We start from the raw sequence: 72,089 nt of genomic DNA on the forward strand, positions 1-72,089 counted from the left end.
AGACATCTAAAATTTCATTTCCCATAGATATCTTAAATGCGACATGTACAAAAGACAACTCATCATCTTTCTCCACAATCTTTCCCCTCTCTCTAATTTACAGTTGAGAGCATCACCAATCTCCCATTCATCCAGGCTCATAAACGTAATGTCATCTTCTCCTCACTTGAACTTATACCCTTTCTCTACCACATTATATTTATAACTGTCTTGTTATTTCTACCTCCACATAACATCTTTCATATATATCCCCTTCTCTGCACTCACAAAACCCCATCCTGGTACAGGCCCTCAGTAGCTCATTGGCTATTGCATTAGCCTTCTGTTGATCTCCCTGACCCATGTCTCTCCTCACCCTAGTTCATCCTCTACTCAGCTGTCAAACTGATCTTCCTAAAGTATAAGTCTGACCACACCACCCCTCTAATTCAATCAACTCCAGTGGTTCTCTCTTGCCTCCAAGGTCAAATATAAACTCCTTTACTTGTCTTTGAAAGTCATTCATAACCTGGCCCCTTGGTACCTTTCCAGTTTTCTTATGCCTTATATCCTATTACATACTTTGACATATAATCATACTGATCTGGACAACTAGGTGACATAATGGGTAGAGTGCTAGGCCTGGAATCAGGAAGATGAGTCTAGCCTCAGACACCTACTAGCTGTGTGACCTTGGACAAATTCATTTAACCCTCATCCTCATCTGTGAAATGAGCTGGAGAAAGAAATGGCACAACACTCTAGTATCTTTGCCAAGAAAATCCCAAATTGGGTCACAAAGAGTTAGACGTGACTGAAACTGTAGAATGACAAAACAACAACAACATACTGGCCTCTTTGTTGTTCCTTGTGTATAATACTCCATCTCCTGACTGAGTATTTTTCCTGGTTAAATTCTTTCTCTATATTTCTGCCTGCTAGGTTCTAACATTTCCCTTAATTTCAGCTACTGTCTCTCCTGAAAGAAGCTACTCCCAGTTCTCTTTAATCAGTGCCTTCCCTCTGAGATTACTCCCAAATTATCATGTATATACCTTGTTTGTACATAATTGTTTGCATATTGTTGACTTCCTCATTAAACTGTGATCTTCCTGAGAATAGGGACTGTGATGCTTTGTTTTTGTTTCATTTTTGCCTTTCTTTATAGCTTTTGTTGACTGATTAAAATCAGAGATCCAGTCCAAACTATAAAAGTAAATATGAATTTTTCTTTCTATATTATATCCACAGATATCACAACTCACTTTATAGACATCTTTGTTTTGTGCTGTTTTTTTTTTTAATAGTGAGAAAAGACAAAGAATGTCAAAAAGTCTGTGTTTTTAAACTAATAAGTATCGGTAGGCAATGAGACCTGGTAACACAGAATTCTTTCTCCTCTGCTTCATTAAGATATTTAAGATGGCTAAAAGTTAGGTATCAGATAGGACAATCCTAGATTTTGACTCCCTGGAGCTCTTGACAAAGTGTCCCCTAAATGTGCTTCATTGACATAATACCTCTCACTAAACAGAGAACACATTTTTCTGTCTTTCTCTGTTCATTTCTACATTCTCCTACCATTTTTTTTATTTCTTTTCCATTTATTCTTCCCTGTTTCCTTCTCTTCTCTTATCCTTAGTCATTAAAAATCAGCTTCTTGCTAAGGTCACAAGTAATATAAAGGCAGAAAAATAATTGAGACATTAAAATTGTTGTGGTGTTTTACTATGTGCCTAGGAACAAATTGAGAAGGGGGATGTTATACTAAAGGAAATATTTTGAATTCTAAAGTACTGACATTTGTGTTGAAAAATGCTATCATACCTTCATTTACTCATTTTTACTATATACTTATATTTGAATTGACCCTTAGGTGGACAATAAGCATTGAAAGTATTTTCCGAGTATTATGGTGTTGATTTGGAATTTTGTGTAAAGGTTTTTGAAGCCTATTTCTAAGGGAGCCAGAGGGCTGTTAGCTTCTGCAAACAAATCCCTGTGCAATGTGAAAAAGGATAACACAGTCCCAAGGGAACTCACTGTTCCTGTAGATAAGCAGGAGTGAGATCATTAGCTGAGCAACGTAGGATGAAAAGAAGCCGAGACCAAAGCTACAGTCAATTCAGGGCAGAGGTCTCTGTTGGTCATGGAGAGCAACTTGAAAAAGTGTCAGGGGCGAAGAGTTATTCAGATAGGAAGGTGTAAAAGGCAGAGAAAGTTCTAAGTGCATCAAGTATCGGGCCTCAGAGATGTGGAAGCAGCAGGCAGTTTTCACTTTGTTACTGTTCTTACTTCTCACAAGGAGCTAACATTTCAATAACTAAACTGACCATATTTAAAAGTCTTGTTTATGCTAAAGTTTGCACCTCCCCCAGTCTTTGAGGTGCTTGGCATCGTTTTACAATTTTGAGTTTGGAGCTTAAGTTTTTGAAAGTTTCTTTTGCCATTATCGTGTAATCTTAGAGATGTAAGGCAATCTTGTGAGGTCACCCCAGCTGCTTACCTTTCCTTGGCAATGTTAAAGGTCAATAATTGATCTCTTTTAAAAAATATATAATTTTATTCTGAACTTAAGAAATAAAACAAACATTTCCACAACATTTTAGAGTAAGAAAAAAATGATTGTACATGAAACTACAAATCTGTTATGTACAACTTGTATTCCTCTTAAATATATAACAATGTTATCATGCAACTTTCTTTTTTTCCCCTTTTTTCTACCCTCTCCCTTACCCTGCTCTAGAGATGGCTACCATTTGGCACAAATACAGGTGTGTATGTATACATATATATGTATATATACACATATATATGTAAAATCATTCTGTACATACTTCTATTTATCAGTTCTTTCTTTGGATGCAGATATGTCTTCCTTCATAAGTCCTCTGTAGTTAATTTGGGTATTTATAATACTCAGAATGACTTATTCTCTCAAAGATATTCTAAAAATAATATTGTTGTCACTGTATACAAAGTCCTCTTGGTTCTGCTCATTATGTTCTTTATTATTTCATGCAAGACTGTCCATGTTTTTCTAAAATCATCAGTCATCATTTTTTTTCTAGCATAGCAATATTCCATCATAATCATATACCATAACATGTTCAGCCATTTCCCAACTGGTAGACATCCCCACAATTTCAAGTTCTTTGCCACCACAAAGAAAGCTGCTACATTTTAGAATATTCAGGTTCTTTTTCTTTTTTTCCATAATCATCTTGGTAATAGACCAAGTAGTGATATTTCCAACTCAAAGAGTACAGCAGTTTAATAACTCTTTCATCATGTATTAATATTAATATTAGCTGGTATCTTATATATAACAGTATCCTCAATTACTCTCATACTTGTTAAACTTGTGGTTTAATGATTCTGAGCATTAACTAGTAATAGATAGGGAGAAGAATGCCACAGGATACCCTCTACTCCCTACTTTCGTTGATAATTACATAGCTAACAATACATCTTCTGATTATTCCAGTAGGGAAGGAGGCAGAAGAGACCACCTCACTCTAAACTAGCATCTGTCAATATGGATTTTTGACTGGGGATAAAGGAACTCTTTTTTAAAGTAGAAAGTTTTTTTAAGTGAAAAATAGTGTTCTCTGGTATTCATTCACATTTCATCAGTTCTTTCTCTGGAGATGAATAGCTTTTTTTTTTTTTTTCATTATGAGTCCTTGGAATTGTCTTGGACCACTCTGTTGCTGAGAACAGCTAAATCATTCACAATTGATCATTGTGCAATGTTACTGTTACTATGAACAATGTTCTATTTCTGCATACTTCATTCTGCATGAGCTTATATAAGGTTTTCCAGGTTCTTTTTCTAAAACTATCCTGCTTGTCATTCTCATAGCACAAAAGTATTTCATCACAATCATGTTCTACAACTTGTACAGCCATTTTTCAATTGATGGATATTCCGTCAATTTCCAATTCTTTGCCACCACAAAAAGAGCTGTTATAAATATATTTGTACAAGTAGATCTTTTGCCCTTCCCTTTTAATCTCTTTGGGTACAGACCTAATAGTCTGGATTAAAGGTTATGCACACTTTTATACCCCGTTGGACATAGCACCACCTTGTTCTCCAGAATGGTTGGATCAGTTTAAAACTCCATCCATAGTGCATTAGTGTCCCAATTTTCCCACATCTCTTCCAGCATTTATTGTCTTCCTTTTCTGTCATGTTAGACAATCTGATAGGTGTGAGGTGGTACCTCAGAGATGTTCTAATTTGCATTTCTCTAATCACTAGTGATATGGAGCAGCTTTTCTTTTAATATGACTATTATTAGCATTGATTTCTTCTTAAAACTTTATATCCTTTGACCATTTATTAATTTGAGAGTGACTTGTAACCTAATAAATCTGACTCAGTTCTCTGTGTATTTGAGGCCTTTATCAGAGACACTTGCTGTAATTTTTCTCCAGCTTTCTGCTTTCCTTCTGATCTCTATTGTTTAGTTTTATCTATGCCAAAACCATTTTAATATAATCAAAATTATGCATTTTGCATCTCATAATGCTCTCTATCTCTTGCTTGGTCATAAATGCTACTTTTATCCATAGATCTGAACTCAGAATGTAAAAAGAAAAGAATATTTAAAATAAATAATAAATCTTTAAAAGATTTTTTAAAATGAATCTATGTCACAGTTTTATCATTAACTGACATCAAGGTAACTGGTTTATAACTCATAGCACCTACTTTCTTTCACTTTCTGAAAGTTCTGTAGCACTTTTACAATTCTCCATCACTCATCAAGTAGGTATTTAACACCTACATAAATTATATAAGTTAGCAATTGCATAAATACCTATCATTGTAATTGATCCAAATTAGGCAATGTAAGGAATACAACTGTGTGTTCTCTCATTGTCTCTTCATTTATCTTATTATCCAATTTCTTGTTAATTTTTCCCCTATTCTTTCTGGTTCAAATACTATTTTTGAAGTTAGAAAAACAGAAGTAACACAGTAGCTGAACAGTTCTAGTTTTCTCAATTCTGTATGATTATCACACAGGCCATTCACCTCTGTCTTGAACAGCGGGCCTACCTTGTCCTTGCTCCTCTACTTCCAAATATAGATTTTAAGTCTGTTCAATTTTCCTTACAGTGTATTTCAATTTTCAGTTTTAGCTTTTCTGACGTATTCTCAGGAAAACATCTCACTTTATTATATTATTTTTCAGTTACTTGCCCTGGCATCCACCTTATGCATATATATTTTTAAACTATAAACTAGGCTCTATTCTACCCCTGAAGCTATGTCTAGTCCTTTCAACAATTCATTTTATTCTCTCTTAACAGAAGCATTGCAATGTTGCTCTTAAGAGCTTACCATTTCTTTAAACTTATTTTTTTTTACAGTCTCAGACCATGAGATCTTTCTTATATTCCTGAACTCTTTGAAATCTGTTCTCCTTCAGCTTTAGGCACACCTCAGATTATGCTCACCATTTTCCTCCTCATCTGTTGTGAACTTTAAGCTGCCAGGGTCAGTTCCTTGTAGTTCTGTCATCTCCACTTTAACAACCAATTCTTATATATTTCTCAGAATTCAGTCCAGAATACTAGTTCCCCATAACAATCCCTTTACCTTTTCTTTTTTTTCAAAATGTGAAAATGAAAATTTAGTAGTTTCCTCAATTTAAAATAAAATTTTATAAAATATAACATAGTTCGCATTGTAGAGATGATTTCTTCTTATCTAAAAAACAAGCAATTGTAAATCAGGCATTGTTGAGAGAGAAAATCATGGTCATTATACGTGTCTACACTTTGCTTATGAGCAGAAGTTAAACAGTCAGAATGTAAACCTTCCAAATTCATTCTTTACATGAAAGTCCTTGTTTCTTTCTTGACGTTTTGTGGGTGGGGAGGAATAGTTATATCCAGCTCTGAGCTGAAACCTTGGTGGGTCTTCTCATCTAAGACTCTTCCCCTGCTGCACCAATTCCACATTTTCATATACTCTAGCACTATCTTCTCTCATTTCTGGACAAGGTGGTGTCGGGGTGCAGGTTGTAAGAGGGCTCTGATCTCCACTTGTGTGGTCCACTGGGGAATATTTAATGTTTGTATATTCATGCCCTTTTCTTTTGCTTTTCTGCTCCTCCTCGATTCTGTGGCTATATCACCTCAATATAATGCTACACGGCCATGTAGATAAATCTGTACTGGGCTTCTGTCTGGACTATCCCTGATCTCTGGTATCTCACCATCTGAATGGTCTTGGGAACGTCAATGTCACAATCCACACCTTTCTCTTTAATAACATCAATAAGGATGTCAATCACAATGAAAGTTCCTGTCCTGCTGATCCCAGCACTGCAATGTACCACCTCAGGGCCTGTATCAGGAGGGCTCTCCTGCTTGTGATGGACCTCTTCTAAAAAGTCCAGAAGACCCCCAGGATCAGGGGGCACACCGTGATCAGGCCAGGTTCTAAAATGATACTGTCACACTTCTCTCCATGTTCCTTTGTCCAACCTTGGAGAGCTTAACTTCTCTTAGCGTATAGTCATGGGTGGCGCTTCCATTGACGTTGCTAACACGCATAGCCCCATACTCCTTTAGAGCATATTCATCAGGCCAGTTCTAGATGCATTTACTCTCGACTCACTCCATTTCTTTTGTCGTCATGACAATAACTTAGGAATTCTCCTGGAACACTAGTCTCCAGAAATCATTCACTGTGTTCTGCAGACAGCCTTGGGTTGCAATATAACTCTTTTGGGGCTTGAATTGTTGCACTTGGTCTCAAATTCAGGCATGACAATGTTTGCACTAATGTAATCCGAAAATGGTTCAATCGGGGTCCCATCATGCAGAACTGGTATGATCAAAAGGCAAGATGTTCTTCTATTTGTTTCTGTTTTTATTTTCTGGCCGCTGACCCTCTTTACAGCTATATAGGAGCTTGCATTCCTGCTGTTGTAGAGTCTCAAATTCTTCCCAAGTGCCTTTTTTAACTTTATCTGCGGTCTCAGCTAATTTGCTTAATTCTCTCAAATGGCTTTCAGTCTCTACAGCACTGATACACGTTGTGTTAAGGGGCTGCTTCTGCTGTAGCACTGTACCCAGAGTTTTCACTGTGGGGTTTTTCTTGTAATGCTCCACAAAGTCTGTTAAAGAATCAAACTTCTTTCCTCCACCAACATCATACTTCAGATCCTGGCAGCGAATCATGACATGCGTCACTTTGGATTTGCCATCTTTACTCTCGCCCTCATCATCCTCCGTGCGCACAGAGAGAACAGTCTCCTGGGTGGCTCTGCTTTCCCGCACCAGGAAGCTTCCATGTTTTTTTTTCCTTTCTCAGTAACTTCTCTGCTTCTTTCCCAGAGAGGTGCCCATGAAACCACCTTTCTGAGGCAGGATCTGCATGGGTCAGCGAGTATTTGAGCCCAATAACATCACTGTTCTTTTCTTTCAAATGTCCATGATGCTCTATGTAATACTGCACTAACTCAGCTAGCGTGGCATGCTTCTCCCTGCCATACAGGTCCTAATAGTTACCACCTTTCTGAATCTTGATGTGAGTGATTGCACCATTGCGCCTAACACAAAGCGTGAAGTTTCCCTGATTACTCTTACTGGACCTGGCCAAAAAGCTGCCATCAATACCTAGTGTCAGCAGCAAATTTTCTGCTGTCATTCCAGTGATATTTGGGTGAAACCCTTCTCCTGGATGTCATATTCTTCCTGTTCCCGGGTCCTCCTCGTAACCACTTCCTCAGGAGCCAGGCCAGGCTGGGCCTAGGGTTAGCGTGGAGCCGGCAGAATTCCTGCCACCATCCAGGCCTCGGGATCCCAGAGACGAGAGTAGAGTCGCCCCCCCTTTACCCGCAAGCGCCTCTGCTCCACTCCCTCATGCCTCCCTCCTTTACCTTTTCAATGATGAAATTACATATGAGGAAAAACAAGAAATCACAATTTAGGCACATTTTAGATTGGCCAATGCACGAGCCCCATTTTATAGTGTATGCATTTTGTTCGTGCATGGTATCCACCTCATTAAAATGTGAATTATTTGAGTTCAGGGCCTGCTTTTTCACTTTTTTTGTATCTCCAACAATTTGGGTTTATAATTTGTGATAGTATAGAACCACTTTACAATTTCCAAAAGGCTTAAGATATACTATTGCATTGGATCAAAAAAATAAACATTTTCCCTCCAAATAGCTTTAAAGCTGGAAATTCCTAAAGTATGGAAAGCTTGAAGTAAGAGTTCTTCCTCTACAAAGTCCTTCTGTGATATTTCAGTGTGACACAGAGCTATCAAGTCTTCCTAAAGGTCATGCTGCTATAGTATATACTCTAGTAGTATTTTATGTTTGATCCTGGAAGTGATAATTAATTGCTGGAGTTCACTGAATAGGGGGAATGACATCATCATACCTGAACTTTAGGGAGATAATTTTGACAACTGAATGGAGGCTAAAATGGACTTGTGACAGATTTGTAGCAGGTCAGCCAACCAGCATGCTATTTCACTAATCCAGATGTGAAAGTGATGAAAGCCTGCAGATTAGGTGAGAGAGAGTAAAGAATTGGGTGACACCTATGTCACTGCTGCCAGATTTAGATATTGCTGCTATCATGGGAGAATGATACTAGGATGTGAATGAGGAAGTACAGATTCTTCAGATTCCTGGAAACTCTCACAAAGTCTCCCTTCTGTTCAAGTTGAGACATGGGGGTGGAGCAAAGGAGACTAAGAAATGCTTGTCTACTTTCATGAAAAGAATTTTTTTTAAGGTATTTGCTTGCAATGACTTCTACCACAAAACTGCAAGGATCCTTGACTTTTATGCTTTCATCTTCTGTTTCATAGAGAACCCAAAGGGAATGACCACAAATTGGAACTGAATTCCTGTGTAGGTACTCAGGCCATGTTTACATTTACTAAACAACTAATATATGTTTTTCACTTGATAAATGTATCAAGGTTAAAGAAACACACTAATTTCCACCATACCATCAAAAAACTGTAACATTACTTTCATAAACCTTGATTACACTGTCCATTAATGAACATAGTATCCATGGGGGAAAGTGGGCAGACAAATAAACCCAATATAATCTAACTTCCAAAGCTCATTGGTACAGGATTCTCTTCTTCTCCATATAGATCAATGCTGGACCCATGCATAAGAAGTAGCGATAGACCTCCTCTCCTCCTGCAATGAGTTTTGGGACTTGAGTTATGTTAGCAATGAGGCACATGAGTGGGGAAATTCTTGTGCCTAGGTCAACTCATAATTCCAAACTAAAGTCCTTGATGTGCAAACATGTCCATATCTCCCCCATCCTTAAAAAAATCTTACTTGATCTGTCATCCCATATAGCTCATTCATTTCACAAAACTGAACTCCTTGAATTCCACGTCCTTTCCTCTCATTTTCTTAACTCTAGTTTTTCTATGAATCTCAGCGTTCAACCAAAAGGGGTTCTCTCAAAAGTTACTAACAAGCTTTTAATTGCCAATCTAATGGCTCTTTCTGAATCTTCTTCCTTGATCTCTCTGCAGCCTTTGAAACTGCTAATCATCTTCTCCTTGATGTTCTCCTCTCTAAGTTGTTGTTGTTGTTGTTGTTGTTGTTGTTGTGTGTGTGATAATATTCTCTCCTGGTTCTCCTCCTACCTATTTGATTAGTTTTCTCAGTCTCTTCTGATGGATCTTCATCCAAGACATGCTTGATAATTGTGAGTGTCCCACAGAGCTCTGTCCTATGACTGCTTCTATTCTCCCTCTATACTATTTCACTTGATGATCTCATGCTGGAATCTCATTGGAAGAAAGTCAATCAATTCTTAAATCTACTTACACAACCCTAACCTATTCCTATGCATTATCATATGTCTAATTGCCAATTAGACATCTTAAACTGGATGTTCTATAAACATCTTAAGCTCAACATGTCCAAACTTTTCTATTACTATTAAAGATATCACCATCTTCCCAGAACCCCAGGCTCACAACCTAGGTGTCATCATCAATTCCTGACTCTCACCTAATCTACTACCAGGCCCTGTAGATTTTACCTTCATAATGTCTTTCACATAAGCCCCCTTCTCTCTTCTGACACTGCTATCACCTTGGTGCAGTCTTTCATCATTTTCACATCTGGACTATTGCAATAGCCTACTGGTTGTCTGGCCTGCTACAAGTCTGTCACAGCTGTACTTTATCCTCCATTCAGCTGTCAAAAAATTACCTTTCTAAAATTGAAGTATCACTACGTCGTCCCGGTCTTCAGTAAACTCCAGTGGCTCCCTATCATCTCCAAGGTCAAATATAAAATCCTCAGTTCATATAAGATCCTCCCTCTCCAGATTTCATGCATTTTCAATGACTATCTCCCATGAAAATGTTCTCCCTTCTCATCCTTTGTCCCTTGGCTTCTTTGATTTTTTTCAAGTTCCTGCTAAAAATCCCACCTTCTGCAGAAAGCCTATCCCAATCCCTCTTATTTTTGGTGTCTTTCCTCTCCTGATTATTTCTAATTTATTCTGCATATAGTTTGTTTGCACACACTTCTGTACATGTTCTCTCTCCAATTAATTAGACTGTGAGTTCCTTGAGAAACAGTTCTTTTGTCTTTCTTTGTATCCCAGTGAAATAGCTGGCACATAGTAGATGCTTAATAACCGTTTATGGATTGACTGTTGAAGCATCATACCACCTGCTAGAGAATCAATCATTCATTAAACATCTACTATGTGCTAGGCACTGTTCTAAATACTGACAAAACTATTTCTCTGTTAACTATTCTTTTCTTGGTTCTCAAATTCTCCTATTAAGCAAAGCTGTTTATTTACCATTGATGGGACACTTAAGCAAGCTCAAGCTCATTTAGTTAAATCTCCCTTGTCAGGGTGTTGAGAAAATGTTATGTCCTTTTTGCAAAAATCTATGAGCATACCATCCAGCAAAACAACAAAAAGCCTATCTTCTTCCCTTTCCCTTCTCCTGCTCTTAAGCTATAGATGATGGTAAAGGGCAGGACAAGCACCCTTGAGAGTTTCCCTTAAGTGGATTGTAAATGTTACTAGAGAACAATCAGATCAGACAGCTTTTCAAATAGCAGAAGATTTGGCTTTTTTCCAATGAGATTCCAAGCAGCTAAAATGCACAGGCAGCTAGGTCATGAAATGCGGAGAGTTCTGGGTGTGGACTCAGGAGGATCTGAGTTCAAATCCAGCCTTAGACACTTACTAGATATGTGACCCTGGACAGTCACTTAAACCTGTTTGCGTCAGTTTTCTCACCTGCAAAATGAGCTGGAGAAGGAAATGGAAAATACTTTAATATCTTTACCAAGAAAAGTTTAAATGCTATAATGAGTCAGATACGACTCAACAACCCAATGCTAACAGCTTCTCTAAATCAGCTGTCAAGATTGGCCATCAGCTTTGTTGAGCTCCTATCAACCTCTATATGCTCCCTTATTTTAGAAGATGTTTTTTTTGCCTATTGTGTTTTCTGTTCCCAGCTTCTTCCAGCTCTTCTTGTATTTAGCTACTTCTGATTACCCATTTATCTTCAGTTTGCCTTCTTTCTCTCATAACTTCTGATTCATCAAACTGGACCTTCTTAAATTTAGTGAATCATATTTAGCTTATGATACGATACTCAAATAATCTACTCATCAGGTAAAGATTCCAACAGTCCTTGTATAACTTTCCCATAGTCCCCAAACAGCTATTTGATTTATATTTTCTTAGTTATAATGTTTAAACCCCTGACAACAGCCATATGTCAAGGAGTTGACGGACTACAATGTGCCATAATTATTTTTAACTCTTCTTGAAATAGATTTCTCTATACATCTCAGTTGCTTCAAAAAGTCTCGTCTTGAGTATTTTTATTTAAGATACTGTGTTTCTTCTTAAGTTGATTTTCTCACTTCTAAATACAAATATTCTTTTTTTGCCCTTTTTGAAAACTAAAATGTACACGTAAGGGACAGAACTGTAAAGTTCCATGTTAGCATCTTCAAAACTGACTCAGAGAAATTGGAAACTTTTGTAAAACAACAAAATAGATTGTTCAAAAGTAAAAAAGAAAAATTAACATGAGGGGAAAAATAAATGTTCAATCTTTGCAGTTCAGCTTACATAACACAGATAATTAAATGAACTTATGTTTTCATAAAATCCTAACTGCTATGAAAATGTGGTTTCAAACTGAAAGCACATTAAAAAGTTCAGATAGAAAAATTTGAATAAAATAGGTAGACTGCTGAGTTCAACTATAATAAGTTAAACAAGCTTTTAGAAAGCAGGAGAACATGAGATAGGCTGCAGCTTGAAGAAGTGAAATGATTGTCTATATTAGTGAGGTCAAACATCAAAATACAATATGCTGAATGATTTTCTCTGTAATTTTTAAGAATGATATTTAATCCTTTCCACATGTGGTGTTGATCACCAAAACATGTAATCAGTGACTGGCATATAAAAATGAGGTTTAATTTTCAAGTATAAAGCATATACAAGAAAATGCTTTGCAAACTTTACAGTATTATGTATATTTCAGTCATTGTTTATATTTTTATACCAGAATTTCCCTTCACCTTCCATTTTTCACTCACACTTTCTAAAACTGACTTTATTACTACAGAAATTCCTCTTTCCTTCAAAAGATGAATTATGTTGTGTTATTAATTTGTTTTTTTACAATATGAAAGTTTCCATTTTCATTATTGCATTTAAAATACATCACGAAGTATTTACGTTTTGTTGAAATTTTCAGGAAAATCATTTTTTTAGTTATAAGAAATCTAAGAAATAGGTTTTGCTATCGAGAATGGAATGACCAGAGAAAATACTTCTTTTGTGTACAAAGCAATGAAAAAATTTCCTTCATTTATTCAATTTTCAGAGACTTGATGTCACTGGATGGTCAATCTCAGAGTCAGAATGACCCAGGTTCAAAGCTTTGGTCTGACGCACGCTGTCTATGTGATCCTGAGCAAGTCTTTAAACTCTCAGTGCCCTAGCCAACCATACTGAAGGTTATAAACTGCACAACACTTGCAGCTCTGAACTGACAGGGGGGAATTCCTTTAAATGAAGCTTTCCACACTATGGAAATCAAAGATCTGGTTAAAAAAAGTTATTTTACTTCCTTCTTTGTATTTCCAAAGTTTCAATGATCTTTCCTTCCCTCCTCCAAATTCTTACAGTACAAACTTTTATCACTTGCTTAATATTCAAGCTATGCTCCCTTCCACTGTCATTCATCATTTCTTATGTATGTAATGCCTTCCAAACTTCCAAATATTTGATTATAAGCTCCTCAAGGGTAAAGAAAGTGTCTTACATAACAGTATCCACCAGGAAGCAAATAAGTAAATAATGTTTTGTTCTTGATAATGCTGTCATTTTTTAAAAGTAATTTAATTGTTTGGGGAATAGGAGAGATAGTTATGATAGGCTGGTGTATATGTGATACAAAAAAATAAAAGCTTATGAATGACAAATTTAGAGTCAGTCTTGATAGTTTAATTAATTTATTTTAACTAATTTACTATTTTAACATTTCATACACCTCAATTAAATTGCATAAATGGAAAAATAAGAAATAACAACCAAATTAATAGAGCACAATATAGATCTTAACTTTTATCAGGATAACTAATTTTTAGCAGATTCTAAAGTAAGGTCCCTGACACAATCATCATTACTGCTAAAAACCCTAAAGGAAGACATTCATCCTTATTAGGCAGCAAGACTTTATATTTCAGAAGGACGAAAATCACATAATCAAGTTTACTCCAAGCTGAAAAGAAACTCTAAAGTTATCTGGTCCAATCCAACAATAAACAGGAATGCCCTCCAAAAATTAATTCATGACAAGTAAGTGGTCATGAATCTTTACTTGAAGATATTAAATGATGGAGAAATCACAGTCCATTAGTATCAAATTCCATTTTAAAAGTGCTAATTGTTATTAGTTATTTCCTTTACTTAAGCAAAATCTGTCTGCAATGTTTGCCCATTGCTAATGATTCTTCTATCTAGGGTCAAGGAGAACAAGACTTCCACATCATAGCCTTTCAAACATTTGAATACAGATATCAGGTTTCCCCATAGTCTTCCCTTTCTTCAGAGATAATATCTCAAATTGAAGGGAAATTTGTTGCATGGTATATTATTTAGTTCTATCACCTTTTAGGTGCTATCCTCTGAACATGTAGTTTGTCAACGTCCTCCTTTTAAAACTCCATAAACAGCCTGATCAATACAGAGTACAATGGGTCTAACAACTGCCTTGTGTTCTAGGCACTATACCTCTACTAATGCATATGAAAGTTATATTAACTTATTTTTGGGCTCCATATCATTTTATACTCATTTTAATTACACTAATAATCAATTAAAATTCATAGTTTTCTTCCCCACAAAACCTGTTATTTAACCATGTTTTCCCCATTTAGTATTTGTACAACTGATTTCTTGAACTGAAGTATATCACTTCAAGTTTATCCATAGTTAAATTTAATGTCATTAGACTTAGGCTTTTGGTTTTTTTAGCCTATCAAAATCCAGATTCTGTCATTTTGTAGTATCAGTACCTCCCAAATGTGTTTCCTGCAGATTCAATAAGCATTCCAATGATATTCCTATCAAAGTCATCGTTTAAAATGTATAATAGCACAGCAAAATGGACAGCTCTACTAGAACTTCTCTTCAGTCTGAAAAAAAATGATAGCTTTGGAGTGGCGGGGATCAGGGAGAAGGAGAGTATCTCTTCCTTCAAACCATTTTGAATTCATCTAAATGTACAATCATGTCAAAATCATTTTGGTGGCCCACAAGAATGTCATGAGGAATTTTCATCAAATACCTTGCTGAAATCCAGAATATTTTGTCTGTGGTATTTCCAAGAGCTACCACTCCAGTAATCCTATGAAAAAGGGAATTAAAGTTATTCTATTATAACTCATTCTTTGATAAAGTCATGTTCAGTACTCATTAAGTCATTTCTTTAACAATATGTTGTAGAATTTTGCTATGAATCAAATTCAGACTCACTAGTCCATAAATTTAAGACTTTCCCCTTGGCTAGTTCTTCTCCTCTTCTCCAAAAGGAGGTAATAACTTACTATCTCCACTCCTGTGACACCCTCCACATTCTCTAGATGTTTTAAAATGATAATCACATGCCAATTCTTTTCACTTCTATGACATTTTATTCAACTTAGCCTCTTGGTTTCTGGTTATTCCAGCTCTAAATCATATGAATGTGCAATGTGATGTCATTAATTCAGCTTTTGCTAAGTAAGAATTAGTAATACAGAAAGGAAAAGTAAGAAATTTAGTTTGGAACTACCTCAAAAAAGAATTTGCTAAGTAAAATCATAATGCAAATCAGATTCTAAGAAAAATTATTATTATATGTAGGATAACAGACTATTTTATTACATTTATAATAACATTTGAAGAATAGAGCAATTACAAAGCATTCTTATCAAATTAATGAAGTACTGATATAGGTTCTTTAAGTATTTCTATAGGCCCATGTTATGTTAATCTATTATAAATTATTCTATGTAAATATAAGTAATTCCAATTAATTATTTAGTATTTTACAGTGTACTTCTTTTTAATAAATGTTAATTAGTCTTCCATCAATGAAAATGAGTAAGATTTTAATAATTTTTTCACAAAGAAGTACTTGTTAATTCATCTTCATACATATCACTATAAAAAGAATCACAGAGCTTGAGTTGGAAGATGCCTCACAGAGGACATTTCTTCCAACCCCCTCATTTTACATACCAGAAAATTAATGTCCAGGGAGTTTAAGTGATTTCTCCAAGTTCACCTAAGTACAATAATAAGCATCAGATGGAGGAAGTAAACCTAGGTCTTCCAGTCTAGAATCTGAGCTAAAATAATTACTGTATCAATGAAGCTGCAGAAATTACTCAAGTACCTGAAATGGCTTCAGAACATCAGGATCTTATGTCATATAAGGGCCTTCTTGACCCATCACCCCAAATTTAACCTCCATTCCACTTCCCAAATTTTACTGTGGCACTCTAAGTGCTGGAAAATTATGTATCTCTCTAATGGTTAAAATGAACATGGCACATCACTATCCAATGGACGGTATAGCAGAGGTATGCCTCTTAAAAATAAGGGGTCAAGATCAAATCTGAATCCATTCACTGAAAGGCTCCAACCTGTAGTATCTGGTGGCAGGGTACTTTCCCCCTCTGTGTTGTAAGCCTTTGTATTTTCTCCTTGATCAACTCTTCTGGATTTTGGACTAGGAAAGATAAAACTGATCCTTTATATTCCTAGGAGAGTGGAGACATTTTCACAGACCTCTATTTATTTTCCATGGATAGATAGATAGATAGATAGATAGATAGATAGATAGATAGATAGATAGATATAGATATAGATATAGATATAGATAGATAGATAGATAGATAGTTAGATAGATAGATAGATATAGATGTATAGATATATAGATATAGATATATATATTATAGATAGATAGATAGATAGATAGATACAGATAGATAGATAGGCAGATATAGATATCTATCTATCTATCTATAGATATATATACACATGTATAGGAAAAGCTAATTCTAGTAAGAAAACCCACCCCTAGCTTAGTCTATAGAATTGTGTGTCTAAGGATATGTTCTGAGACAAATGTCACATGCTAATTCTACTCTGCTGAATAGTATTAGAAAAAAAAAATAAGAGTAAATAGAAAAGATGCAATGCCTTTACTAAAAAGTCATGGATAAAAATGAAAAACTTGGTCAATCAATCAAATTCAACATACATTTATGCAATGCCTTCAGTGAAGTATCGTGCTAGATAATGGGGCAGTTTATGGAAGACATGAAGCTTATAGACTAGTAAGGGGCTGAAACATACACATAGATAGCTGTAATATCACCAAAGGTCAGAAAAAGCCTCCAGATGTCCAGGAAGCAGAGTTCAGGTCAGATTTTGTGATCCACTTGCACAATCCTAAATGATGATCAGGGTCTGTTAGCAACAGATTGATCAAGTATCCAAGATGCTGGGGCCTAAAGGAAGGAGAGACTATGCTACATATTGAAATAGAGAAGTGAACCAGGTGGAGCAAGAGTTATGTCTAAATGGATTTAAGGGTATATAACCCTTTAGGATTTGCAATGTTACAACACAATATCTGACAAGTATTTAAAACTCTGCCTTCCTAGCAGTAGGTTCTCAATAAATATTTGTTGGATGAACATTTGAATGACATTATTCTTTAGAATGACACACTTTTCAGATAATTGAATTCAATTAGGTGATATGGGTTTGAATCTTGGTTCTATTATCTATCAGTCATGTTACTTTGGGTAAGCCTCTTCACCACTATGAACCAATTCAATTCAGTTGAATTCAATAAACATTTATTAAGACAGTATTATGTACCAGTCACAAAAACAAGCTGTAAAGGGGGAAGAAGAGGTATATCATGTTTTGCAAAATCCAAACCAGGCAGAACTGCTGATGGAAAGAGGAAATAAAGCCAATGTTTCCAGCATTTAATACTCAAAATGAATATAACAATACTTAGGAAGGTCATAAAATATCGCCACTTAAGATCTATATATATTGAATTTTGTACGATGTATCCCAAAAGTCTTAATGCATTTTAAAGCTATAATAACCCAGGCAGTATAAATGCAACACAATTTTTTAAAAAAATTGTAAGGTTAATTACTTAGTTTCTCAAAATATTGATGTTTCACATTCTAAATAATCTACTACAGTCATTTTAAAGTGAGGCATTAATATGCTTGTATATTTTCAACAACAACCTTGGCCACTAATTGCACAAACTAAAAGCTGATTGATTGAGGTCCTTTTAAAAGCATGCAATAAAAAGAACTTAAATTGTTACTACTGGCCTAGACAGAATGTCCCAGTCCTGAAGTAGAGACAATATTTAAGCCTTAGTAAAATACAAACAAAAAAGTCCACACACTTGTAATGACACAGTATTTGAGAAGAAATCACACATTGAGCTGCTGGCCTCATAGATTCTGGAAATGACTGACTGAAAATTCATCAGAGTATAGACAAGTTGAGGGCTAATGTACAATTCATCTTTGTTGTTTCAACTCTCTTGGGATGGTAACATTGGCAGTAGTCTGAATATGATGTCAGGCAGGGTAATCCCTATTATACACCTCATGGAATTAAGGTGATGTATACAGAGATTCAAAGTAGGGGCTCTTTCCTTCTCCATTAAGCAACTGAGTAATTAATACAAATAAAATGACTAAAATACATATACTGATTGAGGTAAATAAGAGCAATGTGACTGACCAAACCAGGGCATTTAAAGCCTTTCACAATCTGTCCCCAATTTATCTTTCCAGGCTCATTTTATACTACTCTTTTTCTTGAATTCCATAATCCAGGCAAACTGGCCTTCTATCTATACTACATACATAGCACCTCATCTCTACTCTATGTTCCTTTACATGGGTCATCACCCATACCAGGACTCTTTCTTCATTTTCTCCACATAGAATAACTCTTCCTTCAAGATGAAACTTAATTATCATGTTTTATATGTATTTATACCCAGGCAAGCCAGCCTAGATGAAGAAGCAAAATACTTAGAGGTAGAAACAGGAATATGTACAAGGAGAGTCAAATCATCACTATTACATCCACCCCCATCTCCCTGCAGGCCTTCATTGAGATAGTTCAGGATCCTGAAGCCAAAAGCTTTGGGAATAGCAGTGCCACCAAGACCACTGATTTGGCTTCTATACCAGGCCCCACAGCCATAACTGAAGGTAGAAATTATTGTGGAGAAGGGGTCCACTGTTCTCCCCACCACAAACACCAATTTTTGATCAAATACAACCAAAGGGAAGGTAACCCCAAGACCCCTGGGCAGGGCAAGACCTCCCTTCTTACCCCATCACTGGTTCTGCTTACAACCTAGCTCTCATTCTAGAAAGCAATCCTTTGTAAAAATACAATCGGGCATCTGATCACATAATCACCTATAAATGGACAATCATGCTTATCCAAAATTCTGTATTTCCCCTCTGATTATAGCCTCTTCTCTTTGCATTTCTCCCCTTCCCTCACTCATCCTCATTGCATCCTGCCAATTCACAACTAACTGTTCTCACCTCATTCTACTTCAGTTTAACTACAGTCAAGATTGATTTTGTAAGGAATGGCTCTGCAATGCAACTACCAGGTCTGTATTGCAAAGAAATTACAAAAAACAGAAAAGGACCCGAATGAGCAAAAATATTAATAGTGCCTCTTTTTGTGTTAGTATAGAATTGGAAATTGAGGGAATATCCATCAATTGGGGAATGGCTGAACAAGTCGTAGCGTATGAATGTAATGGATTATTATTGTTTCATAAGAAATGATGAGCATTGGATTTCAGAAAAACCTAGAAAGACTTCAATGAACTAATGCTGAGTAAATTGAGCAGAGCTAGGAGAATACTGTACATAGTAACTGTGTGTTCTTCTTTCATTGCAGAAGAAGGCCATGCCATCAGAGAAATAATGACATGACTTGCACTTGACTTTGTTTTGAGTGAGAGAGGGCTCTGTAGTTCACCAGCCTCACTTCTCCTCCAGAGCCATCTGAATCCAGTGACCAGATATTCATCAGGTGACTGGAGATGACCCAGGATGAGGCAATTGGGGTTAAGTGACTTGCCCAAGGTCACACAGCTAGTGAGTATCAAGTGTCTGAGGTGAGATCTCACATAGTAATTACAACATTGTGCAATAATCAACTTTGCTAGACTTAGCTCTTCTCAGGAATGAAATGATCTAAAAAAATTCCAAAAGATTCATGATGGTAAATGTTATCCACAAGCAAAGAAAGAAGTATGGAGTCTGAATGCAGATTGAAGTAAACTATTTTTCTTTCTCATTTTCTTTTGTTTTGTTTTGCTTGTTTCTCATAGTTTTTTCCTCTTGTTCTGATTCTTCTTTCACAACATGACAAAGATGGAAATATTTTTAATATGATTATACATGTAGAGCCTATATCAGAATTCATGCCATCTTGGAGAAGAAGGAAAAAAGGGAGGATGATAATTTAGAACTCAAAATCATATACAAGTAAATGGAAAATTAAAAACTCATAATTATTTTTTTAAAGGAATGGTTCTGGATGAAGCCAAAATGGTGGAATGAAGACAAGGATTTGTCTCAGCTACCTCCTAAACACCTCCTACCTTTAAAAAAATTAAACAATTCTAAAGCAGCAGAACCCACAAAAAGATGAAGTGAAACACATTTCCAGCCCAAGACAACTTAGAAAATCAGCAGAAAAAGCCAATCACACCTGGGTGTGGGTGGAGCATAGTTCAACACAGACTACCAGCACAGCCTTGGCCACAGCAAACTAGAAGCAGGCCTTAAGAATGATTGAATCATCAGCAGCAGGGGCAATAGCATCTTCCAGAGCTCTCAACCCAAAGATGGTAAGGGGGCAATCAAACAACTACTCAGGAGATGACAGGGGTCTTTTTGCAAGCTCTGAGGCAGGACTGTTGCTTTGGCCATACTTGGTTCGGGCTGTAGTCCTGGGTTGCAGTCCCAGGGTGAGAAGAAGCATTAGCATAGCAGGGCTTGTGACCACAGTGGGGAGTTGGGGTGCCTTCTTCACAGCTGCAGAGAAGAAAAGAGTGCTTCTGGTCACTAACAGACCAGAGAACAGGCCAGTAGAAGAGTAAACACACCTCCTTACAACCTTGGTTAAACTTAAAACTTACAGGTCCTTAGAATTATCTCTGAAAACTGCTGCACAAAACCCTGAAGCTTGGGATGGTATAGCCTCAACCCTGAAAGTAGAACCTTACTTTAACAAACAACTTAAAAGTCAAGTAATAGGCTGGGAAAATGAGTAAACAATGGGGGGCGGGGAGGGGGGAGGAAGCTCTGACTATAAAAACACTAAACACTAAAGGAATGAAAAAATAGAACACAATGTGAAATATGTCACTGGAAAAACAAGTGACCTGGAAAACAGATGCAGGAGATATAATTTTAAAATTATTGGTCTACCTGAAAGCCACGATGAAAAAAAAGAGCCTAGACATCATCTTTCAAGAAATTACCAAGGTAACTGCCCCGATAATCTAGAACTAGAGGATAAAATAGAAATTGAAATAATCTACCAATCACCTCATGAAAGAGATCCCAAAATGAAAACTTTCAGGAATATTATAGCCAAATTCCAGAGTTCCCAGGTCAAGGAGAAAATATTGCAAGCAGCCAGAAAGAAAAAAATCAGTCAGGATAACACAAAATTTAACAGCTCTTATCTTAAAAAACTGGAGGGTTTGTAATGGTATTCTGAAAGGCAAAGGTGCTGAAATTGCATCCACAAATCATCTACCCTACAAAACTGAGTATAATGTTCAAGGGGGAAGAAGAGACATTCAATAAGACAGAGGATTTTCAAGCATTTTTGACGAAGACCAGAGCTGAATAGAAACTTTGACTTTCAAATACAAGACTCAAAAAGGCAAAAAGGAAAGGAAAATCATAAGAGAATTAATAATTGTAAACTGTTCATATTCCTTCATGGGAAGAGGACACTCGTAACTCATAAGACCCTTCTCGTTATTAGGGTATTTAGAAGAAGTATATATTAGACAGAGAGCACAGGTATGAGTTGAATATGAAGGGATGGTACTTAAAAAATACAATTAAGAGGTGAAAGAGAGGAATGTACTGGAAGAAAGGGAGAAGTAAAATGAGGTAAATTATCTCAAAAAAGAAGCAAGAAAAAAGTTTTTATAGTAGAGGGGAAAAGCAGGGAGGTGAGGGGAAATGAGTGAACCTTACTCTCATCAGAATTGGCTGATGCACAGTCAATTAGATATAGAAATCAATAGTAAGAGGGGAAAGGGATAAGAGAAGGGGGCTGTGATAGAAGGGAGGGCAGATTGAACAAGGGGGAAGTAAGAAGCAAAACATTTTTGAGGAGGCACAGTGTAAAAAGAGAAAGAGAATAGAAAAAATTGGGGAGATAGAAGGAAACGCAATCAGCAATATGTGAAAAAAAATTGAAGCAAGTTTCTCCAATAAAGGCTTCATTTCTCAAACACATAGAGAACTGAGTCAAATTTATAAAAATGAGCCATTTCCCAATTGATAAGTGGTCAAAAGACATGATCAGTTTTCAGATGAAGTAATCAAAGCTATCCAGTCATATGAAAAAATTACTCTAACTCAATATTGATTGGAGAAGTGCAAACTAAAATAATTCAGAAGTACTACCTCAGATCTGTAAGACTGGCTAATAGAAAAGAAAAGAAATGACAAATTTTGGAGGGGGCTAGGAAGAATGAGACATTAATGCTCTGTTAGTGGAATTGTAAACTGATTCAACCATTCTGTAGAGCTATTTGGAACTTTGCCCAAAGGGCTATAAAACTACATATACCCTTTAATCTAGCAATACTACTATTAGGTCTGTATCCCAAAGGAGATAAAAAACAAAAAGGAAAACGACAAGTAATGTACAAAAATATTTATAATAGCTCTTTTCTGGGAGCAAAGAATTAGAAATTGAGCGGATGTCCATTAATTGGGGAATGGCTGAACAATTTGTGGCATATGATTACAGTGGAATAGTGTTATACTATAAGAAATGACAGAATGCTTCTCAAAAAACCCTGGAAAAACTTTTGGGTTGATGCGAAGTGAAACGTACCCTGTACAAAGTAACAGCAATGTTATAAGATGATCTACTGTGAATAACTTAGCTATTCTCAGCAATACAATGATCCAAAACAACTCTGAAAGAGTTATGATGAAAAATGCTATCCATCCGCAAAGAAAGAACTGATACTATCTGAATACAGATTGAAGCATACTTTTTAACTTGCCATATTTTTCTTAAAGTTTTTTGTCTGTTTTCTTTCACAGCATGATTATTATGGATACGTTTTGCATGACTACACATGTATAAGCTACTTACTTGCTTTCTGAATAGGGGTGGGAGAATGAGGAGGGAAGAAGAGAAAGAATTTGGAACTCAAAAGTTTTAAAAATGAATGTTAAAATTGTTTTTACATGTAACTGGTCAAAAATAAAATACTAAATTTAAAAAAGAGAGATTTACTTCTTGAAAAAAAGGAAAGGCTCTTACATTTTCTCCTAGTCTCCTGAGGAACTAGCAAAGTGCTGTAGATATAATAAGCTTAACAAATGCTTGTTTAGGGACAGTTAGGTGGCATAGTACACCAGGTCTTACTTAGAAGGAACCGAGTTCAAATGTGACCTGTATGACTCTGGGCAAGTCACTTAACCTTAGCTGCCTCCCAAAATAAATAAACAAATAGCGATGAATTGAATATTCCATTAATGTCAAGGACTTCAATGTCTTTCCAGTTACTCATACATGCAACTTCAGTGTCATCCTTCACTCTTCACTCTCACACATTAAAACATTACTGAATTTTGCTCTCTCTGCTTTCACAATATTTTTTTTGCATAAGATCCCTTCCAGCTAACTCATGCAGCTACAACCCTGGTACAGGTCCTGGTCATCTCTCATTGGGACTACTGCACAAGCCTTCTAACTGGTCTTTTTAGCTCAAGTCTCACTCCATTCCAATTTAGCCTTCACTAGGCTGTCAAGTTGAATTTTTTTTTCCTCAAAGCCTCTGTTCAGACCATTTCAGGCTTACATGCACAGTAAGTGCTGATCACTTGTACCCACCAGGACCCCCTGGAATCCTCTCCTAGTAATGAGCTGTCACAGCTAATATTTTAGGCTGTCCTCTGGCTGGAGACAGACCCAGAGATCTCTCCATAGCAGCTAAGAGCCAAATCCACCCATGCAAGACGGAATAGGTCACAGCAGCTGGTTACTTGCTGAAAATGATTCTAGCACACTTCCTGGTCAGTTCATAACCCCTCCCACTTGCCACAAGGGACCTCATGATCCCTTCCTGGAAGCTCTGAGTTCTTCAGTCCTTTTAGAACTCACCTAAACAGACCCCAGGACGCATCTTCAGCAAGGAGCCTCTCAGCTCCCGACCCCCATCCCCACCTCAAGAGGTGTGAACTAAGATTGGCTCATCAGCCCCTCCCAGCTCCTAACACCCCTGAGCCCTGACCCCACTCCCCAAATAGTGGCCCTGAGGACTCTGAGACCATCACAGAAGCTAGGAGCTCGGTGGGCACTTTGACATCCCGGGCAGTAGCCTTATTTTTCCCTTCCAACCCTGCCTAGCCCAAAGAATTCTTCCCTGAAGCTCCAAGCCTCGCCCAAATCAGAACCCTCCACCTCTGTAGCTTAGAGCAATCCCACCCAACCATCCACTGACAGGGACTGAAAGACCCCTCCACAGCCAAGCTAAAAAGCCCCAGGCACCCCTTCCCAGCAGCTACTTGAAGAACTATTCAGCTACTGACATGGACCCCAGACTCCAGGCTCCTCCTGCAGCCCTCCCCATACCCACCTGCCCTCTGAAAAGAATAACACAAATGATATCCTATTTTAAACTGGGTCTTAATCTCATTCCAGCACGTGAGGAGGCTGAAAGGGAAGGAGTCTAGATATCGGGTCACTCAGGTTTCCCCCTGGGATAAGATTTCAATATCTACTTCCAGGGGCCCCACCTGCTTGCAGCAACTTAGCTGGAAAAGCTGCTGGGAGATTCTCTCAAGAATCAGTTCAGGATTCCTTTCTAGAGTTGGTTAGGTCTAGATTTAAAGCAACCTTCACTTGACTGGTAATACATGTCAGGTTCAGGCTGATCAAGAACCCATCATGTGCTAATTACAGGCCTATCAAGGTAAGATCTGGAGCCCAACACCTATTTATATGCAGATAAAGCAGCTCTTATGGGCTGCTTATAATACTTTAGCACTCTAGCTAAAGACTGACCAGGAATCCCTCTGTAGCAGCTGAAAAGCTAAATCCACTCAGGTGGAAGGACAAGTAGTCTCTTACCATAGCTTCTGAGTCTAGGTCACTCACTATCATGAACTCCATCACCAGTCTTGGGCATTTCTGAGGCCCCAGTACTTTTTAAGGGTGACCCTGGAATCCTTTCAGGCAGTTCAAAGACTGACCAAGGACCCCACCTTAGCAACCCCAGAGCTCCTCCCCACTGACTGCATGTGATCTGTGATTGTGTGCTTAGCAGCCCCTGGCAATTGGTTGAGAAACCAATTGAGAGCCACTGGCCCTTTCCCTGGGCAGGGGGGCGGTGCTCAGAGGCCTGCCTGCCCCTTCACAAAGACTCTGGTATGTCAGCACAAAAGTTATGATTCCCCACCCACTGCTTGTTTGAGTCCTTGACAGCAGCCCTACCTGGTCACGTCTCAGCAACTCTAATGGCCCATCCAGCCACAGAATTTTTCATCAGTTGAACTCCTGTCCACCAAGGAGTGGTACTTCAGGACTCTAGATTGGAGACCTAAAGCAGGAATTGGGAACCAGACTGAGAACCTGCTGAGAAATCTATATCATGTATTCTTCAACCAGGAATCTATAAAGAATACCCGTACAGAATCACTGCTTGTGTGTAATGTTTTCACCAATTAACTTGCTCACAGGTTACTAGGAGATGCAGTTCAGAGATTCCTAAAACCCCAGTACTTCTTGTGTTGCGGTGTTTATGGTTGTCTGTCATTCTACTCTGTTCACATTTCAAATATTTTAAGTAAATGAAGGTACATCAAGTTTCCGAAATTTCCTCATCGTAGAATTTCACTATGGAGACTATTTGAATAGTTATAGAAACTATATGAATACGATATGAAATCAGATACACTGAATGATATGGAGAAAGTGAATTAACAATTGTAGTAGGTCAATTTTATGGATTTAAATATTTTATTCATTACCTCCATAAAAGTCTTACTCTGATATGTTTTAGAGATGAAATATGTATAAATAGTATGCAAGGTCTAGCAGGTTCTACAAAATCATAAGGTCTTTAAGGAAAATTCTAACAAAAACAGGTATATTTTCTCAAAGACCAGTCCTGCCAGGGAGGGAGATGTTCATTACCAGTAGTCTTACCAATGAAGTACTAATCTTTGGATATAGATGAAGAGAATTGTGAGATATCAAGAAGGAACATAAGCACTCAAAGGATCAAAAGTCAGGCATTTTATTGCTCATAAGAATTAAACTCACTAATGCTGATTAAAGTTAAAGAACTTTCCTGCCAATTAATAGACCTCACCTGGAGTCCACTAAGGGAATTTCACTAGGGGAGACTTCTTTTGTAGGAAGGCCCACACTTTTTGTTAATTAATGAGGCACTGGGTCATGAGGGTCCTGAGGACCTCTGGCTTTGAAAAGTGTATGTATATTCTTCAGTGAGGTTTTGCTTTGGGGGCTTCTTTGAAAGAAGTTTGTATGCCAGATGAGACTTGGGGTAGCCATGTCCCCCATACCCCCTTGCTTGGAAAATCCAGATGTTGGTGCTTCTCTTTCTGGTAACTATGTATATATGTAATGGTCAGACACTTAGATCTGTCTTTTGATCTTGTCGTGTATGTATTGCTTATGGTCAGATAGAACCCCTGTCTGGTGGTCTATTTCTCTGCTTGTATTTACTCTGTTGGTATATGTGATTAAAGAAGATTGCTGATCCCTCAAAAGTTGCTTTGCTTTTGGAAAAGCAGATCTAAGAACCTGTGCAGCAGGCCCTTCTGTGTATGACAAGCTGCTTGCTGCTATACTCACCAACCCTAAAATCCCATGAGCAAGAACAGGCAGTTGCTCAGATGTGCTTACTGATAAAAAGTTCAGATCTCTGTGTCTTTGTCATTGTATGTTATTATTGTTTCTGGGCAGATTCACAGGGACTAGGAAGGAGTCTGGACTGTAATCCTTCTCATTCCTTATTTACCACAAGGTCATTATGATTAAGAAAGTGTTATCCAAGGTTAACTTGGATAAACTTGATAAGTTTGCTAAACTTTGATTATGAAACTGAACTTTATTGATTATGACCAATAGAACCTTACATTTGTTGTTTAAATGTTGCAGACTTAAGCAAAGCACATAGTAAGAACTAAGGTTCTTAGTAACTTCCAGGTACATAAGTAGATCAATCAGAGGTCAAATACAGTCACTTCTATCAGCTAGAGCCCAGTTAGCCTAGGACTTGGCTACTTCTCACACCATGGTAACCCATAATAGAAAGAAAAATAACACATGGCCATCAAACCTTTACATATCGTTTCCAATTCTGTAGTGCTCATGGTAAAGTGCCATGAGATAGGCAGTAATTACTCAGTATCATCTATTTTTGAAAAATTGACATCTTTTTACTGTATTTTGTTTTTTGTATGTTTATGAACCCATAAATGCGGGTATTCATGTTAATAATGTAAATTGATGATATATCTATGACTGCATGTACTGCATGGCTACTCACATCTTTCCCAAGGTTCATAACATGAGTCCATTCAATGTGGTATGGGCCTTCTTTGCAATCTCTTGCCATCACACGTTGACTGTATAATGGTTGTTCCGTGTTCTCATCCTATAAATTCCTACTAAAGCCCCCATCACTGAGGCTTCCCTTGCAACAAAGAAAAACAGATAAGCAAAACCAAGCAACATAACTCCATCTGGAAGGAGATAGCATAACATTAATTTCACTTGGTAGATAAAGATGAGAATCTTGTGGAATGATTCGAGTTGATATAAAACTGGGCGAACTGAACCAGACAATTTATTTTTACTCATTTCAAATAAAAAGTTATCATAAGGAATTTGCAACTAAATGAGAGAATGGCTCTCATGTTCTCCTTGGGGAGGGAAAAAAAAAGACATGGTGAAGATAAGCTCTTTGTGTACCCAAAGGTAACAAGAAACATCATTTCAAGGGATACTTTGTCATCCAGTTTTGCAGTGTTCATTCACAAAACAGTCATCATGAAGATAATTATAACTTATAAATAAACTTGTTATAAAAGATAGAGAGGTATGAGAATTCCAGGAATACTTCAACACACTTATCCAAACCTAGCCTTGATTCTCTGTGACTTTAATGAGAAAGTAAGAATGAACAAGGATGATAAAAAAATATTGGAGGGATGAAGTATAAAATTCAGAAGTGAAAGAAGCCAGTTATGTAGGCTACTAAGAAGCCACATGGCTGGCCATATATACTTTTTTCAATAAGACAACTGGAATATATGGCATATGGTAATCACACAATGATATCACTCTAAATAAAATTGACTGTCTCTTAACATTAACAAAAGAGGCAGCTGGATGTCATTGATAAGAAAGCTAGCCTTGGATGAAGCAGACCTGGGTTTGATTTTCACTTATGACACATTTAGGTTATATTACCCTAGAAAAGTCACTTAGCTTCTCAGAATTATAAGAAACTCTCTAAAATTACAAGTATCAAGAAAATGTCAATGGTGTTTCCTCATCTGGCAATCCCTATATCAATGAAATTACAGGACCAGTTCCTATTCCCTCTATCCCCACAATATAATAATCAACTAATTACAGATGTGGAAGCTATTTTAGAATCAGCTGTTTGTAAAGTCATACAAGCAATCTGTTATAACAAAGGTGAAAATGAACATCAAATAAAAAAGAGGGGGAAGGAGAAAGAGGTGAGATGACAGTTCCAATCAGACCTATTTACCTAGGCACTGAAAAATGAGAGTTAAAGAGGTTGAAATGATTTGCCATCATTTCTCATAGAAAATTAACCAACATAAAGCAATCACTATTAAAAGGAGACCGAAACATCCCAGAAACTTCAGCCAGTAAACACATTATTGCTTTGCCATTTGCAGAGATGTTATATCCAAAAGAAATACTGTTTTAGAGTACAGATTTCATATGTAAATCATCACAGAGGAAGATGGTAGAAAATTTTGAATAGTAGTATGGTAAAATAGTAAAGCAAATGCAAAGGAAAATGAGTTTTCAGAGAGTTTAGAGTAAGATTTAGGCAAGATTTATTATTCCAAGTTAATTTAAAGACAAAAATGGAAGAGTGACATCAAAGAGACAAAAAGTAAGGAAAAAATTTTTCTGTATTTATGAAAATTATTTTAAAAATCAATGAATTATTTTTTTAAAATAAACATGAATAAAACAGACATGCTTGAACTCTAAGAAATTTCGCTCCCTGTGTATGAAAACAGTAAAAGCAACTAGACAAAACAAAGTATATCCAGAAAATCTGTGTTACAGGCACCAACATTTTGATAGTATCAAGACATCAATTTTCAAAATATTTAAAAGAGAGGAAGTTACCAAATGATATGTTGAGAGAGGGTCAGGGAAATCATTGACTGTATTACTATAAAGTAATAAGCAGTTGAGAATGTGGACCAGGCAAATTCCCCCCACACACACACCTCACATACAGAAGAGTCCAAGTTAAGATGAAAATAGAAGGGTTTTATTAGAAGGAAAATTAGACATGAATACTTGGGAGAGGCAGGGGTAATTTTTGCTTGAAAACAACAAAGAAAAAGTTCAGGGATATGATAAGGTAGAGAGTGGACAGTAGAAGACAGGTAAATGTTTTGCAGCAACATTTGATCAAGAAGGCTGGTTTAAGCAAGTCTGAGATGCATAGTTCAGCAAGGCAAGTCAACAAATACCAGCAAAGCTGTATGGGAGTGAGCAAGACTTTTGACTCACTTCAGCCTCCTGAGTGGCTCCTTTTGGCAAACAGGCTTACTCTGTGTCCTCCACATCTGTATAGTAAGATAACTCATGAAAAATGAACATTTTAATCTCAGGAGTATTTTTGTAAGAGGAAATCAACAAGTATCAAACCTACATGCTTACTTTCTCAGTTCAATGAAATGAAATTATCTACATACAGATTAAGACTATTTTTGATAACAATATGAGAAAGTGACATATATGCTTCTATAAAGGACTATATATTTAAAGAAACATATTTCACCGAAAGATACAAGGAATATGAAACACTGCTTTGTGTGTGTGTGTGTGTGTGTGTGTGTGTGTGTATGTGGCTTATTGTTTACAAAACCCATCTGACTTGGTTGATCAAAATCTAACCTTGAAGTCTTTTTTCAAATGAAAGTAATATGTACATGTTAAAATCATGTTATGTTTCTTGACAACTTCAGTTACTGATATCATTTTGTTCAATGATCTTTCAGTTTTAAACATAACATAATAGTTGATGCCATTTGTAAAACATTTGATCATTGATCAAGGATTATCACATATTAGCCCTCATAAGAGTCATACAATAACATCGTGAGGTAGGTACTTCAAAGCTTTTATTCCCATTTTACAGTTAAAGAACCACAGGCTCAGAGAAATTTAGAGACTTGTCCATGTTCACAAAGCTATTAAGTGTTAGGAAAGGGGATTTGAACACAGGTGCTTCTAACTCTGAATCCAGTACACTTTACATAATGCTACCTCTCTAAGCAACAACAAAAAAAAATGAGATGTGTGTTCAACAAAGGTGTTCAAGGAGTAACATGCCTTGCAGAGTGCAAATGGATTTGGAAATCCCTATAGAATCTATAGAAGATAAAGTCTCTGGATGCTGTTGTTGTCCTTTGGTTGCTTTCCTATCGATAATAATCCAATAGATAGCCCAAATGCTTGTTAGAAAAAAAAAAAAAAAGACTGTCAACTTCGTACTTTAGAAAATAGTCACAAAGAAGCTTCAATGTGCAGGCAGCCAACATAAAAAATAACAGCCAGATACAAAGTTGGCCTCAAGAGCTGTGTGTGGGGGGAGGGGTCAAGCATGTATGTACCTGATATAGAATCTGGGTCACCCAGAAAGACCAATCACAACTCTCATCCACCTGCATTCTGTCAATTATTGACTTCAAAATCCATGAGATGTGACTCGAGAAGAATGGTTATTACATGTATGGGGGAGATTTTTCTATCTAAAACAAGAGTATCTGAGCTCTAAGTTGAACAGTTGCTCACCCCTAAGACCCTCATATAGATTCTGATATTTGCATCAGTGTGTCTGTCAGCAGATGATATGATAGGACTGGAGATTGCTGGGGATGGAAGCTCAATTCCATGTGGACAGTCTCGGGCTGGTAAAGGTGGGAACTTCTAAATCTTAGAGTTCTCACGAGGCCCCCCAGGAAACAACTGGGAATCGAGGTGAACCGAGCTATCTCGTGTATTTCCGCCTCTTCCCGTGAGATACATGATGGGAGGAGCATCCCCGCCCTCGAGATTGTCCCGGATCTGGGCACACCCATTGTTACCTAACAGGCACGGTATTCAGATGCAAACTATGCGGCTGGAGAGCTTAATTGGAGTCAGGAAAGCCTGAAAGTTCTCTTGGGAGGAGGGGCCACGTGTGAGGACAGAAGGCTCCGCTTTTCTTCTCTCCTCTCTCCCCTCCCCCTCTCTCCCCACTTACACTTCTACTTCCAATCTCTTATTGTAAGATCTTTGCCTCCTTGGGAGATCTTTCTCTCTCCCTCCTAAGGAAGAATTCCCTCTGCACTTGTAACCGAGACCCTGAAATAAAGCTCAACCCTTGTTCGACTCGGATAGGTCTCTTCTCTCATACGAGTATCCGTTTTGGCCAGCCGAAGACCTCCGATAGAGGTAAGGTAAGACTCGGGTAGCCCACAGGCCTCTAGGCCTGGCAGGAGATTTAACAACTGTGGTTGGAACAAGACTGGAAACACTGCTTACCCTCCATTTAATGTTCAGCTGAGATAGTGGTGGTAACTGTAGACCTTATAATCCAAGGAATCAGTTTAAACATCCTGAATTTCTTAAACTAATTCATGTTTAAAGTAGTGTGGGTGCTCTCTTTGGCTGTAGTAGCAGTGGCAGTGGCAGCAGCAGCAACTGCACCTGAATTGTTCCAGGCTGATGAGGAACTGAAAGGAAACATTTGAAGCAAGAGGAGTCATGATTTAAGGAGGAAGTGAAACTACCCCTGCCAGCTTCAGGGTTCACCTCTTGAAATTCCATTAAGACTGACAAGGAGAGAAATCTGAAGCTGGTAGAGCTGAGTGAATGAACTCACTTGTTTACCCAAGGTCACAGAGGTAATTTGACAGCAGGGATAGTATCTAACCCCAGAGCTTCTAGTTATGGAGGCACAGCTTGGAAAAGATCTTTAAAAAGATTTAGGAAGGAGGTCATTGAACTTGACTTTGATTAGTTATCGAGGAAGATGAAGTTCTCATTCTTTTGAAACAGGAACATATTCAGTTGCACCTGTGGATCGCTTTAGCAGTGGAATATTATAAGCAAGGAAAATCAGAAGATTTGGTGAAGTTGATGGAAATAGCATTGATAGATGGCAACCTGGATTACAGAGATCATGAAAAAGACCTACTGACTTGCTTTGATACATTGGCAACCTAAAATGTACAACAGGTCAGGAAGGAAAAAACAAAACAAAAAAGAAAAAAACAATAAGGAACCCACTACACAGGCAACCTTGTTGTATGTGATAGCTGATAAGATTATCACGTATGTGTGATCGGAACCATTTTTTTAAGACACTGCTTCTATCTATTCAAAGGTGATAAAATGGACCATATTATTTGCATAGTTTCATTTTTTACCCAGTCTTCAAATAATTTTCCAGTCTTTCTTACTAAAATTTATAATTCTTTCAGAAAAAAAGATTATAGAGGAGCCCTTGCATATTATAAAAAAAGCACCATGTGCCAACCTAAGATAACAAGAGTAAGTCTACTTTTGTGAAACTGAACAAACAGAAGAAATATCCTTTGGCATTCAGCAGGGACTTGGAACTCAATTCCAAGGGTGTGGGAATATTATTTAGACTGGCTATCTTTGAACTTAATAATAAAAAAGCTGATTATCAAAAATGCCATCTAGCTTCCTTCCCCAGCTTTTACTATTAATACAACATAGGGGTAGAAGTTATGAAGACAGAAGCTTATCAGCTAGCTAGGTCTTTCCATACTCAAGAAGACTTGATCAAACTTTCCAGTACTACTACCAAGCCACCTTGTTTGTCTCTCTTTTTACTACTATGCTTTAAATTTTTTTTTAGTTTGTTTCAGATGCATATTTACTGAGGTGAAAAGGAGAATGTGCCTCAATGCTTTGAGAAAATTTTGAAAGCCTATCTCAACAATTAGGAAACATGGAAATTCTTGGCTCTCTCAATGCTGCCTTGGAAAATCAAGACAGGAAACATTGCCAAAGTCCACTTAAAGAAAATCACAGAGCTGTATCCTAAAGATGTTGAGGTATGGATTGAACTGGCACAAATTCTAAAGCAGACATAAATACAGGAACTACCCTGTCAGTTTACAGAACAGAGACCTCCAATGTAAAGGAAAAGATATAGATCATCATACCAGAGATTCAAAATAACATGAGCACCCTCCATTTTAGGCTCAGAAACTTAGGTGAGGCAAAGAAACATTTTTTGTTATTTCTGGATCCTGCCAAGGGTGAGCGGAGAATGAAAAGCATTACTATGCTGCTATCTTTGTCATACAATCTCACCAGGCTTTATAAAGTAATGTGTGAATGCTAGGAAGGAGAAAAACTGTATAATAATATATTATCAGAATATCCTAATCACATTGATTGCTATTATTGCTTAGCAGCAATGACTAGAGATAAAGGGAACCTTTTATGAGACTTCAGATTGGTATAAGAATGTGAGGATTGAAATTTTCCAACCTACAAAGAGACTAAGGCATAGTTCTCAGCCTATAACACTTTATTAAACTGTCCATGTTACCCTTTAATGCAGTGGACCTCGTGCCTTCCTCATGATCTGAAATATCTCCTTCTTTAGGGACCTTATTTTCATAGTTTGCTACCCAAATATGCAAAAGAGGCATTGAAAAATATAGAATCTCATTGGTTGACAGACTTTGTTTTGAGGATCAAAAATAACATATTAGTACAGGAGGATCATAGGTTGAATGAAGCATGGGGCATCTCCACTGACTTAGTGATTATAAGATGGTCATAAAATGGTGACCTGCTCAAGTTGGACAAGAGAGAATGTGCTAAACTTGCAAAAATAAATTAGGGGACTTTCCAAAGCATCGAGGCATCCCACCCATGCTGAGTTTGGACATGGACTTTGAGTAAAACAATATGGAAATATCGTTGTCAGCATTCTTGTTGTTGCAAAAGTGAGCCTCATAGCTTGGTAAACAAGTAGTGAATATTACATTAAGTTTGAGGATCACTATAAGAAACTATCTACCCCTATATGATTTATATATCAAACTGATTGGAATAGAATAGGGGTACAAATGAAGTATTTTTCAAAAGACGTCCTTCAGATTAATCAGGATCATCCAGATGTTTGGTCTCAGATTGGCAGTCTTCATTTGGCCAAGCAAGAATGGGTCCAGGTCAGAAGAAGTTTGAAAGAATATTAAAACAGACATCCACTCAAAATGGCACATTCTATGCTGGCCTTTGGCAATCTGGCAACATCTGTGCATCAACTCATCAGAAACCCAAGAGAAGGAAAAGCAACATCATGGTAGTGCCCAAACAAGTCTTCAGAAATGATCTTAATAACCTTGATGGTCAATGGCATATGTGGTGTACTAGACCACAAAAGATATTTCCCTGAAGTCCTTGATGCATTTGTCCAAATAAAAAAGGCAACCACAGATATTAACGATGTGTTGCTAAACTTAGCACACATCTGTGTGCAGCAGAAGTAATATATCACTGCTGTTCAGGTGTATGAAAACTACCTCTGAAAGTTCCACAAACACCAGAAAACCTGAGGTCATGCTATATTTGGCCTACTCTCTCTTCAAATGCAGCAAACTGCAGAAGTGCAAATAAACTTTGCTGAAGGATACACATGTGACACCCAGCAATAGAGTTTTCATGTTTAATGTGGTGTCGGGACTTCAGAAGCTACCTAGTTCTGTCCTCAAGGATGAGAAAAGTAATCTCAAGGTGTTGTTTAATATGGTTAAAAACTGGAACTTGTCCACTGGTATTTTATTTATTTGAGTAAAATAGGAGAAAAAAATCAGATTGACTTGGCCCTTGCTTCTAGAGAAGCCAGAAAGTGCTGAGGCAGGCTCAATACCATGTGACCCACATCCATAAACAGAGAGCTACAAATAAATAGGATCAAGAGAAAAAATGTTAAGGTAGAAATTGTTGAAGTAATAGCAAAAGAAGTATCTGTGAGAGAAAGAAAAGTAGAAACAGTGAGCCTGGTACATAGAGAAGACCAAGAACATCATCATGTTCACGGGAGAAGCCAAAAGGGCAAAGGAAAAAAAGAGGGCTAAAGCAGCTGGTGTTCTAAGACGGAAGTGAGTTTATTGAATTTGTCAGAGATGACACTCAAGACATTCCTGTGTCCAAGAGAAGAAAGGTAAGGACAGTGGAGGAAGCAAAAAGGGGAAGAAGATGAAAATGAGGGGAAAAAAAAGAAAAAGCAGAAGAGGCTACCAGAGGAAGATGATGGTTCTGATAAAGACTAAACTGAAAATGGCCCCAGGTCAAAAAGGCGTCACCCACCTTGAGCAGAAAATAAAAAGACCTGAGTGGAATAGGTTTAGTGAAGACTTTTCAAATTGTAATTCTTGTCCCACGGGTGAGGTAAGACTGAGAGGCTCAAGGTTACAATATTTTTAGAGTGGAATAATTCCATATAAGGACATAAAACTGTCTAGTACATTAGGGTCTCAATGATTGGATGAAACTTACATAATTCTTCGATGTCTTCATTTCAAAAGGGTTTGGCTAGATTTCGCATCTAGAATGTAAGATCATATTCTCAGCTAATGAGGATAATGGTCAGTGGGAAGGGAGGGACTTGCGTTAGAGTCTATATATATCATTGCTTCTCCTTTGTCTTCAGCTTTTCCTGCTCCAGGTGAACTGGTACAGGAATTGCCCTATTCTCGAGAATCTAATAAATAAATCTTTCTGTCATCACTTTGAGAGGCCTCTGAGTAATTAATTTAAGTAGGGATCCAAGCCATCCCACACAGACCCCTAAACCAAAACAGTTGTTTCTTCAATGAAGGGACAAAAAATCAAAAGCCAAAATCTCATCAAGCTGTTGTTGTTGTGTTTTCCTTCCTTTTCCAAGAGGATCATGACATCAGGGAAATAATGACATGACTTGAAGTTGACTTTGATTTGAGTGAGGTAGGGTTGTGCAAGGTCACCCATCTCATTTTCTCCTCCTGAGCCATATGGATCCAATGACCAGATATTCATCAGGATGACTGGAGATGGCCCAGGATGCAATGGGAGACCCTTGTCCTTTTAGGCTAAGGCCTTTTCAGGTATTCACTTAAAGTGAGATAATGGCCATTCAGGGAATAGGCCTAGTCCCTTTAAGAAGGGTTGGATCTTTTAATTAAAAACAAAACAAAAAAAAAAAAAATCAAAGTGGGTGTAGAAGAGTCTCAGGGTTGCTGTGTCAAAGAGAAACAGTTACCATTGACATTCACTGTAAAATTCACTGAAAGCCAAAGACAATTTAGAAAGTCAGCAGGAAAGGTCTGTTTCATCATGATGAAAGAGAAGCGTGGTCCAGCACAGGTAACAGACAATGTTCACCAGGCCCCAGCAAATCAGGAGCAGGTCTTGTGCAGCACCAATGATATTCACAGCACCTATAGCAACCATGAATATCTCAATGCAATTCTAAATCATGAAATACAACACTCTCCACATGATAGACAGAACCAAAACATTTATTCAGATACCATAAAGTCAAATACATTATAATGACAAAAATCTATACACAACAGCAATGCAGAGAACACCAGCACCCCCAAGCCTTCCCTCTGTTAGGCTTCCCACAAAGTAGCTGCATTAAACAAATCACAAGCAGGCCTCCTTAAACAAAATCACAAACAAGCCCTGTCACTCATGCTAGCCAGCAGCCTGCTTCCCTGCATCCTTCTTATCTCTGACTAGACTGACCAATTACTTCTCAGCTCCACTGTAGCTTCTTCCTGTTCCACCCATTCAGCAAACTCCTCTGACCACAGGCTCCATGTGACTCAGCCTTCCATGTGACCCAGTCAGGTGACATGGGTCCATTAACAAATGGGAAAGATCTTCCCATTTAAAATAGGGTGCATGGACAGGTTCTCAGACAGAAGCACAACAGGAGAATCATGGGCCTCCATAGTGTTTGGGGAGGTAATTGAGGATTTTACTCAGCAGGAGGTTACAGATATTTTGAATTGGTTCACCCAAAAGATGGGAGAATCATTGGTATCCTGGATGGTGAGAATCAGTGAAAAAGATAAATTTTTTGGAGAGAAAAGAGTAAATAGCCAGTGGATTCAAAGTCAGAATAGATCAACAAGAAAAACATTGTTTACTACTCTATTCAGAGCAGGGATAGATTTTGAAAGAGTAGATGGCAATCCAGCTAATGAACTATATAAAATGTATTGAGGAAAGAGGCTTGATATTAGACTTAGCAGGGAGATGAGAATTGCCCCTGAAGATCCTCCTGAAACATTGAATCTAAGATCAGAACACCCACAGGGAGATTGGGAAATTGAAAAGGCCCCAGCTCAGATTACAGAAAGTATGCCTCTAGTCAGAATGATGACCTCAAACGGCAAGTTAGAAAACAGTAAATAGCAGTGAATGAAGCTATGATAGTGGGTTCATGGACTCCAGAAGCATGGCTGACCCTTTACCCTGTTTCTAGTTATTGTCTCCTTGTTTTGTTTTGGCTTTTTGTCAGGCCACCTTGTTTGTCGGTTTTCTGTAGGCTTAATACCCTCCACCTGCAGATGCCTGATTGTTTAAGCCAGATGTCACCCTTGTCTGATGTTCAGTGTCACCCCCTGGACTAAGCATTGACTAAGCTCTGGATGCTAGTTAAAGAACTGACCCCTCAAATGGGACCTCTTGAGATAGGGACAGCTCTACATACAATCTTAGCAGTAAATAAATAGGGAAGAAGAGACCTTTACCCCTTACCCCACAATTTGGGGCCCCATTTATTCAAGGGGGAAATGATGGGGTGCTTTTGTTCAAACTCCACTCTGAGATATTGTTTTATGTGCTTATTTTGTGTGACCCCTGTTATTGTTGTAAAGTTCTATTGACATCAGTTACCTAAGATATTTTTTTTGTATGAATATATGTATTTTAATGGATTTTATTTTTCTTGCCTCCCCAATGGATGGGGGAGGGAGAGAATTTGGAATTGAAAAGAAAATAAATTTTTATTTTTTTATTTATTTATTTAACTTTTAACATTCATTTTCACAAAATTTTGGGTTCCAAATTTTCTCCCTTTTTGTCCCCTTCCCCCACCCCAAAACGCCAAGCATTCTAATTGCCCCTATCACCAATCTACCATCTCTTCTATCATCCCTCTCTGCCCTTGTCTCCATCTTCTCTTTTGTCCTGTAGGGCCAAATAACTTTCTATACCCCTTAACCTATATTTCTTATTTCCTAGTGGGAAGAACAGTACTTGACAGTTTTTCCTAAAACTTTGAGTTCCAACTTCTTTTCCTCCCTCCCTCCCCACCCTTTCCCTTTGGAAGGCAAGCAACTCAATATAGGCCAAATCTGTGTAGTTTTGCAAATGACTTCCATAATATTCATGTTGTGTAAGACTAACTATATTTCCCTCCATCCTATCCTGTCCCCCATTACTTTTATTCTCTCTTTTGATCCTGTCCCTCCCTATGAGTGTCGACCTCAGATTACTCCCTCCTCCCCATTCCCTCCCTTCCATCATCTCCCCCACCCTGCTTATCCCCTGTACCCCACTTTCCTGTATTGTAAGATAGGTTTTCATACCAAAATGAGTGTGCATTTTATTCCTTCCTTTAGTGGAATGTGATGAGAGTAAACTTCATGTTTTTCTCTCAGCTCCCCTCTTTATCCCTCCACTAATAAATCTTTTGCTTGTTTCTTTTATGAGAGATAATTTGCCCCATTCCATTTCTCCCTTTCTCCTCCCAACATATTTCTCACTCACTGCTTGATTTCATTTTTTTAAGATACCATCCCATCCTCTTCAATTCACTCTGTGCACTCTGTCTCTATGTGTGTGCACATGTGCGTGTGCATGTGTGTGTGTGTGTGTGTGTGTAATCCCACCCAGTACCCAGATACTGAATAGTTTCAAGAGTTACAAATATTGCCTTTCCATGTAGGAATGTAAACAGTTCAACTTTTGTAAGTCCCTTATGACTTCTCTTTGCTGTTTACCTTTTCATGCTTCTCTTCATTCTTGTGTTTGAAAGTCAAATTTTCTTTTCAGCTCTGGTCTTTTCATCAACAATGCTTGAAAGTCCCCAATTTCATTGAAAGACCAATTTTTCCCCTGAAGTATTATCCTCAGTTTTGCTGGGTAGGTGATTCTTGGTTTTAGTCCTAGTTCCTTTCACTTCTGGAATATCCTATTCCATGCCCTTCGATCCCTTAATGTAGAAGCTGCTAGATCTTGTGTTATCCTGATTGTATTTCCACAATACTTGAATTGTTTCTTTCTAGCTGATTGCAATATTTTCTCCTTGACCTGGGAACTCTGGAATTTGGCCACAATGTTCCTAGGAGTTTCTCTTTTTGGATCTCTTTCAGGTGGTGATCTGTGGATTCCTTGAATACTTATTTTGCCCTCTGGTTCTAGAATCTCAGGGCAGTTTTCCTTGATAATTTCATGAAAGGTGATGTCTAAACTCTTTTTTTGATCATGATTTTCAGGTAGTCCCATAATTTTTAAATTGTCTCTCATGGATCTGTTTTCCAGGTCAGCTGTTTTTCCAATGAGATATTTCACATTATCTTCCATTTTTTCATTCTTTTGGTTTTGTCTTGTGATTTCTTGGTTTCTCAAAGAGTCATTAGCCTCCATCTGTTCCATTTAATTTTGAAAGAACTATTTTCTTCAGTGAGCTTTTGAGTCTTCTTTTCCATTTGGCTAATTCTGCTTTTGAAAGCATTCTTCTCCTCATTGGGTTTTTGAACTTATTTTGCCAATTGAGTTAGCCTATTTTTCAAGGTGTTATTTTCTCCAGCATTTTTTTGGGTCTCCTTTAGCAGGATGTTTGCTCGTTTTTCATTCTTTGCTTGCATGTCTCTCATTTCTCTTCCCAGTTTTTCCTCCACCTCTCTAACTTGATTTTCAAAATCCTTTATGAGCTCTTCCATGGCCTGAGCCCATTGAGTGGGCTGGGATACAGAAGCCTTGACTTCTGTGTCTTTCCCTGATGGTAAGCATTGTTCTTCCTTATCAGAAAGGAAGGGAGGAAATACCTGTTCACCAAGAAAGTAACCTTCTACAGTCTTATTTTTGTTCCCTTTTCTGGGTATTTTCCCAGCTAGTGACTTGACTTCTGAATATTCTCTTCACACCCACTTTGCCTCCAGATCCTCCCAGTCAGCACTTGGGGTCTGAGATTCAAATGCTGCTTCCTAGACTCAGGGTTTTTGGCAGGGGTGGGGCTGCTATTCAGTGTGAGATTAAGTTCAGGTGCTCAGGTAGGGGCAGGGCCATCACAAGGGGCTCAGTTCCCTCAGGGGATTTATGCAGAGACCTTCAACAATGGATCCAGGCTCCTGCCTGCTTGGGGAGCCCTGGTCTGCTCCCGCCTGCGCTGCTGCCTCCTGAGGGGGCCTGAGTTATGGGGGCACCCCACTCCCCTCTCGGCAAGCTGAGAAGATCCTCTCACCAACCTTTGGGGCCCGTGGGTGGAGGGACATGTGCGGCTGCTCTGGATTCTGTCCCTGAAGCCTGCTTGGATCTGCTCCTCTCGGTGCCACACGGGCAAGGCAGGGCTGGGCTCAGCTCTGGGTCCGCAGGGTGAAGAACCTTTTGTGAGAGGTTTTCTGGGCTCTCTGGAACAGAAATCTCTTCCACTCCATTGTTCTGTGGCTTCTGCTGCTCCAGAATTTGTTGGGAGTTCTTTTTTTATAGATATTTTATGGGCTATGGGTTCAGAGCTAGTGTATGTGTGTCTTTCTACTCCACTGTATTGGCTCTGCCCTGCCTAAGATATTTTTTATATGTTTATTTTCTGTTAACCCTGTTAAAATTTTGTTGATACCAGTTGTGATAAATACGAAAGATCTTGATAACTTAAATGGGAGTATATTTCCCATTCATTAATAGACTCCTCTGACCTGCCTGGGTCACATGGAAGTCTGAGTCACATGGAGCTTGTGGTAGGGGGATTTTACTGAACAGATAGAACAGGAAGGGTGGAGCAGGAAGTATAGAACAGGAAGATGTGGAGCTAGAACAGAGTTGAGAGAAAATTGGTCAGAATCTTGTCAGAGCTAGGCAAACAGGTAGCATGAGTGAAATAGTTTGTGATTTTGTTTAAGGGGGCCTACTTGTGATTTGTTTAATGGAGCTGGTTTGTGGGAAGCCTAGCATGGGGACAACTGGGGATGGTGTTGTTCTGTGCATTGTTATTGTGTATAGATTTTTGTTACTATGATGGATTTGAGTTTCTGGTGTCTGAATAAATGTTTTGATTCTATTTTCTATGTGGAGACTCTGTTGTATTTCAGAATTCAGAATTCTGCTGGGATATTCATGGATACTGCAGGCACTGAATATCATATTGGCATTACACCTTGGGAACCATTGAATTAGCGACAGCACTAGCTGCTTCTAGAGCTCTTAGCCCACAGATGACAATGGAGTCTAACAACTTGTCAGAAGGAGATAACAGAGGTCTCTTTCCTGGTCAATGCAGGACTTTGTTGCTTTGCCCATACTCAGATCTGGATTGCAGTCATGCATGACCATCCCAGGGCCAGGAGGAGCACTAGCATAACAGAGGTTGGGGCCACAGTGGAGCAGGGATCCCCCTCAGAGTTTCATGGCAAAAAAGAGTGCTTGTGGTTACTCATAGAATAGAGCACAGTACAGGACAATAGTAAACACCAATCCTTAGATCATACCATCATGTAAGAAATGAAAACTTACAAGTCTCTAGAAGTATCTATGACAATATCTGCACAAAACCCCTGAATCTTGGGACAGTGCACCTTCAATCCTGGAAGCAGAGCCCTATTTTAACCAATAGTTAAAAGTCAAGGAAAAGGATGGGAAAATGAAGGGGCAGAGCCAAGATGGCAGAGTAAAAGGACGGAGCTGCTCTAGTTCTACTCCTATAGCCCATAAAATGCTTGTAAAAATGACTCTAAACAAATTCTAGAACACCAGTAGTAACAAAACAACATGATGAAAGAGATTTCCAGCCCAAGATACTTCAAGACGGGCTTGGAGCAGAGCATAGCCTCACATTCGCTGTGTGGCACTGCAGGGACAGGACTGGAGCTGGCATCAGGGAGTGGAATCACGGGCAGCAGCTGTGGTTCCTAAATTGCTCAACCCACACATGACAAAATTTCAAAGGTCTGTAAGAAAGCCCTTTTACCTGGGTAAAAAGGGAGCCTGGTATGGCCCCAGCACTAGCCCTAGGGTGGCAGAAGCCACTAGGGCAGCAGCATTTACTTTTGGAGCCTTTGGACTAAAGACCCTGGAGGAACTGAGCAGCAAATGTGTGTCTGAATCCAGAGTGGTGGTCCTGGGGTGAGGAGGAGCACTGGTGTGGTGTAGCTGGTGGAGGCTCTGGAGAGAGAATCCTGCTCACAGACCAGAGTGCAGGCCAGGAGCAGAGTTCTCTCTTTTGATTATACCACCTTGAAGGAACTGAGAACTTACATGTCCCAAAAGTATACCCTCCACTTGACAAAGGGCTCAAAAATCAAGTAATTGACCGGGAAAATGCCCAAAGAAGGGAAAAAATAAGACTATTGAAGGTAACTTTCTGAGTGAAAAGGTATTTTCTTCTATTCTTTTAGATGAGGAAGAACACAGCATACCATCTGAGAAAGACAGTGAAGTCAAGGCTTCTACATTCAAAATATCCAAAATAAATATGTGATGGTCTCAGGCTATGGAAGAGCTCAAAAAGGATTTTGAAAATCAAGTAAGTAAAATGGAGGAAAAATTAGGAAGATAAATGAGAGTGATGCAAGAAAATTATGAATAGCAAGATAATAGCATGCTAAAGGAGACCCAAAAATGCTGAAGAAATTAACATCTTTAAAGATAGACTAACCCAAATGGCAAAAGAGGTCCAAAAAGCCAATGAGAAGAAGAATTCTTTAAAAAGCAGAATGGACCACATGGATAAGGAAGTTTAAAAGTTCACTGAAGAAAATAGTTCTTTCAAAATTAGAATGCAGCAGATGGAAGTTAATGACTTTATGAGAAACCAAGAAATTACAAAACAAAACCAAAAGAATAGAAGACAATGTGAAATATCTCATGGAAAAACAATTGGCCTGGAAAATAGATCCAGGGGAGATCATTTAAAAATTATTGTTGTACCTGAAAACTATGATCAAAAAAAGAGCCTAGATATCATCTTCCAAGAAATTATCAAGGAAAAATACCCTACTCTTCTAGAACTAGAGGGTAAAATAGAAATGGAAAGAATTCACCCACTACCTCCTGAAAGAGATCCCAAATGGAAAACTCCTAGGAATACTGTAGCCAAATTCCAGAGTTCTCAGGTCAAGGAGAAAATATTACAAGCAGTCAGAAACAGTTCAAGTATTGTGAAAATACAATCAGTTTAACACAGGATTTAGGAGCTTCTATATGAAGGGATCAAGGTCTTGGAATGAGATATTACAGAGGTCAAAGGAGATAGGATTAAAACCAAAAATCATCTACCCAGCAAAAGTGAGTATAATATTTTAGGGGGGAAATGGAATTTCAATGAAATAGAGGACTTCCAAGCATTCTGGTTGAAAAGATCAGAGCTGAATAGAAAATTTGACTTTCAAATACAAGAATCAAGAGAAACCTGAGAAGGTAAACAGCAAAGAGAAGCCTTAAAGATCTCATTTAAGTTTAACTGTTTACATTCCTACATGGAAAGATGTTATTTGTAACTCATAAGACCTTTTTCAGTATTAGGGTAGTTAGAAGGAATAAAGATACGTGTATATATATATATATATATATATATATATATATATATATATATATATATATATATAGTAGGTATGCATGAGTATGTATTTATGTGTATATTATATATGCATAAGTATGTATATGTACATGGATGTATGTGTGTATGTATGTCTGTATATCTATCTATCTATAAATAGATAGATAGATAGATAGATAGATAGATAGATAGATAGATAGATAGATGGATGGATGTGTACACACACATGCAGAGACAGAGGGCACAGAGTGAGCTGAATATGAAAGGAGAATACCTAAAAAAATATAATTTAGTGTTGAATGGAATGCACTAGGAGTAAGAGAAAGGGAGAGGTAGAATATAGCAAATCATCTCACATAAAAGAGGGAAGAAAGAGCTTTTACAATGGAGGGGAAGGGGGGGGTGAAAGGAAAAATTGAGCCTTACTCCGGTGGGATTTGGCTTAAGGAGGGAATAACACATACTTATTTGGATATGGAAATCTATTTTGCCCTGCAGGTAGGCAAAGGGGAAGCAGATAGGAGACAGAAGGTAATGGAAGGGACAGCAGATTGGGGAAAGAGATAATCAGAAGCAAACACTGTTGTAGGAGGACAGATCAAGGGAGTAAATGGAAGAAATGAAGGGCAGGGTAAGACAAAGGGAAATTTGGTTAGTCTTTTAAAACATAACTGTTATGGAATTGCTTTGCATTGTTACACATATATGGCCTATATTGAATTGCTTGTTCTCTCAATTAGTGTGGGTAGGGAGGGAAGGAGAGAATATGGAACTGAAAGCTTTAAGAATGAATGTTAAAAATTGTTTTAGCATGCAGCTGGAAATTAAGCTGTACAGGCAATGGAGTACAGAAATCTATTCTGCCCTACAGGAAAATAGAAGGGAAAGAGAATGGATGAAGGGTGAGTAATAAAACGGAGGACAGACTGGAGGAAAGGGTGGAAGCATGAAGCTCCAGGGTGGGAGTGGGGAGAGATGGGAAGAAAATTTTGAATTAAAATTCTTGTGGAAGTGAATGTTAAAAAATAAAATTAAATAAATTATATATACATATTTTAAAAAAGGATGAGAAAATGAGCAATCCACCAAAAAAAAATTGACCATAGAAAGTTACTGTGGTGAAAGGAAAATCAAAAGACACATTCAGAAGGAGACAACAAAGTCAAAGCTCCTATAGCCAAAACCTCCAAGAAAAATACTAATTGATTTCAAGCCATGGAAGAGCTCCAAAATGATTTTGAAAATCAAGTAAGAGGGGTAGAGGAAAAATTGGGGAGAGAAATGAGAGTAATACAAGAAAATCCTGAAAAATGAGTAAATGAGTCAACAGCTTGGTAAAGGGAAAACACACACACAGGAAAAACACTGCATAAGAAAATAATACCTTAAAAACAGTCTAGGTCAAATGGTAGAAGAGATTCAAAAAAGCCTGTGAGAAGAATGCCTTAAAAACCAGAACTGGCCAAATGGAGAGAGAGGCACAAAAAAACTACTGAAGAAAAGTAGTGTGAGGAAGAGAAGACAGGAGTGACTCCTGCCCTGTCCCCTACTGCTGCTGCAATCTGTGCCCAGATTCTGCTGCTGTTGTTGCTACTGCCCTTCCACCTTCACCATCATGCCCAAGAGAAAGGCTGAAGAAGCTGCTAAAGGAGAAAAGATAGACGTGAAGGACAAACCACAGAGGAGACCAGCATGATTATCTGCTAAAACTGCTCCTCGAAAGCCAGAACCCAAGCCCCAAGAGGCACCTGCAAAGAAGGGAGAGAAGTTCCCCAAAGGGAAAAAAGGGAAAAGCTCACCCTGGTAGGGATAGGAACAACCCTGCAGAGAATGGAGATGCCAAAACAGACTAGGCATAGAAAGCTGAAGGTATTGGAGAAGCTAGTGAATTTTGTGAATTTTTGATAACTATGTATTTCTGGTGAGTGTTCATTTTGAAATGCTATTTTTTATCAAGTTGTATAAAAATGCAGAATTTTGTTTTACTTTTTTTAAGTTCTGTTGTCAGCACACATAACAATTTGTTGTTGTTTTAGGGGGATGGGGTAGATGTTACAAATAGTATGTTTCTGAAGCTGGATTGAAATGAGTAGGGATTTCTTCCCCTCTTAGTTTATGAGAGGACTTCTCTTGAATACCAAGAGTAGGTTCACACCTGCACACACACACACATGCACATGCATGTGCACACACACACATGCACATGCACACACATCAGACCCATAGATATGAACACTGAAACCCTCAACTTATCTGGTGGGAGTAGGAGTGGATAATTTAAAAAGTTTATAGTTCTTTCCTGTCTGCCATAAGCATCAACTTGACTCCTCCAAAACCAGGGTCCTATCAGGACCTTCTCCCATTTTCCTCCTTCCCCCTACCCACCATTCTTTCAGATGATCTGCACTTGAATTATGGTCCTGAAGAGGCCTCCTCCAAAAAACTGAAATTACTTTCATAATGGGGATCTTTTCCAATTAAGAATTCTGCACTTTTCATTTCTTTCCTCAAAGTTAGGGGAGGCTAGTGAAAAGTTGTTAAACAATATATGCTCAGTGTGAAAGTGTCCACTCTCCTTCTAAACTTTCCCTGTTTAAAGTATAAAACAAAGAGTCTTCATTGGGTTTTATAGTGGCTTTATGTATTTGGTAGTCCACAGAGCAGGGGATTTTAAAGTTATTGCTGTTGCCTATCATAGCCCATGTCCTACCTGAATTACCATGATTGTTTATGAGAAGTGTCTTTATTAAAGCTGGATAGAGTTTGACTTGGACTGTTCTTAAAAAAATCACTGAAGAAAGGGAAAAAAAACTCCTTAAAAAGAAGAATTGGTCAAATGAAAAAAGAGTTACACAAGCTCAGTGAAAAAAATAGTTCATGAAAAATTGGAATGGGGCAAATCGAAGTTAGTGATTTTATGAGACATCAATAAACAATAAAACAAAACCAGAAGAATGAAAAAACCAGAAGACAGTGTGAAATACCTCATTGGAAAAACAATTGGCCTGAAAAAATAGATCAAGGAGAGACCAATTAAAAATTTATTGGACTATTTGAAAGCCATGATCAAAAAATGAGCCTAGATATCATCTTTCCAAAAATTATCAAGGACAACTGCCTTGATATTCTACTAGAGGTCTCCACAATATACAGTTCCCCAAAGGATTTCAGGTATCTCTCATTTGACCCTCATCAACCAACCATCGTCAATCTTTCTCCAGTCTAACCTATATGTGTTCCAAAGAAGTTTACAAATTTTGCAGCTCTGTTCTAGAATCAGAGGGTAAAATATAAATGGAAAGAATCCACAGATCACCTCTTCAAAGAAATTCCAAAATGAAAACCCCCAGGAATATTATGGCCAAATTTAAGAGTTTCCAGGTCAAGAGAAAATATTGCAAGTAGCCAGAAAGAAACAAGTCAAGTATCATACAGCAACAGTCAGGATAACATAAGATTTAAACTTCTACATTAAATGATCATAAGGCTTGCAATATGAAATTCTGGAGGACAAAGGAGTTATGATTACAACCAAGAAACATCTACCAAGCAAAACTGAATATAATTTCTCAGGAGAAAAAAAATGACATTCAATGAGAGAGAGGACTTCAAAGCATTCTTGATATCAATAGCAGAGCTTACTAGAAACTTTGACTTCCAAAGACAAGGTGCAAGAAAAGCAGAAAAAGGTAAAAAGGAAAGGTAAATCTTAAGAGACAAAATAAGTTAAACTTTCTACATTCCTCCAGAGAAGATGATATTTGTAACTCTTAGGAACTTTCTATCAGAGCAGGTAGAAGAAGTATATATAGACAGAGGGCACAAGTGTGAGTTAAATATTAAAGGATGATATCTAACAAAATAAAGTTAAGGAGTGAGAGCAAACGGGAGAGAAAGAAAAAGGGAGAAATAGAATGGGGTAAATTATCTCATAAAAGAAGCAAGAAAAAGCTTTTGCAATTGAGGGTAAAAGCAGGGATATAAAGGGGAGTGAGTGAATCTTACTCATATCAAAATTGACTAAAAGAGGGAATACTATACACGCTCAATTGGACATAAAAATCTTTCTTACCTTATAGGAAAGTAGGAGGGGAAGAGGACAAGAGAAAGAGGATGGTAGAAGGCAGGGCATATTTGAGAAGGGGGTAGTCAGAAGCAAAATACTTTTGAGGAGGGACAGGATGAAAGAAAAGAGAGAATCAATAAATAGGGGGATAGGGTGGAGGGAAATATAGCTAGCAGTAGTAAAATTGAAGTCATTTTCTCTTACAAAGGCTTCATTTCTCAGACATACAGAAAACTCAAATATACAGGGTGATTTATAAAAATAAGAGCCATTCCCCAAATGATAAATGATGAAAAGATACAAACAGTTTTCAGAGGAGGGAAACAAAGCTAACTCTAGCCTTATTAAAAAAAAAAAAACATTCTAAGTCACTATCAATTGGAGAAATGCAAATTAAAACAATTCTGAGGTACTATCTCATAACTCTTAAATTGGCTAATAGGACAGAAAAGATAAATGACAAGTATTGGAGGGGTTGTGGAAAAAAATGAGACATTAATGCATTGTTGGTGAAGTAAACTGATTCAGTCGTTCTGTAGGAAATTTGGAATTCTACTCAAAGGGCTATAAAACCATACATGCACTTTGACCTAGCAATACTACTACTAGATCTGTACAAGGGATCAAAAATCAAAGGAAAAAGTATCCATATGTACAAAAAGTATTTATAAGCTCTTTTCTGGAGACAAAGAATTAGAAAATAAGAGGATGCCCCTAAACTGGGGAATAACTGAACAATTTGAGGTATGTGATTATGGTGGAATACTATTGTAATAAAAGAATTGATGAGTAAGATGCTCTCAGAAAAACCTTGAAAACTTGCTTAGGCAAATGTAAAGTTACATGTACTCTGAACCAAGTAAGAGCAATATTGTAAGATGATCTGCTATGAATGACTTAGTTATTCACAGTAACACGATGATCCAAGCTGACCCAGAAGAACTTTTTATGAAAAATGCCATCTATCTCCAGAGAAAAATCTGATGGTGTCTGAATGCATAATGAATTGAATTATATATATTTTTTAAAAATTTCTTAATTTTTCTTGAGTATTCTTTGTTCATGTTTTCTTTCATGACATGACTATTATGGATGTGTTTTGCATGACGGCACGTGTATAACCTATATCAAATTGCTCGCCTTATCAATGAGGCAGGAATTTAGAGCTCAAAGTTTTAAAAATGAATGTTAAAAATTATTTTTTACATGTAACTAGGGAAAAATAAAATACTAAAACAAGTAAAAATTAAAAGAAAAATAATTCTCTCAAAGAGCAAATAACATACACATTCAATTGGGTATAGAAATCTAGCTTACCCTATCAGAAAGTAGGAAGGGAAGGACATAAGAAAAGGGGGCAAGGGTGATAGGAAGAAGGACAAGTTGGGGGAGGGATAGTCAGAAGCAAAACACTTTTGAGGAGGGACAGGGTGAAAGGAGAGAGAGAATAGAATAAATGGGGGAAAGATAGGATGGAGGGAAATATAGTTATCTACAGTAACTGAAAAAAATTGAAGTAAATTTCTCTGATAAGGGCCTCATTTCTCAATTATAAAGAATTGAGTCAAATTTATAAGAACAAGAACCATTCCCCAACTGATAAATGATTAAAATATATGAACAGTTTTCAAATGAATAATCAAACCTCTCTATAACCATATGAAAAAATGCTACAACTCACTATTGACTGGAGAAATGCAAATTAACACAATTCCGAGGTACTAGCCCATACCTTTTAGATTGGTTAATGGAACTGGAAAGGAAAATGGTAAATGATTGAGGAGATGTGGGAAAAATGAGACATTAATGCAATGTTGGTGGAGTTTGAACTGATTCAACCATTCTGTTGAACAATTTGGAAGTGTGCCCAAAAGGTTACAAAAACATGCATACCCTTTGACCTAGAAACACCATTATTAGGTCTATATCCCCAAATAAATATCTTTTAAAAGGACCTATATGTGCAAAAATAGTTATAGCTGTTTTTTTCTGGTGGCAAGGAATCGGATATTCAGGGGATGCCCATTAATTATGGAATGACTGAACAAAGTGGGGTATTTGACTGGGATGGAATACTATTGTGCCATAAGAAATGATGAGCAGGATTCTTCATATGTGTGGAATAATCATCTTAACAAAAAATTCCACATGACCTCAGTGATTTAAGGAAAGATTTATTTATCTTTCTTTTGCCAGAGACTAGAAGAATCTGGGTGACCCATAAGGAGACAAACCATTTCAGACAATTACAAAACTTTTTATGCCTTAACCTGATTCACATTTCCCTCCCTTGTACACTGTTGACTAGGCATTTCAGGGTCTACAGCCTTATCTGAAAACACCTAAAATCCAAATCCATGTAGGACTCCACCCCTGCTTACATCTCTCATTTCCACATATCAATTCCTTTCCCCCTTTCATCCTCATTCTCTTTGTACTTTGTTTAGTAAAGAAATGACAAGTCATAAATACTTTTAATCACATTCCAGGATGTTTGCATCACTCAGATTTTATGATCTCCATTGAATGAAAAAGAAATTTTCTCAATTGATAAGAATTGTCAAAAGTGCGAGATGAAGATTCAACCCAGGGTATCCACAAGAAAATTTCCATTATATAAACACTTAGTCTGGGTTAATGGCCTTTATACTTAGTGAGCTTCACCTGGCCTGGCAGTTTGTTTGTTTATCTTTAACACTGGAAAAAGTCCTTTTCAGAGAGCAAATGAGAGTGTCTGCCCTCAACCTCTAGGCTACATCCCCCACTGCTTTCTACTACAATCAATTTATGTCTTACATTAGCCATGAGTACAACTCCTTAGTTTCATAAATTATGTATCACATGATTTCAGTGGAAACAAAAGTTCAGTAATCTCTTACAAGAAAAAACATGGAAAGACTATCATGAGCTGATGCAAAGTGAAATTTATTATGTACTAAGTAACAACAATATTTTAAGATGATCAGCTGTGAATGACAGCTATTCTCAGCAATACATTGATCCAAGACAACTCTGAAGAGCTTTGGATGAAAAATGTTATCCATCCTCAGAGAAACAAATAGTATTGTTTGAATACAAATTGAAGCATACTTTTTTGCTTTATTTTTCTTGAAATTTTTTTGTTTATGTTTTCTTTTAGAGCGTGACTGTAATGGAAATGTTTCACATGACTACATATGTATAACCTATATCAAATTGTTTGTCTTCTTAATGAGGAAGGGTGGAGAAGCAGGAAGGTAGAGAATTTGGGACTCAGAGTTTAAAAAGAAACTTTTAAAATTAATTTATTTGTTTTCAGTTTTGAACAATCACTTCCATAAGTTTTGAATTTTCTGCCCCTCCCTTCCTCTCCTTGCCCAAGACAGCATGAAATCTTATATGGGTTCTAAAATGCATACTTATTAAACACATTTTCACATTAGTCATGTTGCATAGAATTAAAATGAAGGGAAGAAACCATGAGGAAAACCTCACCATAAGAAAAGAGAAAATAGTCCACTTCATTTTGTGTTCTAACTCTATATGTGGATGATATTTTACATCAAGAGTCCTTTGGAAAAATTTTAGATCCTTGCGTTACTGTGAAGGGCTAAGTCTATCAGAAACAGTCCCCACACACTGTGGCTCTTACTATGTAAAATGTTCTTCTGGTTCTGCTCACTTCACTCAGCATCAGTTTATGTAAGTCCAATTTTTTCTGAAGTTCACCTGTTCAACATTTCTTATAGCACAATAGTATTCCATTGCATACATATACCACAACTTGTTCAGTCATTCCCCAATTGATGAACACCACCTCAATTTCCAGTTCTTGACCACCAAAAAAAGAGCTGATATGAATATTTTTGTACATGTGGTACCCTTTCCCCAGTTTTATGATTTCTTTGGGATACAGCCACAGAACTGGTATTGCTGGGTCAAAGGGTATGCACATTTTTATAGCTCTTTGGGTATAGCTGCCAATTGCTCTCCAGAATAGTTGGATCAACTCATAGCACCACCAACTATCAATTTCTCCTACATCTTTTCCAACATTGATAATTTTCCTGTTTTGTCATGATAGCCAATCTGAGAGGTGGGATGTGGTAACTCTCTCTAACCAATAGTGATTTAGAGTATTTTTTCATATGACTATAGGTAACTTTAATTTCTTCCTCTGAAAACTGCCTTTGAACATTTATCAATTGGGGAATGGCTTATATTCTTGTAAATTTGACTCAGTTCTCTCTCTATATATTAGAAATGATGCCTTTATTTATGGACAATAATTGAAAAATTCTTTGCCAGTTTTCTGTTTCTCTCCTAATCTTGGTTGCATTGGCTTTGTTTCTGCAAAAATTTTTTTACTTAATGTAATCAAAGTTATCCATTTTGCATTTCATAACGCCGTCTATCACTTGTTTGGTCACAAATTCCTCCATTCTCCATAAATTCTCAATAAACTATGCCTTACTCCCCTAATTTGTTTAGAATATCAGACTCCATAACTACATCATGTACCCATTTGAATTTTATTCTGGTGCACATTATCAGATGTTGGTCTATGCTCAGGTTCTGCCACACCATTTTCCAGTTTTCCCAGCAGTCTTTGCCAAACAGTGAGTTCTTATATCCAAAACTGGGGTCCTTGGGTTTATCAAACAGTAGACTGCTATAATCGCTGACTACTATACCTTGAGTACCCAATATATTCCACTTATCTACCCCTCTGATTTCTTAGTGTGTACCATGTGGTTTTGAAAATTGCTGTTTTGTAATACAATTTAAGATCTTGCATGGCTATGCCACCTTCCCTATTATTTCTTTCCATTAATTCCGTTGAAATTCAGAACTTTTGTTCTTCCAGATGAATTTTGATAATATTTTTTCCATCTCTATAAAATAATTTTTAATACTTTGATTGGTATAGCACTGAATAAGTAAATTAATTTAGGTGAACATCATTTCTATTATATTAGCTCAGCCTACGCACAAGCAACTGATGTTTCTCTAATTATTTAGATCTGACATTATTTGTGCAAAAAGTGTTTTTAATGGTGTTCATCTAGTCTCTGGGTTTGTTTTGGCAAGCAGACTCCCAAATATTTTATAGTGCCTACAGTAAATTTAAATGGGATTTCTCTTTATATCTCTTGCTATTGGGCTTTGTTAGTAATACATGGGAATGCAGATGATTTGTGTAGGTTTATTTTGTATCCTACAATTTTGCCAAAGTTATTTATTATTTCAAGTAGTTTTCTACTTGATTCTCTAGGATTTTCTAAATATTTCATCATATTGTCTTCAATGAGAACTTAGTTTCTTCTTTGCCTATTCTAATTCCTTCTACTTTTTCTTCTCTTATTCCTAAAGCTATTATTACCAGTACCATATTGACTAACAAGGCTGATAATGGGCATGCTTGTTTCACCCCTGATCTTATTGGAAATGCACCTAGCTTATCCCCATTACATATACTGCGTGTTGATGTTTTTAGGTAGAAAGTTTCCACTGTCTTATTATTATTTTAAAGAACGCTCCATTTATTCCTATGATCTCCAGTGTTTTCAATAGGAATGGGTAATGTATTTTGTCAAAAGCTTCTTCTACATCTCATGAGATAATCATATGATTTCTGTTAGGTTTGTTGTTGAATTGATCAGTGATACTGATATTTTTCCTAAAATTAAACTAGCCCTGCTTTCTTGGTATAAATCCTAGTATATTATTCTTTTGAGAAGTTACAGCAATCTTTTTGCTAATATTTTATTTAACATTTTTGCATCTATATTCATTAGGGAAATTAGCCTATAATTTTCTTTCTCTGCTTTGGCTCTTCCGAGTGTACTTATTAGTACCATATTTGTATCATAAAAAAGAATTTGGTGGGACTCTTTTTTCACCAGTTTTTCTAAATAGTCTATATAGTATTGTAATTAATTGTTCTTTAAATGTTTGATAGAATTCATTTGTAAATCCATGTGGCCCTGAAGATTTTTTTTCCTAGAGAGTTCATTGATACAATGTTCAACTTCTTTTTCTGAGATGAGGTTATTTAAATATTGTATTTCCTCTTTTGTTAATCTAGGCAATTTTTACTTTTTAAAATATCCATCCATTTCACTAAGGTGGTCAAATTTTCAATTGAGTTCTGGCCTTTTCATTTGGAAGGTCTGGAAATCCCTCATGTCTTTGAATGTCCATCTCCTTGCCTAAAAGATTATATTCAATTTTTAAAATATATTCATTTTATTTATTCTTAATGCTCCATAATCACTACCATAAAACTTAGATTTTTTTCCCCTCTTACCTACTCCCGACCACTCCTCTTCCTCCCCAAGACAGCATACAATTCTATACAGGATCTACATATACATTCCTACTGAATACATTTTCATTATAGTCATGCTGTGTAGAAGAACTAAAATAAAAAGGAGAAATCATATAACAAAACAAAACATAATACACACGCACACACAGACACACACACACACAGACACACACACACACACACACACACAAAATGATCTGCTACATTCTGCAGTTGAATTCCATAGTTCTTTCTCTGCATGTGAAAGGCATTTTGCCTTAGAAGACCACTGGGAATTTTTTTTCTATATCCTTGCACTTCTATGCAGATGCAAGTCTACCAGAAAAAACTCTCACACACTGTGGTCGTTGCTGTCCACAAAGTTCTCCTGGCCATGCTGCTTTCACTTAGCATCACATCATATAAGTCTTTCCAGGCCTCTCTGAAGTCTTCTTGTTCATCATTTCTTGTGGCACAATAGTATTCCGTTATAATCATATACCATAATTTATTCAGCCATTCCCCAATTGATGGGCCTCTCCTTGATTTCCAGTTTTTGGCCACTGCAAAGAGTGCTGCTATAAATACTTTTGTACATGTGGGACCCTTTCCCATTTTTACGATCTCTTGAGGATACAGCCCTAGAAACGATATTGCTGGGTCAAAAGGTATGCACATTTTTGTAGCCCTTTGGGCATAGTTCCAAATTGCTCTCCAGAATAGTTGGACAAGCTCACAGCTCCACAAACAATGAATTAGTGTTCCAGCTCTCCCACATCCTCTCCAACATTTATCATTTTCCTGTTCTGCCATGTTTGCCAATCTCATAGGTGTGATGTGGTACCTCAGAGTTGTTTTGATTTGCATTTCTCTAATCAAAAGTGATTTAGAGCATTTTATCATATGACTATAGATATCTTTAATTTCTTCTCAAGAAAATTGCCTATTCATATCCTTTGACCATGTATCAATCAGGGAATGACTTGTATTGTTGTACATTTGAGTCGGTTCTCTATATATTCTAGAAATGAGACCTTTATCCCTGAGATTAGCTGTAAAAATTCTTTCCCAATATACTACATCCCTCCGAATTTTGTTTGCATTGGGTTTGGCTGTTGAAAAATTTTTCAGTTTAATGTAATCAAAATTATCCATTTTGCACTTCATAATGCTTTCTATCTCTTCTTTAGTCAAAAATTCTGATAAATCTGATAAATACACTATTCCTTGTTCCTCCAGCTTGTCCATGGTATCAATCTTTATACCTAGATCGTGTACCCATTTGGACTTTATTCTTGTGTAGGGTGTCAGGCATAGGTCTATGCCTAGTTTCTGCAAACTGTTATCCAATTTTCCCAGCAATTTTTGTCGAACAGTGAGCTTTTATCCCAGAAGCTGGGGTCCTTGTGTTTATCAATCAAGAGATTACTATGTTCATTGCCTACTGTGTCTTGAGTACCTTGAATATTCCACTTATCTATCCTTCTGTTTCTTAGCCAATGCCAAGTGGTTTTGATAATTTCTGCTTTATAGTACAATTTGAGATCTGATAGCACTAGGCCACCTTCCCTAGCATTTCTTTCATTAGTCCCTTTGATTTTCCAGACCTTTGGTTCTTCCAGATGAATTTTGATATTATTTTATCCAGCTCTAGAAAATAATCATCTGATAGTTTAATTGGTATGGCACTAAATAAGCAAAGTGATTTAGGTAGAATGGTCATTTTTATTATATTGGCTCCACCTACCCATGAGCAACTGATATTTTCCCACTTACTTAGATCTGACTTTATGTGTGCAAAAAGTGTGTTGTAATTGTGCTCATATATTCCCTGGGTTTTTTTTTTGGCAGGTAAACTCCCAAGTATTTTATAGTGTCTACCCTAGCATTAAATGGGATTTATCTTTCTATCTCTTTCTGTTGGACTTTGTTGTTAATATACAGGAATGCAGAAGATTTGTGTGGGTTTATTTTGTAATCCACAACTTTGCCAAAGTTGTTTATTATTTCAAGTAGTTTTTTACTTGAATCTCTGGGATTCTTGAAGTATATCATACATCATCTGCAAAGGATGATAACTTAGTTTCTTCTTTGTCTATTCTTATTCCTTCAATTTCTTTATCTTATCTAATTGCTACAGCTAACATTTCTAGTACCATATTGAATAATAATGGTGATAATGGACATCCTTGTTCCATCCCTGATCATATTGGAAATGCATCTAAGTTATCTCCACTGAATATAATGCTTGCTGAAGGTTTTAGGTAGATGCTGTTTATTATTTTATGGAATGTTCCCTTTATTCCTGTGTTCTCCAGAGTTTTTAATAGGAATAGGTGCTGTATCTTGTTGAAAGCTTTTTCTGCATCTATTAAGATAATCATGTGGTTTTTGTTAGTTTTGTTGTTGATATGATTGATAATGGTAATAGTTTTCCTAATGCTGAACCAGCCCTGCATTCCTGGTATGAATCTTACCTGATCATAATGTATTATTCTTGTGATAAGATGCTGTATTCATTTTGGTAAAATCTTATTTAAAATTTTTGCATCTATATTCATTAGAGACATTAGTCTATAATTTTCTTTCTCTGTTTTGTCTCTTCCTGGTTTAGGTATCAAAACCATATTTGTATTATAGAAAGAAGTTGGGAGGACTCCTTTTCCCCAATTTTCAAAAATAGTCTGTATAGTATTGGAATTAACTGTTCTTCAAATGTTTGATAGAATTCACTTGTAAATCCATCTGGCCCTGGGGATTTTTTTGCTAGGGAGTTCATTAATGGCTTGTTCAGTTTCTTTTTCTGATATGGGGTTGTTGAAGTATTAAACTTCCTCTTCCGTTAGTCTGGGCAATTTGTATGTTTTAAAATACTCATCCATTTCGTTTAGATTTTCGAATTTGTAGGCATAAAGTTGGGCAAAGTAATTTCTAATTATTGTTTTAATTTCCTCCTCAATGGAGGTGAGTTCACCCCTTTCATTTTTGATATTAGTAATTTGATTTTCTTCTTTCTTTTTTAAATCAAATTGACCAAAGGTTTATCAATTTTATTAGCTTTTTCATAAAACCAATTTTTGGTTTTATTTATTAATTCAATAGTCTTCTTAATTTCAATCTTATTAATCTCTCCTTTGGTTTTCAGTATTTCTAATTTGGTGTTTATTTGGAGATTTTCAACTTGTTCTTTTTCTAGCTTTTTCAGGTGCATGCCCAAGTCATTGATCTCTTCTTTCACTGTTTTGTTTATGTAGGCATTCAAAGACCTAACAGCTGCTTTTGCAGTATCCCATAAGATTTGGTAGGTTGTCTCATTATTGTCATTCTCTTGAATGAAGTTGCTGATTGTTTCTCTGATTTGTTGTTTAACCCACTCCTTCTTTAGGATTAGATTATTTAGTTTCCAATTGATTTTTGGTTTATCTTTCCTTTGTCTTTTATTGCACATAATTTTTATTGCATTATGATCTGAGAAGGATGCATTGGTTATCTCTGCCTTTCTGCACTGGATTGTGAGGGTTTTGTCAATTTTTATATATGTGCCATGTATTGATGAGAAAAAGGTATATTCCTCTCTCTTCCCATTCAATTTTCTCCAGAGATCTATCATATCTACCTTATCCAGAGTTTTATTTACCTCCTTACCCTTTTTCTTGTTTATTTTGAGGTTAGATTTATCAAGTTCAGAGAGGGGGAGGTTGAGGTCCCCAACTAGTATAGTTTTGCTCTCAGTTTCTTCCTTCAACTGCGCCAATCTCTCTTCTAAGAATTTGGATGCTATACCACTTGGAGTACATGTGTCTAGTAATGAAATTGCTTCATTGTCTATGGTACCTTTTAGAAGGATATAGTTTCCGTCCTTATCTCTTTTGATTGAATCTATTTCTGTTTTTGCTTTGTCTGAGATTAAGATTGCTACTCTTGTTTTTGTGACATCAGCTGAAGCACAATATATTCTGCTCCAACCTTTAACCTTTACCTTGTGTGTTCCTCCATTTCAAACGTGTTTCTTGTAAACAACATATTGTTGGACTATGGCTTTTAATCCATTCTGCTATCTGTCTCTATTTTATGGGAGAGTTCACTCCATTCACATTCATAGCTTTGATTACAATCTGTGTATTTCCATCTATCCTCTTTCCCACCATTTGTGCTTTTAGCTCTCCCATCTCCCTTCCCGTCCTCAGTAGTTTTCACTTTTCACACCACCTCCTGCAGCCTTCCCTTCCTTCTTTTAGCCCCCTCCCTTTCACTCCCCTTTACCCTTACTGCTTCTTACCTCCCTTTTAGCTTACCCTCCCCTTTTTTCCCCTTCCCCTCTTACTGCCTATAGAGCTAGTTAGTATTATGTACTCAAGTTTATTATTCCCTCCTTGAACCAAATCAGATGAGAGTACCTCTCAAACAATGTTCATCTCCCTCGCTTCTTTCCCTCTACTATAATTTTGTTCTTGTTCCTGTGATGTAATTTACCATTTTCTGCTTCCTCCTTTTCACACCTCCTCTTACAATCCCTTCACATGCTTAAATCATATTTTAAGATGACATCATTTACTTTATACCCATTCCCTCTATGTATATCCCTTTTATATTTCATAATAGATGTACATTTCTCAAGATTAACAGGTATCATCTTCCCTTACAGGGAGGTAAATGGTTTGCCCAAATTGAGTAGCAAGTTTTTTGTTTTGTTTTGTTTTCTCCCCCCCACACACACCCTGTGTTTACCTTTTTATGCTCCTCTTGAGACCTCCATTTGAAGATCGAGTTTTCTATTAAATTCTGGCATTTTTGTCAGGAAGATCTAGAAATTCCTTACTTTGTTGAATGACCATCTCCTTGCCCGAAATGTTATGCTGAACTTTGCTGGGTGGTTGATCCTTGGTTGTAGTCTCAGCTTCTTTGCCTTACAGAGTATCGAATTCCAATTCCTTCGATCTTTTAATGTAGAAGCTGAAAGATTCTGCGTAATCCTGACTGTGGCTCCTCGATACTTGATTGGTTTCTTTCTGGCTGCCTGTAGTATTTTCTCCTTCACTTGATAGTTCTGGAATTTGGCAAGGACATTTCTTGGGATTTTGAGTTTTGGATCCCTTTCAGGAGGTGAATGGTGGATTCTTTCAATGACTATTTTGTCTTCTGGATATAGCACTTCTGGGCAGTTTTCCTTGATGATTTCCTGGAAGATATTGTCCAGACTCTTTTTTCATTGTGGCTTTCTGGCAGGCCAATAATTCTTAAATTTTCTCTGCTGGATATTTTTTCCAGGCCAGTTGTTTTTCCAATTAGATATCTTACATTTTCTTCCATCTTTTCATTCTTTAGTTTTGTTTTACTGATTCTTGCTGTCTCATAGAGTCATTAGTTTCTACTTGTCCAATTCTAATTTTTATTTAATTGTTTTCTTCAGTTAACTTTTGCATCTTCTTTTCCACCTTTCCAGTTGTTTCTTTTAAGGAGTTATTTTCTCCAGTTAATGTTTGTGCTTTCTTTTCCATTTGTCCAATTTTTCTAGTTAGGTTTTGTGCTTCCTTTTCAATTTGTTCAATTTTCCTTTTTAAAGAGATGTTCTCATCAGGTAATTCTTTTTTCAAACTTTTAAAATCATTGGCTAGTTTCTCTTCTATTTCCTTCTTCAGCTGTTCCAGGAGAGCTGTTTGTGCATGTGAGCAGTTCATAGTCCCTTCTGAAGGTTCAGATGGAAGTACAGTCTCACTACTGACCTCTTTGGTGTTTGTGTTTTGGTCCTTGTTCCCATAGAAAGATTCTCTGGTTTTTCATTTCTTTTCATAAAGAATACTTGAAAGACCTCTATTTCGTTGAATGACCATTTTTTCCCCTGAAGTATTAAGCTCAGTTTTACTGGGTAGCTGATTCTTGGTTTTAATCCTAGTTTCTTTGACTTCTGGAATATCATATTCCAAGCTCTTCAATCCCTTAATGTAGAAGCTGCTAGATCTTGTGTTATCCTTATTGTATTTCCACAGTACTAGAATTGTTTCTTTCTAGTTGCTTGCAATATTTTCTCCTTGACCTGACAACTCTGGAATTTGGCTACAGTATTCCTAGGAGTTTTTCTTTTTGGGTCTCTTTCAGGAGGTGATCTGTAGATTCCTTTAATATTTATTTTGACCTCTGGTTCTAGAATATAAGGGTAGTTTTCCTTGATAATTTCATGAAAGATGATGTCTGAACTTTTTTTTTTTTTGATCATGGCTTTCAAGTAGTCCCATAATTTTTAAATTGTCTCTCCTGGATTTATGTTCCAGGTCAGTTATTTTTCCAATGAGTTATTTCACATTATTTTCTATTTTTCATTCTTTTGGTTTTGTTTTGTAATTTCTTGCTTTGTCATAAAGTCATTAGCTTCCATCAGTTCCACTCTAATTTAAAAAACAAAACAAAACTATTTTCTTCAGTGAGTTTTTGAACCTCTTTTTCCATTTTGCTAATTCTGCTTTTTCAAGTGTTCTTCTCCTCATTGGCTTTTTGGACCTCTTTTGCCAATTGACTTAACCTATTTTTAAAGGTATTATTTTCTTCAGCATTTTTTTGGGTCTCCTTCTGCAAGCTGTTGCCTCATTTTTCATGATTTTTTTGCATTGCTCTTATTTTTTTCCCCAATTTTCCTCCATCTCTCTAACTTGATTTTCAAAATCCTTTTTGAACTCTTCCATGACCTGAGAATATTGCATATTTATTTTGGAGGTTTTGGATGTAGAAGCCTTGACTTCCTCTGATGTTATGCTTTGTTCTTCCTCAATCAAAAAGATAGGAGAAATTACCTGTTCACCAAAAAATTAACCTTCTATCATCTTATTTTTTCTGGACATTTTCCCAGCCATTTACTTGACTTTTAAGTCTTTTGCAAGAGGAGGGTATACTCTGGGGATCTGCAAGTTCTCAGTTTCTCCAAGGTGTCACAATCAAGGCAGAGGAGCTTACTCCTCTGCTGACCTACACACTGGTCTGGGAGAAACCAAAAACTTTTGTGCCCAGGATCTACGATTGAAATTCCCTCACCACAGCCACCTCCAGTTCCACAGCCAGTGCTCCTCTTCACCCCTGCATGGAGCTCAGGGCTGAGAATCAGATCAGTGACTCAATTCCGACAGGGGCTTTAGGCAGAGGTCTCCCAGGGCTGCCACTCAGTGCTGAGATTCAGACCAACTGTTCAAATCTCCCAGGGGCTCTAGGTGGAAGGACTCTGAAAATGGCAGCTGCTGCTACAATGCCTGCTGCTGAAGGTCCAGATGATGCTCCCCTCTTCCAGGTGAAGGAGCCCTCCCACTGACCTTTGAGGCTGTCTGTGGCATTTGTGGGTTGTTCAATCTTGGAACTACTGTAGGTGGTGCCTTGAAGCCTGTTCCATGTCCTGTCCCTGCTGTGCACCACGCTGGGCTGCATGCCACATGCTAGGGTGGACTAGTCTGCATGCAGCACACTGGGCTGGGTGTAGTTCTCAAAAATCACTTCCATAAGTTTTAAATTTTCTCCCCCACCTTCCCCATTCCTCCCTTAGATGGCATGCAATTTCATATGGGTTCTTGTAAAAGGCCGGCACTGATGGAGCCCGTAATTTGAGGTACTGTCCAGGTTTTACTTGAGACTTGTACTAGCATAAAGACTGACATTCTCAGGATTGGCTCACTATTCTCACTCTTGATATGCAAACATGAGATAGTCCTGACCCTGATTGTGTACTCTGAGGTTGTTATGCAGAGGGAACTAAGATAAGGAAGTAAAAGATGTAAACAAAAAATGTTCTCATGGGAATAACCTTGCTTGCTTGCTTAAGGGAGTATATAAATTTTGACCCTTAGATCAATAAACCAATCATGTACAGATGGTACAGGCTCACTTAGCGCCTGCTGCTGTTACATCTTTCTTTTCCATCATCGCAGTGCCTCTGATCTGCCAGTTGCTGGCAGATTCTACACATATTTTCTTATTAAATATATTTTCGCTTTAGTCATGTGGCATAGAAGAATTAAAATGAATGAGAAACCATGAGAAAACTAAAACAAATAAACCATAAAACAGAAAATTACTTGCTTCATACTGCATTCTGACTCCATACTTCTTTCTCTGCATGAGGATGGCATTTTAATCATGAGCCCTTTTGAAATGTTTTAGGTCCTTGCATTGCTGTGAAGTGTTAAGTCTATCAGGAAAATTCCTCACACACTGTGGCTGTTACTGTGTATAATGTTTTCCTGGTTGTGCTCATTTGACTCAGCATCAGTTCAGATATGAATTTCCAGGTTTTTCTGAAGTTCACCTGCTTATCATTTCTTATTGCACAATAGTATTCCATTTTTCCATGACTATTCTGCCCTCCAGATATAGGGCTCAGGGCTGTTTTCCTTGGTGATTTCTTAGAAAATGTTGTCCAGGCTCTTTTTTTTTTTTCATCATGGCTTTCTGGTAGATCAATAATTCTTAGAACTGTTTTACATCTTAGATCTAGCTATATTTTTCTGGACAGTTGTTTTTCCAATGAAATATTTTGCATTTTCTTCTATTTTTTCATCCTTTAGATTTTGTTTGACTGATTCTTGGTGACTTACAGAGTTATTAGCTTCTAGTTGCCCAATTCTAACTTTAAACAAATTGCTTTCTCCAGTTAGCTTTTGTACTTCCTTTTGCATTTGTTCATTTTTCTTCAGTAAGGTTTTGTACTTGCTTACCCATTTAGCCAAATTTACTTTTTAAAGAAATGTTCTCTTCAATGAATTCCTTTTTTTCATTTTGTCAACTGTATTTTTAAAATCATTGGTCAGTTTGTTTTCTACCTATCTAATTTGGCTTTTAAAATTCATCTTGAGCTCTTCCAAGAATGCTTTTTGGACCTGAGATTTTGAGATTTCAGATATGAGTATATTGTCAGTGCTGTCCTCTTCTGAATTCATATTCAGATCTTCCTTGCCCCTTTAGTAATATTCTATGGTCTTTGCTTTTCTGATTTGCTTCATACTTTGCCTTTTTCATGGCTTTTAAAGTGAATGAATCTCTGCTTCTGGGGCACAGGGGGCTCTATCTCACATTTCTTTTACTGAGAGTTTGGGGCCTGGTTACTGCCTTTGTGTGTTGTGGCCTCTGGTTCTTTCAACTAGAAGCTATACAATGCTGCAGCTTACCTGGTACTGAGCTGTCTGGTGTGTGCCAAGGCACAGTATTTCTGTCTTTCCTTCAGGTTACTCTGAAGTTTGGAGGAGGAGTGATCTGGCCACTGGAGGTCTCCTCTTCTCCAAGGATTGCACTAGAGCACAGGCAGGCTCAGCAACTGGTGAACCCCATCTGCAATGGTGTCTGCTCAGTTCCTCTGACTGTGTTAAGGCATGTCTGAGGTCCTGGTGTTGTCACTTAGTTGCTCCACCCCCCTTGGGCTCAGGATCTCCTCCTGATTTTCTGAGGTGGAGCTTGCTGGGATGCTTCTGGTCCTGCACCGGTCCCCTTAAGTCACAGGAAGAAGGACCCTTCCCTTTAATCTCCCTAGCCTCCTGAGTTGAGATACTTCTATAACCCCTCTTCTGGCTCCACTATTCTGGCATTTTTCCTGGGGCAATATTCTCTGAGTTTTTCAAGGTCATCAGTAGGAGGGTAAAAGCACTTACAGTCTACTCTGCTATCTTGGCTCCCAGAAGTTCAAGTAGGTCAAAAAAAATGTTAAAAATTGTTTTTACATGTAACTGTGGGAAAAAATACCAATGAAAATAAGAATAAAAGAAGTTTAAAATTTAAGGATAGGAAACTGAATGAAAGAACTGTTGTTTGGATATTATGGGAAAATTGTGTATTGGCCACTTGTGTCATATGTGAAAGAAGTGTGTACTTTTGACTTACTGACCTCATATAAAGGTAGGTCATTACATATGAAGAGGCTCTAATTTGAGGCTACAAAGAAAAGAAGAGCTGAAAAGTTAGAATTTAGAAGCTGTCTACAGAAGATAGAAAATAGAAACAAGAAGACAGAGAGTAGAAGATGGAAGATAATGAAAGTGAAAAGTAACAGAAAAGAGAAACAAAGTGGGAATAGAAAATATTAGCAACTGCTTTGAGTTGAGACAAGCTTGCTAAGGACAGATGGGCACTGCATTTGATTCCAGTAGATGATTAGAGATATCAGAATTACCTGATATTTTAAGAACTTTTTGGGGAGAAAAAAAAATTGCTTTATTCACCAACTTGAGAGAGGAGAAACCCCTTACAGGTTTATCTCCATTGTTCTTTACAGTCTTCTGTTGCTTGAGTGAGAACCCTATCAGAGTCAGAATGCAGACCTGAATAGTTTTGTAGATTCTACTCTTAAAAGAACAAGATTTTTTGTTTGTTTTCCCCTTGAAAAACTATAATGCTCTCTCAATGACTTGGAAAGGGAGAAGATATGAGAAAGTCTGTAATTTCTTAAGTATAAGGTTTTTTTTTTTCTCAAAGAGTTTAACTCAATATGAGCAGAGTAGCGAGACTCAGAAGAGTTATGATGTCCAGAAAATGATCCAAGTTACCAAGTGTGGCCAAAAGAAACTAGGAATGGCAGACTAAGTATTCTACTCTTGCAGACTCATCCATTACACCAGGCATATTGGTTTCCTTGCTTGTGTCACATTGACAGGTTTCTGGATACTGTATGCATTGATGGAGAGTATGACCTAGGTTTGTGGACATGTTAACATCAAGGAACCATTTGTTGAGGTTTGGGACCTCAAAATACTGATATACTGGATCCTGCCCAAATGAATTCAACCCAAGCCTTCTTTTAACCAAAGTAAAACAAAGTTTATTAAAGATCTGCCATATTGGGTTGGTTTTTAAGAAGCCTCACCATTTGTGACGTTTGTATTAACAAGCTGGCCAGGTACAATCTGAGTTAGATTGAATCTGAGCACCTTCATGACGACAAGAAGGATATTAAATACATAAAGACTGTGGGAGGGATCTGGAGGTGGTCAAGTAGTTTGTGGTGATGGAAGGAGGGGTTTAGGGAGGGTCTTGAGAGTGAGTCCATGGAGGATTGTTTTTTTTAAACCAAGTAAGAAATTTTATTAGTATTTTTGTATGATTAATTTAGAATAATCTTTTCTCTTGCCTGATTTCCAATGCTTTTTTGAAGCTGAATTAGAATCTTTCTTCTTATAAACTGCATTCTCTGGTTTTCTTCTCCACCTGCTTCAAAGAAGCCCATGTGTTTAATACGCTTCCTTGAAGTTTAGCCCATACCAAATAGTTCTTTAATCCAAATATCTGGGCTGCAAATTAAGTTGTTCCCCTGGGTGAAAGGATAGTAGAACATCCAAGACCAGTAGGCATACCAAGTGAGGATCACACATCCTGAGTTCCCCAATCAGGTGTAAGAAGAGAATAGCTGATTACTGGATATGTAGTGTTACCAGACATTACCAGTCCCAACCCATTTCTTCTGCCAACTGCTGGCACAAATACAGTAGAAATATCATCTCCTTCATACTTTGCAGTAATACATATGAGCCATACATAAAGCACAGGGCCTCAGCTCTCTATACGTAATGCACAAAGCATGAGTAAAAAGTAAGATAAGCCTGAGTTCCTGGAATAATAAGCAAATCTGATGTTCAAGACATCACTGAGATTTAGTAAAATGAGATTTATAAGTGGAATATGGCTTTATTAATTTTTTCCAAATTCTTTTAAAACAATAAAGAGATAAAAGGGTAATGCAAAAACATTACACATTAATGTAGCACATTTGAGGGCCAAAGAGTTGGTGTGGTGCACCTAATACCCCTTATTTCTCTTTGGGGTGGATCATTTGCTCCAGTATGTCATCCTACTGAAATGTCTGAAGTGTTTTCCCAATAGTGGAGTGACTGCAGGCAATTGCAAGAAATCATGTTATATGTTGTTGTATATTGTTTTCTGATTTCTGTGGGGGAAAGATAAAAGTCTGCAATCAAAACTGAAGCTTTTGAGGCCCCAATGGTATGTGTCCCATTTCTACAAATCACCTTTAATTAAAACATTTACTAAACAAAAAATTCAAAAGTGAGAATAATTATAATGTAACACTTACCAAATAGAAGACAAAAGCTGGAATAATCAAAACCTCATAGGAAAACCACTAACTTTGGTCTCCTTTCATCAATACACAAAGTGCCAGTGCTGGAGACAGTGGATTTAAATTTACAGAAACATAGAAGAGAGGCACATGAGTCAGGAAATACATGTATCCAGAGCCACAGATGATTCTGGACTATAGCTCTAGATATTTTTGATATTACCTATTGGGTGAGACTGCATCTTTTCTAAACTCCACTTACTTGTTATATAAAGACTTATATTTGCTACTCTGATTCTTCTGTTAGACAAAATCTTCTCTGCTATTCTCATTCTCCTGCTCAATGAAGCTTCTATGATACTTGTAGAATACTAGAGTAGCAGCTAAACTCCTCTTAAGCAGTTTTAAAGTTGGGAACAGCATTTACCCAGGTCTGCTCCCTTGGTTAAGAACTGAGTCAACATGACACTTTCAAGAAAAAGTAACTAAGTTGCCTTTAATCCATATAACTGTATTAACTATTCAGGTTTTGCACTGAGAGATTTCTCAATGTATAGATGGCAGTAGAGAGCCAGGCTGTCTTTTCAGTTGGAGAAGAGGATTCACCCTTCTTTCAAATGACTCAAACTGCAGACCTTTCTTCCATTCTTATCAGATTCTTCTATCAACAACAACAATTATTTCTGTCAGTAATGCTTATCTCCTATTAGATCCTCATATCTTTCACATCTCAGTTCTACAGTCTCCAGGTTTTTTTCTTAGTTTCTTTGTATGGTTACACCAGTTTCTCTCTAACACCTAATTTCTTCAAACAGTGATCTGCTATCTAACATTAAGTCTTTGGATTTTTATCAGGCTTCTTATACAAATTCAGATCAGAGCAGCTTTGTGAGTAGTTTAGAAAGCAAATTATCTGTTCATGTCAGGTTTTCTTTGCATGAATGCTTCAAATGTTTCTTTTATTTTTTTTAAATTGAATGTCCATCTTTTTTCATTGATGACAAATCTTAAGTTTGCAGTTTGTCACTGTAAGTAGTATCTTGAACTTCTTTTATTTTCAGAACACATTAATAGATTCCATTCTAGATTTTGTGGTGAGCACAGAACAGGCTTGTGATTTTTGACTATACTATCCTTTCTATTTGAAAGCACCTTTCCTGGTCAGTTGCAGGCTTTGTTACGTCATTAAAATTAACAAATTTATCCACTATGCATTTTGCAGTTTGCATCCTCAGAGGCAATCTGTGAATTCTTTCTTTTGGTACATTGTTTTCTGTGTTTAGAAATTCTGGGTAGTTTTCTGGAATTATTTCTTATATTAAGATGTTCAGTGTTTCCTTTTTATTTTTAACTTGTTATGTCCTTCTTGAATAAATATATTGTTTAAATTGTCTCTACAAATATTGTTTTTAAGAGATGATATATTTATTATTATTATTACGTAGAATGTTAAAACATTTTGCTTGTATGGATATCATGTTCCTTTCAATGTTGTCATTTTTGTTTGTTTGTTTTGCTTCTTCCTAATTGTTCTCTTATTCCATGTTTTCTCATTCCCACAATAGTCCTCTCCTTTGTTTCTTTGATGAGTTTTGCAACCATAGATTCAAGTTTTTCTGTTTTGCCTATTATTTCTGCTGTGCAAGGTACAAATTCTGCTTTCGCAGTTTTTAGTTTTCCCCTGAACCACTGAGGAAAATCCTGCGGTGGTTCCATGCTCCCTTGGCAATCCAAAGAGAATTCTGTCTCATCAGGAGTTGTTTGATTTTTCTTTCTTTCATCACATGTTTTTTTAAAGATGCCTGGAATGTTTTAGAAATTTTAGAAATTATTTTCTCTGTTTTGTCTTTTGTTAGTTATGTATTTTAGATTTTTGAGGTATTTCTCTATTTGTGAGTGTTCTTATTTTTGATATCATGTAACTGCACATAGTGGGTTCTGATCATTCTTATATATGTCTTCTGGTTTTGCTTTGATTTTATCTTGCTCATTTTCTTTTTTTATTGGTTTAATATTTTGCCCTTTTCATTTTAATTATATTTTCAAAGGAATTGTTAATAGTTATTCTTTTCAAGTAAATAGGTTTTAGCTTTGTTCATGATTTCTGTCATCTTTTTGTTGTATAGCTTATTTCTCCTTTAATTTCCATTATCTCTTCCTTTATGCTTATTTTGTATTTATTGGCTTTCTATTTTTTAATAATACATATTTGGTTCATTAAACTCCTTTTTATTTTATTAAAGACTATTTTTAGGGATATATTTTTCTCCTGCAGACTGCTTTAGCAGAATCCCAGAAAATTTTGAACCTTTTTTCATCATTATCTGTTAGTTTCTTCTAATTATTAATTATCTGATTTGTTCTTGGACCCATTCATTATTTAGGATTTTATTGATAAGTCTTCATTTCTGTCTGTGTCTTTTGTTTGCTCTCTCTGAACTGATTATTATTTTTTATTATATTATGGATTGTAAGGATATGTTTAGTTATTTCTACCTTTTAAATTTTATTTCTGATATTTCTGTACCTTTTTACATGGTTAATTTTTTTAAAGTTCTGTGTGTTACTGACAAAAATTATGTGTTCTCTAGCAATGCCATTTAGAAAGTGCCATTAGTTTTCAGCTCTAGTTTTGCCATTAATTTGTTTAAATCAAAACATAATCCCCCCTTTGTTTATGAGATCTGTGCAATACCAAGAGACAGACATTATAACCTCCTATTATTGTTGTATTGATGTCTATGGCTTCTTATGATTCTGCTCATTTTTCTTTTATGAATTTAGATGCTAAGGCATTTGGAACATACAAGTTGAAATTAATGTTAGTTTGGGTTTCTTTCAGATTCATTTCTATTTTATATTGCTTTTATATTGAGGTTTTTTCTTTATTTGGCAGCATGATTACAACTTCTGCTTTTTGAATTCAGATGATACGTAATAAATTTATTTTGAAGTACTGATTTTTATTTTTTGTGTTTATACTTCTAAGTTATGTTTCTTAGTAAGTAAGATTTTATATTCTTGCTTAATCAATCACTTTTTAAAATTTTATTAGATTGTTTTATCTATTTACATTCAAAGTTAGGGAAGTTTATTTTATTTTTTCCTCTAATTAGCTTTGCTACTTTTTTTCTGAATTATTTTTTTTATTCTTTTTTACCTAAAAAGACAGAACTTTGTGTCATCAGTAATGTTTTCTCTTAATCTACCTTAATCTATCCATTTTTTCATGGGTTCTCTGCATTTTATCCTTAAGACCTCCCACCCATTTGTCATAATCCTTCTCCTTATTTTTATTTAACTTCCTGATTCTTTTTACTCCTTTCCTTTTGTCTCGTTATTTGATTCTTGAACATTTCCCCCCTCAATAGTTAAATAAAATGCCTATTCCCATTCCCTCCTTCAACTTTTTTTGTTAGATCTTTTTCATTTCTGCATCTTTTTTTGTAAAAAAAAAAAAAAGTCCTTCATTTTATTAATTCTCCTCCTTTTCTGTCTATTCTAGATTTTTTTCTGTTATCAGTTTCTTTATACTGAATTATTTTTTTTCTTTAATCTCTTTATTCATCATGGAATTAAAGCTTCCACAGTACTTATTAGAGTGTTCTTTCTTAAACGGTTTCTATTTTATTACCTTGTAGATCTTATCACGTTTCTGTGTGTGTATGTGTGTGTTGTGCCTTACTCTTAGAATGATTGATTCTCTTGGGCAGATTTAAAGGATAGATAGAGTAGAATAAACAGAGGGAAAATAAGTTGGAGAGAATTGTAATAAGTAATCATTACTGTGAAAAAATTACAGCAAGTGCCTGATAAAGGTTTACTTTCTCAAATATATAGTGATCTGAGTCAAATTTACAAAAATAAAAGCCATTCTCCAATTGATAAATGGTCAAAGAATACAAACAAGCAGTTTTCAAAAGAGGAAATCAAACCTATCTATGGCCACATGAATACAAGCTTTAAATTGGTATTGATTAGAGAAATAAAAATTACATAATTCTGAGGTACCACCTCACACCTGTCAGATTGACTAATATGACAGAAAAGGAAAATAACAAATATTGTAGGAAATGTGGGAAAACTGAGACACTAATATACTGGTGGTGGAGTTGTGAACTGATTCAACCATTCTGTAGAGCAATTTGGAATTATTCCCAAATAGTTATAAAACATTGGATATGCTTTGATTCAGCATTATCACCTGTAAGTCTGTATCCCAAAGAGATTTAAAAAAAAAAAAAACAGAAAGGAAAAGGAATATATTTATAGCAGCTCTTTTCTGGTGGCAAAGAATTGGAAATTGAGGGGTTATGCATCAACTGGTGAATGGCTGAACAAGTTGTGGTATATGACTCTGATGCAATCTGTTGTGCTATAAGAAATGACAAGCAAGATGCTCTCTGAAAAATGTGGAAAGATTAACATGAACTGATGCAAAGTGGAATGAGCACAATCAGAAACTGAGTTCAAATGTGGTCTTTTGTGACATTAACTGTGTGATCTGGGACAAGTTGCTTAAACATGTTTATTCCAGTTTCCTCTCCTGTCAAACAAGCTGGGGAAGGAAATAACAAACCACTTCAGTATCTTTGCCAAGAAAACCCCAAATATCATCACAAAGAGTCACAAACAAATGAACAGCATATATAGCTTGTTTGTATATATTTCTTTATTTGATGACACTTTCATTAGATTGTGAGCCCCCCTAAAGGTAGATACCATCTTTTACTTATTTTTGTGTCCCCAGTGCTTAACACAGGGTATAGAACATAGTAGATGCTTAACAAATGCATGTGTATTAATATATGTGCACATATTACATTTATGCATATGTGTTCACACATGTATGTTTATATGTATATGCAAATATGCACATGATATAAATTGAGATAAACAAAAATTAGAAGAGTTTGATCAAAAAATACAACTATACACACAAAAGGGAATAAAGAAAAAAATGTCAAAGATATAAGAACTTTATAACTGCAGAGAAATCATAGTATTTTGCTTGATTTTATTTTGCATAAAATAATATTTGCATAATATAATATTTCCTCATTTCTATTTATTATAGAACTATCCTCCCAATCACTCAGACTTGAAATGTAGTTGTCATTCTTGAATTCTCAGGCTCTTTTACTTCCATATCTAGTCAGTTGCCAAGTTCTGTTGATTCTAACTTTTGGAATATCTCTTTTTATTAAAAATTTAGATTATTTTATTTGTTTTCAGTGTTCTACAATCACTTCCATATATCTTAGATTTTTTTCTGTTCACTCTTCATTATGCCCCCCTCCCTCTCCACTCCCTCCCTGAGATAGCATACAATCTTATACAGGTTCTACAGTACATTTCTGTTAAATATATGTTGCAAAGAAGATTTAAAATGAATGGGAAAACCCATAAAACAAAACAAAACAAAGCATAATACAAAAGAAAATGGTCTACTTCTGCCTGCAATCCAGTTCTGTTGTTCTTTCTCTGGATATGGAAGGCATTTTGCCTCAAGAGTCCACGGAAAATTTTTTAAGTCCTTGCATTGCAATGAAGTACTAAGTCTACCACAAAAATTCCTCGCATACTGTGGTTGTTGCTGTGTACAAAGTTCTCCTGGTTCTGCTCCTGTCACTCAATATTAGTTCACATAAGTCTTTCTAGGCCTCTCTGAAGTCTTCCTGTTCATCATTTCTCATAGCACAATAGTATAACATTACATTCATATACTACATCT

The 72,089-nt window shown here is 36.8% G+C and overlaps 3 pseudogenes; 2 read left to right on the forward strand and 1 right to left on the reverse strand.

Moving 5' to 3' along the window:
* Positions 1 to 5,860: 5,860 nt before the first annotated feature.
* LOC140502419 (tyrosine-protein phosphatase non-receptor type 11-like) lies at positions 5,861 to 14,643 on the reverse strand (annotated as a pseudogene).
* Positions 14,644 to 18,658: 4,015 nt separating this feature from the next.
* LOC140502420 (RNA polymerase-associated protein CTR9 homolog pseudogene) lies at positions 18,659 to 35,513 on the forward strand (annotated as a pseudogene).
* A 10,068-nt stretch (positions 35,514 to 45,581) lies between these two features.
* Positions 45,582 to 45,891, forward strand: LOC140502421 (non-histone chromosomal protein HMG-17 pseudogene; annotated as a pseudogene).
* Positions 45,892 to 72,089: the final 26,198 nt, after the last annotated feature.

This window comes from Notamacropus eugenii, chromosome 4 (assembly GCF_028372415.1).
Source record: "Notamacropus eugenii isolate mMacEug1 chromosome 4, mMacEug1.pri_v2, whole genome shotgun sequence".
NCBI lineage: Eukaryota > Metazoa > Chordata > Mammalia > Diprotodontia > Macropodidae > Notamacropus > Notamacropus eugenii.